The 60753-nt window shown below is 39.4% G+C and overlaps 1 protein-coding gene across 4 annotated transcripts; it reads right to left on the bottom strand.

Annotated features, from left to right (window-relative positions):
* Nucleotides 1-6554: 6554 nt before the first annotated feature.
* Nucleotides 6555-52861, bottom strand: LOC111340599 (uncharacterized). Of its 4 annotated transcripts, none has more exons than XM_088752112.1 (32): nt 52766-52861; nt 44374-44406; nt 43778-44164; nt 42968-43336; nt 41218-41592; nt 38947-39270; nt 37926-38222; nt 32399-37789; nt 29504-29527; nt 24884-25207; nt 23843-24139; nt 22780-23706; nt 22115-22138; nt 21108-21265; nt 20309-20674; nt 19666-19766; nt 19108-19200; nt 17060-17640; nt 16546-16767; nt 16015-16347; nt 14596-14850; nt 14062-14255; nt 13591-13927; nt 13049-13174; nt 12402-12524; nt 11327-11449; nt 10654-10782; nt 10394-10522; nt 8915-9018; nt 8472-8587; nt 7695-8066; nt 6555-7117 (listed from the first exon to the last, which is right to left on the bottom strand). In XM_088752112.1, the coding sequence occupies exons 1-32, from the start codon at nt 52836-52838 to the stop codon at nt 6976-6978; spliced, it is 12849 nt and encodes a 4282-aa protein (XP_088608238.1). In that variant the 5' UTR covers nt 52839-52861; the 3' UTR covers nt 6555-6975. The 4 variants fall into 4 exon arrangements, with proteins under 4 accessions (XP_088608238.1, XP_088608239.1, XP_088608240.1 ...); XM_088752113.1 differs by having other exon boundaries at nt 43787-44164; XM_088752114.1 differs by lacking the exon at nt 52766-52861 and adding an exon at nt 48215-48312.
* Between the last annotated feature and the right edge of the window lie 7892 nt (nt 52862-60753).

The raw sequence follows: 60753 nt of genomic DNA, 5'->3' as shown, positions 1-60753 counted from the left end.
ATCTAGATGGGCTTATCCCGCTTCTGAATGTTGACTTTAAAATCGCTTGTAAGGCTGTTGCTATTAGAATAGAAAAACTTCTCCCATTAATCATTAACATTATCAGACAGGTTTCGCAAGATTTAAAAGAGCCTTTGACACTATGGAATGGGACATAATCCAAAATAGAGGTACCATTTAGCAATGGGTCAAGACTGTCTATACCAACACCGAGAGCTCTGTCTTCCGTAATGGATTTAAGATAAATTACATTTAGATATCAAGAGTTTAGACAAGGCTGCCCTCTATCTCCCTTGCATTTTATACTGGAAGTGGAGCTGCGAGTAGCCATATGAGGCAAGAAGGGAGCATTGAAGGTATTTCAATATATCACACGGAAAAAAGATAAGCCAGTTGGCAGATGACAAGTTTGAATAATTATACGAACAGAATCTCGATTTCCGACTCCATTGAAATTCTTCAGCTTTTTGGAAATTTAACTGAACTTAAACCAAATTTGGGTAAAACCAAAGCAGTTTGGCTCGGATCAGTCATGGAGGCAAAAGAAGACCAAATCATTGGGACTAAACTGGAGGATGTGAACCGGTGAGAGCCCTTATAACTTTTTTTTTTTCCTATGACAAACAGGAAAACGTCAAAAAGAATGTAACCAAAAAATATATGAATATTAAACTAGACATGTGAAGGGGACGCAGACTTTCTCTCTTCAGGAAATGCCCTATTGTTAAAAGCTTGGGAATCATTGCAAATCACATATTCAACTTCTAAGTTAGACATCAGTCTAACTTAGAAGCTAACCAATCACAGCCGACTAGTTCAAGATATGGAAATTATTATGCCGCCCGCCGATTACATGGGCAAGTATATGTCGCGAAAGACAATAGCATTCTGGTTGATGTACTACCACTCATGCTAGAGCTGCCCCTCCTTGAACTGCTGCGACGCGAACTCGGTGCAACATGGAGTTGCTGCTACTTGAACTCAGAGCAACAAAAGAACTTCTGATACTTGACGTTAGTAAGACATTGAACTGCTGCTGCTTGAAGTCGTTGCAACAATGGAGCTGCTGCTATTTGAACTCAAGGCAACAGGAGGGTTGCTGTTTCTTGGACTTGGTGAGACTTGGTGGGACAAAAGAACCGCCGCTGCTTGAACTCAGCGCCACGATGAAGCTGCTGCTACTCGAGCTTAATGGAACTGGTGAGCTGCTGCAACAACGGAGCTGCTGCTATCTGAACTGAGAGTGACAATGTGGCTGCTGCCACTCGAATTCAATGTAACATCAATAAACGGCAATTTTAGAACTCGAGTTCTCCCGTTATGGACTCAACGAGTCCAATAGCTCTTATTTTTGTATGCATGGTACGTTGGCTAGTGTTCTGTAGATGCCTCTACTGTTTAATGCTGGGAAAATTACTTCCAGTCGGTTTAATCTAGTCTGGCATTTCTTTAAAAGTAGTAAAGTTAAGAAATCATTAAACTGCATGTTTTGACCAAGTGAAGATTAGTCATATGCCCCTATTCCTAATTACCCGACCGATCAAGATTAGTTACGTAATATTACTGCCGGTCAGGGTGGTATAGGAAACGTAGGAATTTTAAATGTTTACTGGTGACACATCACTCCCCATATTTAACCTTTAACAGCGACTTCCGTAAACTTGGAGTAGTTGGATAGCACCATGTGATTTGTTCTGCATAATTTCTGGTTCTTGATTGACACTTAAATTTGAACAAGATATGAGCCTTTTTTTAATGAAAAGATCAGCGATTCCTGTTGCCAGCGTGTTGACGTTTCTTCATGGTGCTTATTGAATAATGCTGATACATTTAAAATCCTCGTTTAAAATAAATCACGATCTTAAAAAAAAAAAAAAGAAGAATGAAAGCAAATGATGTTGCGCGACATCTTCTGATAAACAATGGTATGCTTCAATTAATTTGTAAACTCTGTAGACACTAATCTGAGTAAGTGATGATAAACTTTAGCTTTATAGGGGCATAATAATTCTTTGAAACAACGTAACGCTATTGACTAACTATTTAAAACATAGTGTGTTTTAAAATTATCTAGTAAATATTATTTTGAAGTTTTGATATGCCCTAAAAGTGTTAATGAATGGCGGATTTTGTTTTATAACCATACAGTTTTAGAATTTGAAGAAACTCAACTCGAGCCTGCGCAATTTTCTGGCCGTTAATTCTAGTAAACAGATATTTAAGCAAGCTGAATCTATTACGCGGTCTCGTACATGCATGAGTACTGGTAAACCCGACACAATTGCAACTAACTCCGTTATATTTTGTCAAGGCCAGCTTGTGATTGCAACAAATTAATTCATGTCCGCCAATGAAACTTCGCTACTATGTTTCTTGTTTCTGAAATTCTCTTTATTTCAGACTCATTTTGGGGACTACTCTTCGAACTTAACAGCCTTTTAAAACCGAGGCTTGGTGGGTGACAAGAAATTGAGCAGGACTGCCTGAAAAATTATGAGCAACGTGAAGACGCGACAGTGTTGTTTCCGCTTTCTGACCGCTGCATTTCTTGATTGAGTCCTCAAGTGCAACGGTCAACATGAAAATTTCCTCGGTAAATCGTTGCTGGGACGAGATAAATTCAAGATGCCTTTCAACTCACAAGGAAAATAATATAATTAACTTACCTTTGGATGTAAAAAGGATCACGGTTAACAGGAACCAAAGAAACCACATAACCCTGCTACCATATATCTTTAAGTTGTATTAGGTGGTTTATGCTATCCGTAGCTTAACTTTTATTACTCATGCGTTCAACTTATGCCTCGAAACGCATAATTCAGAAGGGACCAGAGTCTTTTTATTCGGTTTCGTATGTAGCTGAGGTTCCTTCCCTCTCGTGTCAACTCCTCACTGTTTGTACAAAAATCTTAACACAAGAGCAGAGTTACTTCCAAATTCTTTGTATGAATAAAAATCGTGATATCAATTCTTTTTCTGCTAATAAAATTAAGGGCCAGCTCAGTGCGTTGCACACAACTTATTTATTGAAATTAAAATGCTAATGAAGACTCTTAAGAACAGTTGTTGCATCACTCGTACGTGCCCAAACAGGTCACGACTTACGTGGATATCAGACCCACGTTTGAATGTAGGCGATGTTAGACCGTACAGCTTTCTAACTTAGAAATGAAACGAAAGATAGTCCACTAAAAGTATTTGCAATTTTCATTCGTGAAATTTCAGAACCATAGTATACATGGTACAGATCTTTTTTTGAAAAAACTAGTACTTCGTTGTTATTAAACGAGTTGTCTAATAGACCAGTTAATTATGTTTGGCGAGTATCTCAGTATATAAAGAACCAAGTCAATCAGTGTCGTTATTGAAAATCGGGGGAAGGCATAATTGCTTCTGTACATAAATGCTACCTAGGAAGAGTTTTGCAGGGTAACCAGCTCCAACAAGGCAGAAGATTTTAAAACTTGATCAGCGGTTTAGGGGCCTAAATATAAAGAGTGTCTGGTGAGATCAATAAAACATCAACATTGTGTCAATGACTTTTTTTTTTGTTTAGATACTTAGAGATAGCTTTATTAGGAAGTAAAATCATTCCAGCCCCCGGGCCGGCTGAAATACGACTTACTTTACAATGGGAATAAATTATCTCTTACTCTAACATAACTACAATAAAAGCCGCAAAGTGTAATCTACAATAAAATACAATAAGAGAAGTATCAAAAACCAAAATACAAATAATTAAGATAGCTACTAACAATTAAAACTGTTCCGGCGCCATGATAAATAATTTAATGTGTTTTTGACTCACTCCCAAGAGTTACATCTAACCAAGTTTTTGTAAAAATGTCATTGCATTTCAAGTGGAAAGGTACTAGCAAGAAAGGGGAAATAAACTGAAGGATATCGTAAGAAAAGTGGAAAGAATTGGTGTTTATCTTGAGGGTAAGCGGATTAGGCAGTGAGCAGGGTCTCGTATACCACTAAAGCTTCAAAGAAATAACTGGGAAGAAAAGTACTAGTTGGATTGCAAAAGTTAGATTAAAAAAGCTTGCTCTCTTATTCCCAGGAAAATTCTCGATCTGAGCGCGCACTGCTTTAAAGCAAGTAACCGCTTAACACTTGTGCAAGGAGCCTAAGAATAGCTTTATATACATAATTTTTCCATATTATTTATAGCTCAAAACGTCACCGTTGAAGGTTTACCTACCCCACTTGCAATCAAAAACTGAAAAGTTTCTTGCTTTCTGTATCCTGTTGAGTCTGGTACTTCAGATAGGTGTGGCATACGAGCTGCCTCATTTTCCTCCAAACCTAGGTGGATATTGAAAGTATACCATAAATTGATATGATAAAGTGACACACCTGCAATCTTTCTTCATCACTTCTGCACAATTATCGTGTTTTGTAGGATGTATTTCGTTTGGTAAAGACGCAGAAAAATAAAATAATTTCAAAGATTTGCCCCCAACTCCAAGACGTATTTTCACAATATAAACAATACCCCAACATTTTCTTTTAGAAAAGCACACGTTCTGTTCACATTTATAGTTGTAAGAGCCGCGAGTATTAAAAGTTTTGTGAAACTCGTCTGTGCTTTTAAACAAGTCATTAAGTCAATTACCTTCACATTCGTAGTCATCTTTCTTCGGTTCAAAACCCTTTTCACACCAACGCTTTTGCCTTCCTGAAGTATTCGGGAAAATCTGACCGCAATGATCAAGTTTTTAGCCGGATCGCATTCATCGATGTCTATAGACAGAAATCTTTACAAAGATAAAAGTGAACTGAAAAATAATAGAACTTTGAAGAATTAAAACAAAGTTTTGATACCAGTTGATGTAAACTACAAACAGCATTAATGTATGAGCTGTTCCAAAGGGAAACACATGACCGTAAAGCAGGCACGTTTGTATATTATTGGGGTTGGGTTGGCGTAGTGGTGAGAGCGCTCACCTTCCACCAATGTATCCCGGGTTCGATTCCCGGACCCGGCGTCATAAGTGGATTGAGTTTGTTGCTTCTCTACTCCAAGAGGTTTTTCTCCGGGTACTCCAGTTGTCCCCTCTCCTCAGAAACCGTCATCATTTGAATTTATTTAATTTATAGTTTATTTGAATTTATACACGACCCCACAAGCTGTTCAGCTTTAAACATTATCGTGTCTAAATAAAGGTGTTATTATTATTGTTAGACATTCCACGGCCAAGAAATTATGAGGTTATGTTGTTGGATCTGAGTACGAGTTAAGCTTGTACATGTACATATAATTTTGGAATCTTACGAAATCAATGTGAGGTGTCTTTTGCTAATGTATAATTTTTGTCGAGTTTTGCAAAGAACATTACTTCATTGGTAAATTTTGAAAGCAATTTATTTTGAAAATTTAAAGCTTTAAATTGTTGATCCAGCCAACTTTGATGAAAATCCCAAGGTGGATCATGATACTTAAATATTCCTCGAAACATTTCTTCTTACAGCAATATACAAGGATTGTATGACAGTTGCAATATCTGATGGAAAGAAAAAGAATTGTCTCCATATAAGGATAAAGCTCAAATATATTTTTTTTTTCGGTGACCTAAGGAAGTTTCGTGGTCTTGATTTGCTCTTCCCTCCTACTTAAAGGTTATTACATATGCACGATCCTCGCAGTAGATAGCGCTATTTAAGCAATAGCGAAAATCAGACCTGAAAAAAATCAGGCCTGTACGGGATTCGAACCACTGACCTCTGCGATACTAGTGCAGCGCTCTACCAATTGAGCTAACAAGCCAACTGGGAGCAGGCCGTTATGTTGATTCGTAATAAATCCGTGAAAGTGATAAATCAGATATAATGAAATATATGAAGTTCATATGTTTCATTATATCTGACATAACGTTATATCAACATAACGGCCTGCTCCCAGTTGGCTTGTTAGCTCAATTGGTAGAGCGCTGCACTAGTATCGCAGAGGTCAGTGGTTCGAATCCCGTACAGGCCTGATTTTTTTCAGGTCTAATTTTCGCTATTGCTTAAATAGCGCTATCTACTGCGAGGATCGTGCATATGTATCCAATACCGCAATATATGAACTTCATATATTTCATTATATCTTAAAGGTTATTGTTTGTTTCTTTATTCTCTTTAAATAAATCCAGGTTATAATTATCGTTTGAAACCTCTCTTCTTACAACTGGGTAATCGTAGCTTGATAAGAAATAGCACACAAACTGCTGTCATGTTTGTAACTGCAGTTTTGGTAATATAGCTTGGATACTTTTATCATACCTTGGCTCTATAGCTTGGTCACTTCAATTGATAATTTTCATTTTTAGACGCATCGTGTCTGGACTTAGGAGGTTTCGTGGTCTAGACTTGGTTATCTCTGCTCAAAGGCTATTGTTTGTTTCTTTATTCTCTTTAAATAAGTTCGGTTTGTAATTACCGTTTGAAACGTCTCTTTTTTGGTCTGGCTAATATAACTTAGACACTTTTATCGCCCTGGCTTTATAGCTGAGTAACTTCAATTGATGATTTTCACTCTTAGACGCATAACGTCTGGGCTTCGGAGGTTTCATGGTTTTGATTTGTTTATTTCGTCTTAAAGGCTAATGTTTGTTTTTACATTCCGTTTGAAACGTCTCTTTTTTTCATCTGGCCATAATAAATTAGATAACTTTTTCATGGCTTGGTTCTATAACTTAGTCACTAATAACTTAGCTAACTTAGATAACTTTTTCATGGCTTGGTTCTATAACTTAGTCACTTCTATTGATAGCTTTAATTTCTGACACATCATTTCTGGACTTCGTGTCTCTGATCAAATAAAAAGGTTCTTCGCCGCTCTGCGGTTTGCGTTACAGGCTATGTTTGACTAGAGAGTGTTGATATATTTCATAGCCTTCTGAACAAGTAACAATAAGATGGCAGAAATTTCTTGTAATCAATGGCCAACTCTTCTCCGTAGCGTTGTTTTGACGCGAATTTTCAAATTTAGGTGTCGTCATCGGCCCAGGCGTTTCTTTTTACTGAAGACTTTCTATAACTTTCCATAACTATTCCTTCTTCTTCTTCTTCTTTGGGATGATGATGCAACTCAGCCGGTTTCACTGCAGATTTAACTTTAATCTTTAAGCTAAAAGTGAAAGGGAAGTTGAGAAATTAGTTGAATTTCTTCCTTTTTGAAAGAAAAATTTTAAATATCCTCCCCATTGGTGCTAACGTCAATTTTCCACTGTTGCCTTACTGCTCTTGCTACTTCTAGTGAATGTTTCTCGGAAAAAACCCTTATAATTAAATATTCACTACTGTAAATCGTGTGTTTTACTTAGAGTGTGGCGAGTAAAAGTGGTTATGTGACCTGAAATGAGGATAAACTAAGGAAACACGCAACTCAGCTGCAATTTTTACTATTTTGGGATGCTTTTCTTGAGATAAAGATCGTCATGATTGAGGAGAAAAACCAGGGATTACAAATCAAAGTTAGCTTGAAAATTCTACGTCAAAAAGCTTTTCCTCGTACGCTTATTTGACAAGTTTTCTTCGGTAATACTTGTAACGAATAGTTTTACCTTAGAAAAGCACCCTCCTACGATGTGTCACTTTAGTGGCAGGGATCTTTTGAGACCAGGCACAAAGTTGGCGACCTGCAGCTTTCCCCCCATTTTCCCTCTCAAGAAAAATAGGTATTTGAAAGAGGACCGCTTTCTTACCACACAACGACGACGATGATAACGACGACTATTAGAAAAGCCAATCCTACACTGACGCCAATCACAACCCATTTCCAGCTATTGCTGCTTGGCTCCAGTGGTGTCACTGTTGGGTATTCTTTAGGTGGGCTGGGTTCGAATAAAGTCTCTATATCAGAGATGTTCGCGCCAATGGCTGCTTCGATCTGAGGCTTGTAAGCAAGTAGAACAGCTACCAGTGCACCGCGAGGAAGAACTGAGACATTTCCGATGAAAAGACCAGCAGGCTGCTGTACGTAAAATGCTACCTGGAGAGAGTCTGAAGAGTTGCTAGGGTAACCAGGCAGAAGGTGAATCTGGTCAGCGGTGTAGAGATCAAATAATGGGGAGCGTCTGACAGGAAAAAATTGGTTTAATGATAAAACATCAATGCAGTCGGAACTGAAAGTAAAATCATCGATCTGCAGAAATTTTTCGCGATATTTTTAGTGGACATAACGAGACACAGTAAGTTTTAAAATCAGTATCGAGATCAAAAGCCATTACTCTACCAAGAGTGACAGTTAAGGAAGTTCTGACGGCCATAACATTGCCTTTTAAGTGGAAAGGTGATAAAAAGAAAGGAAATATAGTCTAGAGGATATTATTTGATCTAACACTAGTTGCCAAAGCTTCAAGGAAACAACTGGTAGGAGAAGCACTAAATGAAAAAGGAAAGGCTTACATAAAGCAAGGTACCTTTCCTCTACAAATACAGTGCACCAAAGGCAAAGGAGTATTTATCATGGTTGTCGTCACCTTTTTCGTCGTGTTTCTTTTAGTGCGCATGTTGTCCTGTTTTGACTGCAAAACTCGGTTGTGACGGACGCCAATTTCTCTTTAAAAGACTTGTCCCTATTAAAATCCCACTCAACCTGCCAAAGAAAACGTGACTAAAGTTTAATATCGTTTTGGAAAGAGTCGTGCAGAGAAATGACATTCATCTAAAATAGATTCCGGGTCATTAACCATTGGGAATCTATCTGTTTGGAGAAGTTTGGGCCTAATGATTGTTTGTTAGATTACTCGCAAGAGTCCGCCGTCGTAGTTCACGGAGAATATTATTTAGCGCGCGCACTGTTTTAAAGCTAGAAACCGCTGTACTGACTTGTGTATGACGCCTAGTAAGTGCATGGCTTACATCATGTTTTTCATATAGTTTGTAGCAGACGACGTCACCGCTGAAAACTTGAGGTACCTACCCCACTTGGAATTGCAAACCGAACAGCTTCTTGCTTTTCATTATCTGATGGGACACGTGGTTCAGGTAGGTCTGGTATTGGGGCTGTCTCGTTTTTCTCCAAACCTGAGTAAATATTAAGTTTGTAAGAAAAATTGAATAATCACATAAAACAGACTTACGATTTTTTTTCATCATTTAGGGCAGTTAACGAATTTTGCATAAAATATTTCTTCTAGATTAAATCTCCCAACTTTCTTTTACGGATGCCACTATTTGATCAGCTACAATACTCGTATTTATTCCGTTGTAGGCGGTGAGGAGTGAGTGGCTCAATAAGGTAAGGGAACAGCCATTATTAATCAACGAGGGAAGGGGGGAGGGGGGGACTTTGGTTGAATCTTTACAAAATTTACCTGATCCTCTTATACGGCTCTGTAATAGCGGAATCGTTATAATCAGCCACCACCACATTGCATCTGCTAGTTGCTATCCCTTTTTCAATTGCCACCCGCGCATGAGCAAGATCAGAATAAGTCTGATCACATGTCTTGAGTTGTAATTGTTTCGTTTCATTTATAAGATCTATGTTCTTATCAGCATTCTTGATTTATGTGTTCAAGTGTACCCTAGTTCGTATTAGTTTACATAGGATGGTCTCAATGGGGTTAACAGTCAACTGTCAAATGGCCACGATATTAACCGTCAACCGCCAAAAACCCAGTGTTTTTACCGTCGACCGTCATATAAGCGAGCCAATGTGAAACGTCAAATGTCTCAGATATCTTTAATTAAGACTAAACAATTGTTTTAATTGGGGTTAAGTTCTTTTGTTTATAAATAAAAGTTTTGATATGTCACAAAAATACATTCGTGTAAGTCCTTTAACTTCTAGTCGCGAGCAAAACTGGTTAGCGATAGAACTGATGTGTAGAACACTTCCGATGTCTTAACACGTTAGTCATTTATTAATAAAAAGTGTTAAAAATTAACAGTTCTTTACAAACGCGTCATTATAAAAGATTACAGCCAAATAAGTTGGTTTACTTCGTTTCATAAACGACAACCCAAAAAATTAACCGCCAACCAACAAATGACTTAAAATGTAACAGTCAACCGTCAAAAGGGCTTATTTTTAACCGTTCACTGACCCCCCCCCCCCCTTCCATTGAGACCTTTCTTTCTTACCGTTTGCCTTTAGTTCGAATCACACAACTACAAGTTCTTTTTTTTTCATCCCGTTTCCTGTATCGCTTGATTCCGATAAACATTCTGATTTATTTTACTTGATTTCTCTGGAATTATTCAATGTGCGTTCGATTGTTCAAGCTCCTGGGGTCAAATTTCCCTTAACTCAATTTACACGTGGCTTCGTCCAGGAAAGTCACATTAAATATCGAGCTAAAAATTCAGCTGTAAAGTATAAAAAAACCAAAAGCAGAATATTGTTCCAAGTTATACCCCAACTTCCAGGAAATACTCGTCTAAAATTATCAAATACCTCTGCATTTCCCATCAATAAAGTACAAGTCTTGTTCACAATCACACTTATAAGAGCCACGAGTGTTGACGCATTTGTGAAACTCATCCGTGCAGTTGAACAAGTCCTCATTCACACACTCGTTGATATCTGCATAACAAACACGATTATATTTATTGGTTAAAGCAAAAGCTAGTTTCAAAAGGTTATTCGTCTGTAAAAACATTCATTCTTACACATCATAGCCACCAATTTAACTTGAGTAGAATTTAGACGATTACCTTCACATTCGTAACCATCTTTCTTCAGTTCAAAACCCTTTTCACACGAACACACATAACTTCCTGGAGTATTTGTACAAATCTGATTGCACCGATCGAGTTTTTTAGCCAGATCACACTCGTTGACATCTGCAGAGAGAAAAGTACAAAGATAATCAGTAGGCTTTAGATGGTGCTTCTATAATGTATTTTAACATTTCAAATAACTATTCGTTGTTAGGAACGGTTGATATTAGCTGCAAATTAGGCCAAGTTATTCCAAGGTCGATTAGTGCTAACCCAGGGTTACATTTTGATCCGGGTTTCTATATTTCTCTGTTCAAAAGCGAAAAATTTTCTCAATTCTTGTTAGAGCATTCAATCATCAAATTGTAAACAATTGGAATTAAACTGAATTTTGTTTTACAGCTTTCAGATCTTGAATCAAATTTCACAGTAACTGAGGGTTATCTTAACCCACATTTGAACAACCTGGCCTTAGGTAACAAGTGGCCGTAAAGCAGGAACGTGTGTACCTTATTGCAGCACACGCGTTGTGTTAAATGAATCTATAAATCACTCGTTCTACGCTCCAGAGTCTCTTAAAATTCTTCTTTTGGTTCGAGCTTCAAGAAAACACTGAGAACGATCTACTTTTAAGTCCTCAAGATTAAAGAAAAAAGTAACAGTTTACCTATGCAGTTCTTTCTATTGCTGTCCAGCTCGTAGTTAGCAAAGCAAGCACAAGTTGCTTCACCGCTGCTTCCCTTGAAGCAAACGTGTTCGCAGCCATGATCAGCAGAACAAGGGTTTGTAGCTGTTAAAGTAAAGGGATCAGTAATAATGTCAGTAAATACTGAAGTACTGTTTCATGGTGACGTTCGGATACGGAGGAAAAAAAATTGAAGTCATTTCTAACTTGAACTATGCGCCCCCCCCCCCCCCCTCATTATCGTCCAATTGTGCTTTTGAGGCCCTGTTTACAAGCAGGTAGGGTATCCTGGCAGGAGGAGTACCCCAACGCTCCCACTTTTCTTCTTTTTTTCATCGACGTGTTTACAAGGCAGCTAGGGTAACCCTAGCTGCCTTGTAAACGCTCTACTGGGGATAACTCGCCTACCCGGGACAACTTTTTACTTGTTTCCAGACCCTTTGAACATTGATAACAATGCGTGCGGTTACCAAGCATAGGTAAGTTGTCCTGGGTGGTAGGGTAACCCTACCTGTGAAATTTTGCTCGTAAACCCGGGCTATCTTTGACCCGCCTGCTAGCGTAACCCTAGCATAAGGGTTACCCTCCTTGCTTGTAAACAGGGCCTTAGAGTACAAATAACGCGCGAGACGAGTACAAATATCACGCGATATTTGTACTCAGAAATACCCGCGAAGTTGGCCTAAAAATAACAATTCGCCGTGTTGAAAAATAAATCTCTTATTAAACTTTTTAATGTGTAGTATCACTGAATATTTTTACTCGTTGTTTGTATTTTGACGAGCCTGTGGGGCCAGTCAAAATACGGGACAACTCGTAAAATTCTCAGCGATATTACACAACAAAACGTCCAATAAGATATATGTATTGCATATTGGCAGAGTAAAATGTCTACAAGGATTGCACGATAGTATGAAAGGATCTCTTTCTACAGATTTATTGCTTAGCTCGATCGCTCGCTCGCTCCGGATACCGCACTTAGCATAAGATGAGAGTTTTTATGTTGGAAAATGCCTGATGATAATTAACTTGACGGTCTCAGCAAAGAATCACTCACCTACACACTTCCTCCAATCACTGGGATTAGTTTTGAAAAACTTGTCACATGAGCAGTTGTAACTTCCCACACTGTTAATACAGGTTTGCATACAGTCGCTTGAAGGATTGCATTCATCAACATCTGCGAGCAAATAAATAAAAACATATTTTTTCTTGTCGTCGAGGAAAACTTTAGACGTCTCATTTACGGGGACTGCGACGTAGTCGACCTTTCGTCCGCTAAGTTTTAAGTTGAGTTTGAATTAAATTTGTTCTGAACATCGATCAATACCAAGGATGGCACGTTAGAACAGTTTGAAGCGTGTGTCATGTGTAAGGATAGCCATGAACTTTATGCCTAACGGCGACAAGAAAAAATCAAACTTTTTACTGTCATCTGTCAGTCTTTTGTGGGCTACAAAAAATAAATTTAGCTGTAAATTAGAGACTTTCTTTTGAGTAAAATCAGAGTTCATTGCAGTTGTTAGTTTGGTAGGGATGTTGAATTTGACAGGTATGATGTTTACGGCAAGGGGGAACAAGAAAAATGAACTTTAATTTAATCATCCTGGCCCAGTTCCAATTCAAAACTGGGTGCCACATCTGGCTAAATTCCAATTCTAATCTAGCAATGAAGTTTCATGAGTTTTGTTACAGAAGTCTTACCATCACAATTGCGCCCGTCATCATTCAGCGTGTATCCATCACGACACTCACAAAAGTAAGATGCTGGAATATTGACGCATATCTGCTCACAGTTGTTCGATGACTGAATTTGGCATTCGTCATAGTCTACGGAAAATATCGCACCTCATTTTCTCAGAATTTTATATTTGACTTTATTACTATTTGTTATGAACATCATTTGCAAGAACATTTTTACGGTACGGTCAAAAACATTCTGCAAAGCAACTCCTGACTTAATAATGTTCTAAAAATTTTAGTGACTTTTATAAGAGAGAAGCTATTCACAATACACTTTAGTCTGTTTCACTGTTTTGAGGAAGGTGAGGCGGGAGAAGGAGGTCGGTTTTGATGCAGTTGTCCTTTTTTCGGAGACTAAGAAGCGAAAAGTGTTTTATAGACTTTTCCTGAGAGATTTATCTCATGTTTAAGTGCTTAATTAAATAAAACCATGACTTTTGATAACCTAAACGTCTTCCCAACTTAAATTTTTCTGAATCAGAGACATCCCCACGTCAACCCACCTACACACTGCGCTCCATCTCCTGTGTACCCTAATGGACATGGTCCACATTTATATCCACTGGAATTTGCTGGTGCAGGAAGATCAGTGCACTCAACTCCTGTGTAACACGGCTGACCATTCATTTCGCAGGCGTCAATGTCGCTGTCACAGAACCTTCCTGTGTAACCTCCTTGACATGCACAGCCCATGTAAATAAACTTGCTGTCAGTATTTGCTGCGTCGCCGTCTTCTGCTTCCACGCACTGACCACCATGTTGGCAGGCGCACAAGTTAATGGTTGGACTCAAACTAGCGCTTGCACCTTTGTCGTCAGTAACAGCGAAGGTCATGTTGAACTATAAAGAAAGAAAACATTCGTTTGTGAATTCTTTCCCTTCTTCGCTTTGTCAAGATCTCTTCTTTCAAGAAAATCTGAATGGTAATTTTGTAAGGATAAGCTGAAAGAAAATGTTTACCATTCAAGAATTACCTTTTTTGATGATGTTACGGGCCAATGAAATGATAGCATGTTTCCAGTTTGGTTCCAAGTGGCTCCTGCAGGGTTGTTAATCACGTGAAACGTAATGGAGCCCTCGTCCACAGCTGTTACATTCAGCTCAACTGTTTCGTAGAGTGTGGCATTTATCACATTTGAACCGTTTACTATCTTGGGCGGAAAGTTGTCTGCAAATATTCGAAAAAAAAATGCTAAGCTAAGTTATCAATTGCGAAAAACGTCTGTAAAGTGGAACCTTCTGAACATCGGCAAATCGTCCTATGTCTACCACTTATGAAGTCATTACAGATATATCCACGTGCTCTGTATTGGATCAGTTTAACATGTTTTTTTCAGTAAAATACTCTCTTCTGTTGTTTGCAAACTATTTTTGTTTTTATGTCGGAGAGCCATTCTTATTAATTTTTCGCGTAAAAGGAAGCAAGAAAGTCAAAAGATAAAAGAATAAAAGAATTTGGACTCCGAGAAATATTCAATGACCAAATCGACTTTTTCTCCATAACTCACCCAGTGTGTTCGATTCATTCACTAGCTGGACGCTTATGTCTTTGGTTGCCAGGCCCACAGACAAGTCGTTGGTGGAAGCCACGTCAAACAGACACTCGTGATCATCTCCACATTCTGCCTCAGCTTTCTGTCTTAAGCTGTCGTTATGCCACGTGATGTTGTCAGCAAACATGGGCTCAAAATCAGGGTACGAATAAGTGGCCACGCTTTCGTTTTCAGCGTAGGTGAAAAGAGACTGGGATTGGTCAATCTGCCCTAAAAGATATTAACATTAATACATTAATAAGTGTGATTGCTCAGGTGATTGTAGAGATGCGCGCGCTCTGATTGGTCGAGGATTGCTTCATAGCTCGTTATAAAGGTAAAGGTCTCTATTTGTCTAAACAACATACGTGTTTAGTTACAATATTTTTAAGGTTGAAATCAGACAGGCGCCTCTGGCAGCCGTGTTTAGTCCGTAGCGATTTCACCTACCCACCCAACCCACCCCAGGGAGGACATCCATCACACAATAACCTCGTGAGTGGGAAATTAAAGTCTCCTACCCCAACCCTGCAGGGGACGGGACCTCCATTTATTCGTTCCTATCCGAGAAGACTAGAATATCTAACCATTTCTTGATGTTAAAGAAAGAAAGCATATTCTTCTCAATTAATTTTAAGACCCTGAGTGTTGGTCCGGCCGGTATTGAACTCTCGACCTCCCGCACAGCAGTCCGGCGCTCTCCCAATTGAGCTAACCAGGCGGCGGTTATCACCTTGCGCGAGGTGATTATAGCATGGGCACTAGACTGCTTCGCGGTTTTTCAATGTTTTCGAGGAAGTTATAAACGCGATAGAAGAAAATTCAATCGCGAAGAGCACAAAGGATGGTACTGAGTTGGGCGGAACACTTTTCAAAAGAAAGACCTGATATGAAACCTGCTAAGACTTCTTGCTTATATTTATACGAGTATTCACAATTGTAACAAAACATGGTCAATGCTTTCTTTATTTACAGAAGTTAATGCACCTGAACAATTATACTAAGAAAGTTTTTCACCTCAGGCTCAATTAACATGGTTGATTATTCATCAATATTCACTGAGGCGAATAATTGACAAGTAAGGCAAGAATGGGTAAGACCACTTTACATGATGCGAAATTATGTATTAATAAGACTAGTCAAGTCAAAACGGAACGATAAAGATATCTTCCATTCGTGTACCGTATGGCTCTTAAAAGCGGCGTGGTCTTTACTTGTGACGCGAGCAACAGCACAATAACATGTGAAGATCATGCGCAACACGACAACGCAAACAAACTGTAAGAGCTAAAAGACACGTATTAATCCTTGATACAGCATAGGACTTGCTATCTATTCCATTTACATTTTTGCTGCGAAGACGTTTGATGCGTTTCATAATAATATTGTACTTACATTTGACCCCAAATCCGTAGTGAATCTCTTTTAATGATGACGACGATGATAAAACCGTCCCATCAGGCAATGTAAAGTCATCGTCAGGGTCATCGTTCCACGTTCCCAGCAATCCTCTCGTGGCGTTTTTCAAGATATCACCAAGAGTAACAACGAACGACATCATTTCCTTCTTCTCACAGAACTGCACTGACGATGTCGACGGAAAAGAAACTTGGAAACAATCATCTTCTGGTTTTGAGACTGAAAGATTTCCACCAACCTCCACAGTTCGATTTGTCAAGTTGTGATAGCCATAATAGGGTGCACTGTCTATCATTATATCGAAGCCACCTAACAAAAGTAAGCAGCAAGAGTTGTATTGAATCTACTTTGCAAACTTGGGCGTATCTAATAAAAATTAGGCCTGATTCTTTTGCTATTGCATAAATAGCGCTCTCTACTGCGATAATCATGTATCATACGTAAAAATTAATAAGTTTATAGAGGTTTTCCTTTTGCTACATTACAAGCTCTTCACCGCATGCTCACCTCCGTCTTTCACTCGAACCTCGATGGTGCTCGAATTTTCTTCTTTAGCAGCTCCTGCTGAAAAGATGGTTGCTGTGGTTGAATTTCCCGGAGCGAGTTTTGTTCTGGCCTGAAGTTGAAATGTTCCATTTTGTGCATTGACCATCGTATATTCACCAAGACCGTTAAAAGTGTAGTTACCGCCGTCAAGTGTCTTGATATGAGGATCACCCCAGAACCATCCTGTATCAAAAGAGACACAGTCCTCTCGGTTGGCTTAATATTGCAAAGATTCTGCACTATATAGAGTATGTGGTTTGAACCTAAGAGTGAGAGTTGATAACGTTCTTTCTAGAAACTCTCCAATATCTATCAGACACGAAAGGTAAGTTTATGCTAACGTAGTTTTTTTTATGAACCGCGGCTTAAATCGAGAATAGCAGGAATTGCATGACAATATGCACACGAGATGTCACGAGATGATAAAATATGATTTGGAACATCAATGATATAACTAATATTATGTAACACTCACGTCTAATTGGAGGCCTATACAGTGCGCAGCTGTCAGACGGACGATAAGCATAGAAGAAATGGCAGAAAGGTAGGTCTACGCAGCAATACTGGTAAGCCTGTTCGTCAGTGTAAAAGGTTTGGACCTTATTGTACCAGTAATAAAAAACTGTCACTTTTACTCGTCCTCCCTCAGGGGGTCCCTGCTTAAGAGCGGCCCAGTCTTCCCATTCCGTGGAGTAACAGCACTGTTGTCTCATCCGAACACCTATTAGTCCAGTACTCGTGGTGTGGCGATAAAAGAACCTGGATCGTCTGGACTCAAAACACCAGTCTGGCCATGAGTTCCACCAATTCCATCTGAATCGTCCCCGATCAAACCATGCCTGCCAAGCAGTACAGGGGCAGGCCATTTCCCGGTCTGGTTTTATGAGTCGGTCATACCAGTAACGGAATCCCCAGTATTCATTAAGTATGACCCAACTAAAGCATTTCTCCAGTGCACCTTGTCCATTACTGTTTTCAATTCTCCAAAAGTATCTTCCCTGCAAACCTGTGTTTCCTTCCTTCTTATCGAGGTCATACATCCCAAATGTGCCAGAACTGCAATCAGATAAATTACCCTCAAAAAATTCCTTTCGCTACCGTCTTTTTCAGCAATTAAATTATAAAGTCGAGATATCTATTGCTTGACTGTTGATGAGTGTGGCACCAGTAATCTCTCAAGAATAGAAATCGATAGCGAATGATTCAGTTTTTATTTAAAGTTTGAGGCTTTCCTTCAGTGACATGTTGATTCGATGGAAGATTCAATTGAGGCTTTCAACTGATTTCTTCGAATAAGGGCCCGTGCGCTTATTTAAAACTGTGACTAAATAGGGGCGCTTATTTGAGAGCGGCGCTTAATCGAAGGGGGTGCTCGTTAATTTTTCCTTAAAACGAACTGTAACTTTACTTTGGGATAATCCTTGATAGAAAAAACGAACACTACAAAATTATCCACGGAGACTTAAAGTCAATATTATCATGTCTTGTTTGTTCAAACTTAACGGGAGGGGGGTGCTTATTTGAGGAGGGGGGGAGGGGGAAGTTATCCAACATTTTGGCCTAGGGGGACACTTATTCGGTTAAGGGGGCTTATTCGAGCGTGGACGCTTATTCGAGGAAATACGTAGTTGCTTCATGTTCCCAACCTTCACCGATCTATGGTATCGACAGGCAGTGTCTGATGCCACAGAGCGGCCAAAGCTTGAATAAAATAGAAATACTGACATTAGCTAAAGGTCTCAATAGAATCGCCCGTATGACCCTTCAAACCCTGAGAGTGATCAGCATCTAATTACTCCTTACAGTAATACAGCTGAGTCATTCATTAAGATCATGAGAATATAGAAAATGATTGCCAACACAGAGAACTTTGATTGGAAAACAAATTCTCCTTGCCAGTACCAAAAGAAATGTATAGCGAAGAGTGTAGAGAATATGGATACTGATGTTAGGGTGGAAAGGGTTAATTGTTATCATATAGAGTAACTGATTATTAAAAAATGAATAACAAGACAGGCGTAACCTTTTATTAAATAGTGACACAAATAGATCAAACTTTTAGGCTACATTCTTCGCTCGTTAACTATCACAGAATAGTTGGCGAGTAACGCAACCAATCAGATTGTGTCGCTTCCGACAAAACTTTGGTAGATCTGGATTTATATTGAAAGAAGGTAAAAATAAATTGAGTGTCGGGGCTCTTTAAGACATTTCAACTTAATTCTGAAAGTTTGAACCCATCTTTAACAGCTACAGCAAATAGCTTGAAAACTCCCTGAATTATACGATTTAAAAAAACCTTTGAGAACTTGTAAACGTAATCGTTTTGAGTAGATTATGTGGATGAAAACTCCCTTTCAGGCGTGAACCTGGATCTTTGATATCGGGTCATGCATTATTGCCTTAATAGAGGAATTTTACGAGTTGCGATCAGCCACGCAGTGTTCTTTGTATTTTCATAAACCATTGGATGATAGAGATTGTTTGGGATATTCAGCCCTGTGATTGAGTAGTCCATCTTACCCTTTCATATTGATATAATCTTTCCCATCATTCCCTGCATTCCATCCGGCTACAGGAAGACCATAGGAGTCTGTCCAGTAACGGTAATAATTCCTGCAAATGGTCGAAAATAGTCCTTAATGTTTGGTATTCTCTAAACTGTTTTTCCAGTTAGTTTGTCGCGACAATTTTCGTGACGCAACTTTTCCTCCTCGGTCAATGGTTTGGGGAATTCTAGTCGAGAATTTCTGAAGTTCCTGTATTTTAACCGCGCAGCGAAAAAATAAAGGCAACCAGTTTGTTAAACTGAACTTTAAATGGAAAATTTGACAACTTTAGAAAAATAAATTATAGTTTCCTCTTCGTTTCCTCCAAACCTAAGGTCTTTACAAATTAAAATCTGGAAGTTTGTCCCGAGCGAGTGGCGCACTCTCACATGAACAGAACGGTAGATGTTCCATTTTTCTATTGGTATACCAGTAAATATACAAACCAATCAGAGCGCTTGTTGTGTCTTAGCTATGTCACAAATATGTTTATCCTGACTTTGATTTTTAATCAGGAGCATAGAAAACTTACGGATCTGCATCGATCACCCATTGAATTCCTCCATAAGGGTAGTTGTACATCAAAAATGTATTAAATCCATCAGTTATCAAGACAGTTTGAAATGTGTTGCTCTAGAAAATAATAAAATTCGCAGAAATATTTCAGATTTTGACATTTTGAGCCAGACGTTACTCTTTCCTGATACATTTTTTCTCTTATAAATGCAACAAGTTGCTGCACTACATTATACTTCATAATTTACGAATGCAGTTATAACTGCTGGATTAATGATGTTAATGGACAAGTGTAAAATAATTTAGGGAGTAATGTGGTGTGTAACTTCAAATTACTAGAAATTTTCCCTTAAGTAGTTCTGTCCTCTTGATGTGTGGATGTTAAAATCATAAAAGTAAGGGAAATCTTTCCACTGCACGATTTGGGCCCTCACTAAACCTTGAAATAAAAGAGAATAAAATTGAATTCCGTGCTCTTTTTTTTTTTTGTGCTTGTCCAGGATCTGGCGAGGTGGTTTACTCAAGAGCAAGGACGCTGTAAGGTAAAGTTGATAGTAGCAACTATATGCGAAGACCGCTTTCATATTCATGCAGGTGTCATTTAGTTACATAGCTATCTATGCGTTATGATTATTACAAATAAAGTGTAAAATGCTTACTCGAGGACAATGTAAGTGAAAATTCTGCTCGTTGATATTTCGGTAGTAATAGTAGTACACGTATGGACAGAGATTTTTCCAGGTCACAACAAGGACCCAAGTGGCCTCAAAGTCGCCAAATCTTTCGGTGTAGCTCTGTACATGCTTTGAAGCCATATTCAGCATTTCAATTGTTGTTTCCTTGGTTTTCCTGTACACTTGATAATAAACTTTTGAATGACCGTATCTAAAAGCAAAATAAGTATCGGTTGTGGCCCAGAAGGGTGCTATAATGCCCATGTTTCTCAACCACCAGTAGATACCAAATTTCCGAGGCCACCACCAGCTCCACTCATAATTTAACTGGATTATACCATTTCGACAAATCTAAAAAAAGCAGAAAAAATAATCCCAGTACTCGTCATTAAAAAAATAAAAAAAAAACTAAAAAGGTTGAAAAAAAAAAAAAAAACGGCTGTTCTCCAACTGAGGTGGATACATTTGCATTTGTGGCGCAATGCAGCTATTTTGTGATGATGTACGAGAAATATGCGTATGTTGTGGAAACTTTGCTTCCTGTTCGATGAGCTTCGTATGTTCTATGGAGGAAATTTTTGAAGGCTGAGAAAACAACATATCTTTTAAAAAACTTTTTATAACAACGAATTGCCCTAGTGACTTTGCACAGGCAGCCCAAGGGTGTTCTTTGGAGCAATGTTACTCTCACCTTCTCAATTCCTTTCACACACCTAAAGCGCAAAGATTTTCTATAAGTTAAAAAAAAGTTCTGTAATGTATCCAATAGGAACATTTTACTCACGTATAACTTGTAATGCCTTTCAGTGAAAAACGGAAATCCAGTCCAGTCTGTGTTGATCCTCAAACATCGTTCGGAGTAGAAAGAAGTATCGTCAAGACGAAGTTCATTATCCTTCTGATCTGGACCATAAGGATACAAGTTGCTTTGGATTGGGATTGCTTTGAATAAAGATATAAGTAACATAAGACGTACATCAGTTACTTGTTCAATGCCTTTCCTGTACCACATGTATAGAGCATGCTTCACAACGGAGAATGAAGTTAATTATAGTTTCATGTCTAACTCCTTTGTGGTAACTAGTTTAAACCAAAATCATCTTTCCCTTCTTTTATAATGCAAACACAATGACCTCAATTTTGACTAGGGAGACCTCTTTCGTTATTGGAGGTATCATGCAAAATCAGAAAGTACATATTTTAAAAGCCAAAGTAGTGAACTCTGTGTAACAAAATATTCACTGGTAGCTCTTTACAAATAAAAATATCGGAGACAGTGAAGAATTACAAATCGATGCGTACATCCCCTCCTTTGTAATTAGTTTCAAGAGAAGGAATAAATTCTAATGAGACCTTAAAGCCATTATTAGTATGGCTGTTGGTAAGGTATTGTGTTTGTTCTAATTTATTTTAGTGTAGACCACATAAGTGAATAATACTTTTCGCGCACGCTGGTAGTGAATTGCAAATACTATTCACCTTTAAGCAGCCAATGAGACAAAATCGTTCGTCAAAAGTTTAATTTCCGACCGTTATTCGGTACATTGACAGAAAAATGAATACTTTCGTATCGGTGTGGTATTCACATTGTGTCTTTAAGTGGAAAATTTGACGTTTCCCCTTCGCGACTCAGCATATATTCATACTATTCACTTTCAATTTGGCGAATAATGTTAACTATCAGATATTATTGTTGTATTCATACTGCCATACTACATAATCTGACGACAGACACTAGATTTGGATTCGATTAACTCACTTAAAAATGCACAGGACTGAAAGCTTTCTTACCTGTTGTAGCTGGAGTTGTGGTAGCTGAGACAAAAAAGAAAAGTAATAATCAGACACAAAGTATTTTATTTCCAATGTAAAAGTCAAGGGGCTTCGCATCATGTAGTTTGATGAAAATGAGTTTTGTGAATACATACAAGGTTATGTAGTGTATGACGTCATAAGTGTAAGAAAGTAACGTAAAGCATCCTAAGTAGGTTATGTAATAAAATGTACTCATTGCGGTATGTTATGCTTTGTGTTCTAAAAGGTAACAACATGAAAAGCATTGCAACAATTTATGGAACACAATGTTGGTAGTAGGTAGTGACAATAGTAAGTCATGTAATAACCCTTTTCTCAAAATCATAATGCATGGAAAAAAGTAAAGGAGGATTAGCAGCGTGTATTTTGTCATAACTGTTAGAAATTATCACTCTAAGTTAGGAAGGAAACAGAATTACAAACATGTTTAATTTCAATTGTTGTTAAAGGAAGTAAAGTAAACAAAATGAACGCTTTCTCAGCGTTCATTTTCTAAGTGTTCATTTTCTAAAGAAATGACTTTTTTGTTACCTGAAACATATATGCAACAAATAGCACTGTGAGATAGCAATATACTGACGACTTTAAGAAGTGCAGGTAACGCTGTTCAAGGAAAAAATTACGTATGGCATAGCACTTACAGACAATTGGGCTAATGGAAGTTGGTGAGACACTGTAAACTGAACTTGATATGATACTGCTACTTGAACTCGGCCAAACACTGGAGCTGCTGCCACTTGACCTCTGTGAGACAGTGAAGCTGCTGCTACCTGAACTCAATGAGACACTGGAGCTGCTGCTACTTGAAATAAGTGTGACACTGGAGCTGCTGCTACTTGAACTCAATGAAACACTCGAGCTGCTGCTACTTGAACTCAGTACAACACTAGAGCTGCTGCTACTTGAAATCGATGGGACACTGGAGCGACTGCCACTTGAACTCGTTGAAACAATGGAGCTGCTGCTGCTAGAACTATGTGAGACAATGGAGCTGCTGCTATTTGAAATCAGTGCGACACTAGAACCACTGCTACTCTCACTCAGTAGGACAATGAAGCTGCCACTACTTGGCCTCAGTACACCGATAGAATTGCTACTACTCAAACTTTGAGAGATAGTGAAGCTACTGCTACTTGAACTTCGGGTGACAACAGGGCTGCTGCTACTTTGACTTGGGGGAATAGAAGAGCTGCTGCTGCTTGAATTTAGTGTAAAAATGGAGCTACTGCTTACTGAAGTTAATGAGATGGTGTAGCTGCTGCTACTTGAACTCAGTGCAGCACTAGAGCTACTGGTGATTGATGTTAGTGAGACACTGGAAATGCCGTTACTTGAACTCAGTACAACACTAAAGCTGCTGGTAATTAAACTTGGTGAGACACTAGAGCTCCTGGTACTTGAACCGAGTGCCACAACAGAGCTGCTGCTACTTGAACTTAGGGAGAGGGTGTATCTGCTACCACTTGAAGTTAGTGAGATAGTGGAGCCGCTATAACTTGAACTTAGTGTGAGACTAGAGCTGCTGTTAATTGAATTGGGTGAGACACTGGAGCTGCTGCTACTTGAACCTTGGGCGAAAATAGTATATTAGCACATACTATTACCAAAGGTTGATCAAAACGTAATCAAACAATCACTGCCAATAGTAACGGTAAAAATTGCTTTAAGAACTACTCAACTCTGCTTAATAACAGTAGTACTCACCCCTCTGATAAAACGTCGATGCTATTGTGATGCAGGGACAGTAGCATAACGAAGAGCTAGAAACTCTGGAACTGACTGTGGTCGAGGATAAGAAATTTAAGTGCGAATTGCTTCCATCCCTCCGCGAATCGTAAACAAATAACGAAGAATTATCAGACTTGAGATGAGACGAGGACGAGAAGATCTGGGAAACACTCCTTCCATCAGTTGATGGACCATGTAGCCATGAAGAACTTTCCAATCTCTTGGATTCACGTCCACAAGGGCAAGTACACAAGGATTCTGAACTATAAAATGCTGTCAAATGGATGACAATACGAAACAGTTAATAACGCAAATATTGATGGCATTGGGAGGTCAGGTTTTGAGTATCTTTAATTTTGGGCATAGAAATTTTTGTCTTTATTAATGAATATCTTGCGTATTAATATTTTCCAAAGTTTACCATTTCTCAGGTTTGGGAGAGTGTTCATGTATGATGTTGGCTCACACATATTACTAGGAGCTCATCACTAATAACAAGTTTTCTTACTTATAACAATCGTCCCAAGTTTGAAATTCTAGCAGTATGTAAGGATCTAGTAGATGACCCTTGCACTTTATCTGGCTCTCTTAAAAGTCCTTCAAAATCTAACGTTAGAACCTGCATGCTCTTCACCCGGCTAATTTCCAAGATTTTACCAGCACTTTCCTCCTTAAAGCAAGAATTCCCAAACTCAAGAAGTAAGCGAAATCATGCTTTTAGGGCGAGTTTTAGGATGGGGTACATTTCTAAAGTTAGAGTGTTTAGAATTCTAGGAAGATTAGAAGATATGATATGAAAAATAAATACACGAATAAATAGAAAAGAAAAGTAAAATTAACCTCTTTCTTTTCCTTATCTTTCGCCATTATTACTATCGAAATCTCTATCATCATCGTTCTTATAATTTTTAAAATCCTTAAATATTTTTTTATCATCATTATTATTACTAATATTATTATTATTATTATTATTATTATTATTAACAGCTATTATCATCGGTACTCCATCATACTCACGTATTTCGCGAACACTTGAAGCTATTGAACTGCAGGGGCAGTAGCACAAAGAGGGGCTAAAAATGCGTGGGGCAGAAGTGGAGATTTCAGAATACTCGGAGGAACTGCTTCTATCGCGAGATAAAGCGTTTGTAAATGACGAAAGATTATCCACGGAGAAAGGGGTCAAGGATGAGAAGTCTTTGGATGAAGTGCTTCCATCAAACCCAACAGCGCTTGAAGTAGGATATGGAGGCAAGGAACTTTGCCATTCCTTTAAAACAGTGTTGCAAGGACAAGTGCACAAGGATACGTCTGCTGAAGATGTGGAGGACGCTGTATGAGCTGTGAAACGGTAAATAGCATATACTGCATCAGTGACATGAGATAAGATATTATAATTACTTAAGATGTATTGAATAAATCTAGGTTGGAACTCCAAAGAGGAGCCAAAGAGGGTCTACTACTATGTATTGCAGCCAATATTGCCAATTGTTTCAACGCCCCTTAAAAGGCCAAGTCCTATAAAAAACGTTGTGGGAGTTAACGGAGAAATATCGGCAGATATTTAATCGTAGTCAATTAAACTCGAACTTATACAAATTATTCGAAAAATTCGAAATTTTGAGGAATCTCTTACAATTTTAGTTTAACTCGCAAAATTTCATAATTTGTGCGGAAAATATATTTTCTTAGCGATAAAACTTGCGACAAAACGTTGCTTGATAACATTGTAAAATTTAAAAACGATGAAAAGCTATTAAAATTGACGACGTTTCGACGTTAACATAACGTCATTATCAAGTCAAGAATGCATAAAAATAAGTTCTATAAATATTAAAAACGAACAATAAGAGAAATAATTTGCGGGTTAAACAAAAAGTTTAGCACGTACTTTCTCTTGTTGTTCGTTTTTAGTATTCATAGAACTTATTTTTATACATTCTTGACTTGATAATGACGTTATGTTAACGTCGAAACGTCGTCGATCTTAGCTTTCTATAGCTTTTTATCGTTTTTAAATGTTACAATGTTATCAAGCAACGTTTTGTCGCAAGTTTTTATCGTCAAATGTTATTCCAAGTCACTTCTTCTAAATATATTCTCTGGAGCGTTTAAATTGCATGCAAGTGCCTATTTGCCCGTGGGTCTGAGCTCTTTTCTCAGTGAAGTGTGTGAACAAGATATGAAAATTATTAAAGATTAAAATATGAAGTTTTTTATCGCTAACCACTGAGGAATAGATTTAAATTGCGAGCCTTTCTCTTTGCTATGTTCCCACCAATCACGTAGCTCCATTTTCTGTCTTTAAAAGCACACACAACCCACAATTCCTCTATTCGCTCCAACGAAGGGCTAACGCTCGAAACGTCAGCTTTTATAATCGTAACGGTGGCCAATTTATTATTTACTCGAGCCCGCAGAATACAACGACCTTCTAGAAAAAAACGTAACAAAATTCTACTAGAAAGCCCTCCCCACAAAAACGCAGGCAATCCAGAAAACAAAGAAAGACATCGCGACAAAACTTCAAATCGATGACAGGGTAGACACTACAGCCAACAAAGACGCATTCATAACACTTAAAGACAACAAACCGAACTTCTCAAACAAACCGACATGCCGCCTGATCAACCCGACGAAACCCGAACTAAGCAAAGTGAACAAACAGATCCTCGACCGCATCAACACCAACATCGCGAGAAAAAGCAACTTCAACCTATGGAAAAACACCTCAGCCGTTATCAACTGGTTTCGATCTATAGACAACAAATTAAATAGAACTCCAACTTCATCTGCTTCGAAAAAGAAGAATTCTACCCATCCATCAGCCTAGACCTCCTAAACAAAGCACTGAACTTCGCATCTGATTTTGACAACATTACCGCTGACGAAAGGAACATTATCGTTCATGCCAAAGCTCGATTTTAATCCACAAACAGCAACCCTGGCAAAAAAAGGCAACACTACATTTGACGTAATCATGGGAAGCTTTGACGGCGCCGAAACCTGTGAACTTGTCGGAAACTTTCTCCTGTCCAGCTGCAGAATCTCAACATAAACATTGGTCTATACCAAGACGAAGGACTTGCCACCACCGTCGCCACACCCAGGGACACTGAAAACATCAAGAAAGAGATATGCCTCATTTTTAACGCTAACGGACTCCGCATCACCATAGAAGCTAACAAACTTCTTAGACGTCACATTTAACCTCAGCCAAAACACCTACCAGCCATATACTAAACCTAATACCACATTAAAATACGTTCACCGCGAAAGCAACCATCCACCATCCACCACGAAAAACATCCCCGCCGGCATCAACAGACGCTTATCATCCCTCTTATCCGACAAACTCTCCTTCGACCAAGCCGCTCCCGCCTACCAGAAGGCACTAGACGCCAGTGGTTACAACTACACACTCCATTACGAACCAACGTACACACAAAGACGCAAGAGCCGACAACGCAACAACATCCTCTGGTACAACCCGCCTTTCACCAAGAATACCAGCACTGACATCGGACATAAATTCCTCGCGCTGATTGACAAACACTTCCCCAAAGACCATAAGCTCCGCAGAATTTTCAACAGAAACACAATCAAGATTAGTTACAGCTGCATGGACAATACAAAACAAATCATCGACAACCACAACAAAAGGATCCTCACCTCCCACGTACTGAAAGACTAACGCCACCGCCACAACCGACACCTCTACAGCAAACAACGACAAGAAATGTAACTGCCGACAGAAAACATCATGCCCTCTAGACGGAAACTGCCTCCAAAAATCTGCCATATACCAAGCTACTATTACGCCTAAAGGCAACAGCACGACAGACTCATACATCGGATTCACTGCAAACGACTTTAAGTCCCGCCACAACAACCACACCTCATCATTCCGACACGCTAAACACCGCAACTCCACCGAACTCATTAAACTCATCTGGACACTTAAAGACAACAACATCGATTATTCCATCACCTGGCGCATTCTATCTTCCCACCTTCCCTACAACAGCTCAAGCAAACGATGCAAGCTATGCTTTAAAGAGAAATTCCTGATCATCTGCCACCCAGACCTATCAACACTCAACAAGCGTAACGAACTCGTCTCTTCCTGCCAATACAAAAACAAAGCCCTCCTGCGCAACAGCTGACTTGACACTTTTTGCACTGCATAAACCATGTTAATTAGCAATTAGTATAGTATATAAGCGGTGGTATTGCATTATTCTTCCATTAAAATCCCTTGATGAGTGGGCAACCACGAAACAGGTCTGTAGGGATGTATATTTAGTTGTTTTTTTTTTCTACCTACCACACATTATGCCCTCTCTACTATTTGTATCGAGCACTGTTTCATGGACACCAAGTTTAATTTTTTTTCTCCAAGGCTGCGCCTTGTCCGTAATGTCGTAGGCCTTCCCATGATAGATCTTGTACCTTTCGGCGTACTTAACGAAGCAGGCGCACACAGTTTCGGGGTCCTTATTCATGGCAAACTATAGGAACTGTTTGAAGGCAATGTTCGCCGGCATTTCTTTTCTTTTTTGTCCTTGTCGCCAATTTTCGTGTTGAGCTTCATTTATTTGTGTCAATCATTCTGTCGTACGGTTCCGCACGGTTACACTCAGGCATATATGTGTATTTATTAAAAACTGGATCATTGGATAATGCAATTCAAGACTTTTTATTGGCGTAGCCATTATGGTATATGAGCCAATATATCATAATCTAGTATCTGTACATTGTAAAATCCGGTTTCTTCTTACAAAATAAAGTCGAGAAGATTTGTCTAATATCTTGGAGGCGTTTTTTTTTTTTTAGTAAAACAATTATTCCTCTCGCTCTTGTTGGATATGAGATGATTATAGCCACCTCAGCGCTACCCGCCTCGTTGGCTATCTATCATCTCATATTCAAAGGTCTATGAAAAACTTTGCCTTCTTTTATAATGCAAACACAATGACTTCAATTTTGACTGGGGAGACTTCTTTCGTTATTGGAGGTGTCATGCAAAATCAGAAAGTATATATTTTAAAAGCCAAAGTAGTGAACTCTGTGTAACAAAATATTCACTGGTAGCTCTTTACAAATAAAAATATCGGAGACAGTGAAGAATTACAAATCGATGCGTACATCCCCTCCTTTGTAATTAGTTTCAAGAGAAGGAATAAATTCTAATGAGACCTTAAAGCCATTATTAGTATGGCTGTTGGTAAGGTATTGTGTTTGTTCTAATTTATTTTAGTGTAGACCACATAAGTGAATAATGCTTTTCGCGCACGTTGGTAGTGGATTGCAAATACTATTCACCTTTAAGCAACCAATGAGACAAAATCGTGCGTCAAAAGTTTAATTTCCGACCGTTATTCGGTACATTGACAGAAAAATGAATACTTTCGTATCGGTGTGGTATTCACATTGTGTCTTTAAGTGGAAAATTTGACGTTTCCCCTTCGCGACTCAGCAAATATTCATACTATTCACTTTCAATTTGGCGAATAATGTTAACTATCAGATATTATTGTTGTATTCATGCTGCCATACTACATAATCTGACGACAGACACTAGATTTGGATTCGATTAATTCACTTAAAAATACACAGGACTGAAAGCTTTCTTACCTGTTGTAGCTGGAGTTGTGGTAGCTGAGACAAAAAAGAAAAGTAATAATCAGACACAAAGTATTTTATATCCAATGTAAAAGTCAAGGGGCTTCGCATCATGTAGTTTGATGAAAATGAGTTTTGTGAATACATACAAGGTTATGTAGTGTATGACGTCATAAGTGTAAGAAAGTAACGTAACGCATCCTAAGTAGGTTATGTAATAAAATGTACTCATTGCGGTATGTTACGCTTTGTGTTCTAAAAGGTAACAACATGAAAAGCATTGCAACAATTTATGGAACATAATGTTGGTAGTAGGTAGTGACAATAGTAAGTCAAGTAATAACCCTTTTCTCAAAATCATAATGCATGGAAAAAAGGAAAGGAGGATTAGCGGCGTGTATTTTGTCTTAACTGTTAGAAATTATCACTCTAAGTTAGGAAGGAAACAGAATTACAAACATGTTTAATTTCAATTGTTGTTAAAGGAAGTAAAGTAAAAAAAAATAATGAATAAAGGCTGATAGTTTCGAAAGCAACTGCTTGTGGCTGCGTCGGTGGGGGTAACGAACAAAGTTGAAATGGTAAATTGGCCACCGTAACGATTACAAAAGCTGACGTTTCGAGCGTTAGCCCTTTGTCGGAGCAAATAGAGGAATTGTGGGTTATGCGTGCTTTTAAAGGTGGAAAATGGAGCTACGTTATTGGTGGGAACATGGCAACGAGAAAAACGAGAATAAATTAGTGGAATGAAAAGCGTTCGTTGATCTCTGCGAGATTCAGACTGCCGGTTTGAAAGATGAGCTTTTTTTTCAAGATTTTTAGGGCTTTCCATGCTACCTAAGTGCAAGGAAAGACCGCAGATTGCCATATGTTTCTTGGAATGATTAGGTAAATTAGAAATTTCATCAATTTTTTGGCCAATACAACGGGTCCAAACCTGAACTCTAGGGCCACAGCAAAAAATCTCATCATAACCACTCCTAGAACTTCTCGTATTTGCTTTTTACCTAAAATTCACAAACCTAACAACCCGGGTCGGCCCATTTTCTCGGCTTGCAGTTGCCCTACCGAACTTATCTCCAGCTACCTAGACAAAATTATGGCTCCCATCGTCAAAACTTTACCATCATATATTAAAGACAGCCAACACGCTCTTCAAATTTTTCGAGACTTTAATTTCCCTGGCCAAAACAAACTTCTTTTCACCATGGATATTACGTCTCTTTACACTGTCGTTCCTAATGGCGAAGGCCTTTTGGCCCTTAAACATTTTATTGATCAACGTACTGATAAGGAACCTAAATCTGAACGACTACTACGCTTAGCCGAACTAGTGCTCACACTTAATTGTTTTTCATTCGGAAACAACTTCTTCAAACAAACCAATGGTGTAGCCATGGGCACCAAAATGGGACCTAGCTATGCCAATCTTTTTGTAGGTTTTGTGGAACATCAATTTTTCAGCCAATACAACGGGTCCAAACCTGAACTCTACGGTCGCTACATCGACGACTGTATCGGCGCTACCTCCTCTACCAGAGAGGAGCTCACTCAATTCATAATCGCAGTCAATTCTTTTCACTCGGCTCTGAAATATACCTGGGAAATTTCTGACAATTCTTTATCCTTTTTAGACATCAAAGTTTCAATTGAAGGTAACGGTTTATGCACTAGTGTGTATTACAAACCTACAGACTCGCATAATTACTTGTTATATTTATCTTCGCATCTATCTCACTTTAAGAATTCCATTCCTTTTTCTCAGTTTCTAAGACTTCGTCGTTTATGTAGTGATGACTCTGATTTCCACCACAAATAAGAGTCAATGTGCCAGTTTTTCGATAAACGTGGTTACCCTGTTTCTGTCGTTCAAGCTGGTACTACCACGCCCAACTTATTGATCGACATTCAGCACTACAAACGTCGCATAAAGAAGATTACGGCCGCATTCCATTCACTCTCACGTTTCACCCTCTCAACCACTCAGTTAAATCTATCATTCTTAAAAACTTTAAATTACTTCAAAACGATCCAGAGACAAGCACTATCTTTTCGCAGCCTCCGCTCATTTCATTCAAACGCGACAAAAACATAGGCAATTTTTTGGTCAGAAGTTCTTTTCAGATTAATGACCAACCAGGCACTTTTAAATGCGCTCGTGCACGATGCAAAACGTGTCCTTTCATTCACAGCACTGATAAAATATCGGGACCTAAACGATCCATTAAGATCAACGATCACTTCACGTGCACCTCCGCCAATGTAATCTATTGCATAACTGGCACTTATTGCAAAAAGATATACATCGGCGAAAAAGGCAGAAGACTAGGTGACCGATTCCGAGAACACCTTCGAGACGTGGAAAGGAATGACAAGGACACATCAAAACCAGTTGCTAGGCATTTTAATTTACCTAATCATTCTAAGCAACATATGGCAATCTGCGGTCTTTCCTTGCACTTAGGTAGCACAGAAAGCCCTAAAAATCTTGAGCAAAAGCTCATCTTTCAAACCGGCTGTCTAAATCCCACAGGGATCAACGAACGCTTTTGATTCCACTAATTTATTCTTGTTTTTCTCGTTGCCATGTTTCCACCGATAACGTAGCTCCATTTTCCACCTTTAAAAGCAAGCACAACCCACAATTCCTCTATTTGCTCCGACGAAGGGCTAACGCTCGAAACGTCAGCTTTTGAAATCGTTACGGTGGCCAATTTACCATTTGAACTTTGTTGATATATCTAAAAAGATGAATGCTTTCTAAGCATAACCCCCAAAAAATGACTTTTGTGTTACCTGAAACATATATGCAATAAATAGTACTGTGAGATACCAATATACTGACGACCTTAAGAAGTGCAGGTAACGCTGTTCAAGGGAAAAAATTACGTATAGCATAGCACTTACAGACAATTGGGCTAATGGAAGTTGGTGAGAAACTGTAAACTGAACTTGATATGATACTGCTACTTGAACTCGGCCAAACACTGGAGCTGCTGCCACTCGACCTCAGTGAGACAGTGGAGCTGCTGCTAATTGAAGTCGATGAGACACTGGAGCTGCTGCTACTTGAAATAAGTGTGACAATGGAGCTGCTGCTACTTGAACTCAATGAAATACTGGAGCTGCTTCTACTTGAACTCAGTACAACACTAGAGCTACTGCTAATTAAAGTCATTACCACACTGGAGCTGCTATTGATTGAACCCAGTGAGATAGTGGAGCTGCTGATACCTGAACTCAATGAGACACTAGAACTGCTGCTTCTTGAACTCAGTAAAACACTAAAGCTGCTGCTAATTGAAATCGCTGCAACATTGGGGCTGCTGCTATTTGAACTCAATAAGACACTAAAGCTGCTACTGATTGAACCCTGTACGACAATGGAGCTTCTGCTACTTGAACTCAATGAGACATTGAAGATGCTGCTACTTGAACTCAGTGCCACAATGGAGCTGCTGGTACTTGAACTCAGTGCGTTACTGTAACTGCTGATGTTTGACCTGAGTGAAGCACTTGAGCTGCTGCTACGCGAACTCAGTAAGACACTAGAGCTACTGCTACCTGAAAACAATGACACACTGGAGCTACTGCCACTTAAACTCAGTGCAATACTGGAGCTACTGCTACTTGAACTCAAACTGGTACTAGAACTGCTGCTTCTTGTACTCAGTGCAACACTGGAGCTGTGGCTACTTGAAATCGAGGAGACCCTGGAGCTACTGCCACTTGAACTCAGTGCAATATTGGAGGTGCTCCTATTTGAACTCAGTGCAACACTGGAAATGCTGCTACTTGAAATCGATGACATACTGGAGCTACTGCCACCTGAACTCAGTGCAACACTAGAGCTGCTGCTACTTGAAATCGATGGGACACTGGAGCTACTGCCACTTGAACTCTTTGAAACAATGGATCTGCTGCTGCTAGAACTATTTGAGACAATGGAGCTGCTGCTGCTTGAAATCAGTGCAACACTGGAGCTGCTGCTACTATAAATCGATGAGACACTGGAGCTACTGCCACTTGAACTCGGTGAAAAAATGGAACTGCTTCTGCTAGAACTGTGTGTGAGATAGGAGCTGCTGCTACTTGAACTCAGTGAGACACTAGAGCTGCTGCTACCTAAACTCAGTGAGACACTGGAGCTGCTGCTACTGGAACTCAGTGAAACACTGAAGTTACTGCTACTTGTACTCAAAGTGGTACTGGAACTGCTGCTACGTGAACTCAGTGCAACAATAGAGCTGCGGCTGCCTGAACTCAATGCATAACTGGAACTGCTTCTACTTGAACCCAGTGAAACACTGGAGCTGCTACTACTTGAAATCTTCGAGACACTGGAGCTACTGCCACTTGAACTCAGTGCAACACTGGAGGTGCTCCTACTTGAAGTCAGTGCAACACCGGAGATGCTCCTACTTGAAATCGATGACATACTGGAGCTGCTTCCACTTGAACTCAATGCAACACTAGAACTACTGCTACTTGAACTCAAAGTGGTCCTGGAAGTGCTGCTTCTTGAACGCAGTGCAACACCGGAGCTGCGGCTGCTTGAGATCGATGAGACACTGGAGCTACTGCCACTTGAACTCAGTGCAATACGGGAGGTGCTCCTACTTGAACTCAGTGCAACACTGGAGATGCTACTACTAGAGATCGATGACATACTGGAGCTACTGCCACTTGAACTTAGTGCAACACTAGAGCTGATGCTATTTGAAATCGATGGGACACTGGAGCTACTGCCACTTGAACTCGTTGAAACAATGGAGCTGCTGCTACTAGAACTATGTGAGACAATGGAGCTGCTGCTGCTGCTTGAAATCAGTGCAACACTGGAGCTGCTGCTACTCGACATCGATGGGACACTGGAGCTACTGCCACTTGAACTCGGTGAAACACTGGAGCTGCTGCTACTAGAACTCAGTGAAACACTGAAGCTACTGCTACTTGTACTCAAAGTGGTACTGGAACTGCTGCTACTTGACCTCAGTGCAACACTAGAGCTGCTGCTGCCTGAACTCAATGCATAACTGAAACTGCTTCTACTTGAACCCAATGCAACACTGGAGGTGCTCCTACTCGAACTCAGTGCAACACTGGAGATGCTACTACTAGAGATCGATGACATACTGGAGCTACTGCCACTTGAACTTAGTGCAACACTAGAGCTGATGCTATTTGAAATCGATGGGACACTGGAGCTACTGCCACTTGAACTCGTTGAAACAATGGAGCTGCTGCTACTAGAACTATGTGAGACAATGGAGCTGCTGCTGCTGCTTGAAATCAGTGCAACACTGGAGCTGCTGCTACTCGACATCGATGGGACACTGGAGCTACTGCCACTTGAACTCGGTGAAACACTGGAGCTGCTGCTACTAGAACTCAGTGAAACACTGAAGCTACTGCTACTTGTACTCAAAGTGGTACTGGAACTGCTGCTACTTGACCTCAGTGCAACACTAGAGCTGCTGCTGCCTGAACTCAATGCATAACTGGAACTGCTTCTACTTGAACCCAATGCAACACTGGAGGTGCTCCTACTCGAACTCAGTGCAACACTGGAGATGCTACTACTAGAGATCGATGACATACTGGAGCTACTGCCACTTGAACTTAGTGCAACACTAGAGCTGATGCTATTTGAAATCGATGGGACACTGGAGCTACTGCCACTCGAACTCGTTGAAACAATGGAGCTGCTGCTGCTAGAACTATGTAAGACAATGGAGCTGCTGCTGCTTGAAATCAGTGCAACACTGGAGCTGCTGCTACTCGACATCGATGAGACACTGGAGCTTGTGCCACTTGAACTCGGTGAAACACTGTAGCTGCTGCTACTAGAACTCAGTGAAACACTGAAGCTACTGGTACTTGTACTCAAAGTGGTACTGGAACTGCTGCTACTTGACCTCAGTGCAACACTAGAGCTGCTGCTGCCTGAACTCAATGCATAACTGGAACTGCTTCTACTTGAACCCAATGCAACACTGGAGGTGCTGCTACTCGAACTCAGTGCAACCATGGAGATGCTACTACTTGAAATCGATGACATACTGAAGCTACTGCCACTTGAACTCATTGCAACACCGGAGGTGCTCCTACTCGAACTCAGTACAACACTGGAGATGCTGCTACTTGAAATCGATGACATACTGGAGCTACTGCCACTTGAACCCAGTGCAACACTGGAGCTACTGCTACTTGAACTCAAAGTGGCACTGGACCTGCTGTTTCTTGATCTCAGTACAACACTGGAACTGTGGCTACTTGAAATCGATGAGACACTGGAGCTACTGCCACTTGAACTCTGTGCAATACTGGAGGTGCTCCTATTTGAACTCAGTGCAACACTGGAGATGCTACTACTTGAAATCGATGACATACTGGAGCTACTGCCACTTGAACTCGGTGAAACACTGGAGCTGCTGCTACTAGAACTCAGTGAAACACTGAAGCTTCTGCTAGTTGTACTCAAAGTGGTACTGGAACTGCTGCTACTTGACCTCCGTGCAACACTAGAGCTGCTGCTGTCTGAACTCAATGCATAACTGGAACTGCTTCTACTTGAACCCAATGCAACACTGGAGGTGCTCCTAATCGAACTCAGTGCAACCCTGGAGATGCTACTACTTGAAATCGATGACATACTGAAGCTACTGCCACTTGAACTCATTGCAACAGCGGAGGTGCTCCTACTCGAACTCAGTACAACACTGGAGATGCTACTACTTGAAATCGATGACATACTGGAGCTACTGCTACTTGAACCCAGTGCAACACTGGAGCTACTGCTACTTGAACTCAAAGTGGCACTGGACCTGCTGCTTCTTGATCTCAGTGCAACACTGGAACTGTGGCTACTTGAAATCGATGAGACACTGGAGCTACTGCCACTTGAACTCTGTGCAATACTGGAGGTGCTCCTATTTGAACTCAGTGCAACACTGGATATGTTACTACTTGAAATCGATGACATACTGGAGCTACTGCCACTTGAACTCAGTGCAACACTAGAGCTGCTGCTACTTGAAATCGATAGGACAGTGGAGCTACTGCCACTTGAACTCGTTGAAACAATGGAGCTGCTGCTGCTAGAGCTATGTGAGACAATGGAGCTGCTGCTGCTGCTTGAAGTTAGTGCAACGCTAGAGCTGCCGCTACTTGAAATCGTTGAGACACTGGAGCTACTGCCACTTGAACTCGGTGACACAATGGAGCTGCTTCTGCTAGAACTGTGTGAGACACTGGAGCTGCTGCTACTTGAACTCAGTGAGACACTAGAGCTGCTGCTACCTAAACTCAATAAGACACGGGAGCTGCTGCTAATGGAACTCAGTGAAACACTGAAGTTACTGCTACTTGTACTTAAAGTGGTACTGGGACTGCTGCTACTTGAACTTAGTGCAACACTAGAGCTGCGGCTGCCTGAACGCAATGCATAACTTGAACTGCTTCTACTTGAATCCAGTGCAACACTGGAGCTACTGCCACTTGAACTCAGTGCAACACTGGAGGTGCTCCTACTTGAAGTCAGTGCAACACTGGAGATACCACTATTTGAAATCGATGACATACTGGAGCTACTGCCACTTGAACTCAGTGCAACACTGGAGCTACTGCTACTTGAAACCGATGGTACACTGGAGCCACTGCCACTTGAACTCGTTGAAACAATGGAGCTGCTGCTGCTAGAACTATGTGAGACAATGGAGCTGCTGCTACTTGAAATCAGTGTGACACTAGAACCACTGCTACTTTCACTCAGTAGGACAATGAAGCTGCTACTACTTGGCCTCAGTACACCGATAGAACTGCTACTACTCAAACTTTGAGAGATAGTGAAGCTACTGCTACTTGAACTTCGGGTGACAACAGGGCTGCTGCTACTTGGACATGGGGGAGTAGAAGAGCTGCTGCTGCTTGAATTTAGTGGAAAAATGGAGCTACTGCTTACTGAAGTTAATGAGATGGTGTAGCTACTGCTACTTGAACTCAGTGCAACAATAGAGCTACTGGTGATTGATGTTAGTGAGACACTGGAAATGCTGTTACTTGAACTCAGTACAACACTAAAGCTGCTGGTAATTGAACTTGGTGAGACACTAGAGCTCCTGCTACTTGAACCGAGTGCCACAACAGAGCTGCTGCTACTTGAACTTAGGGAGAGGGTGTATCTGCTACTACTTGAGGTTAGTGAGAAAGTGGAGCCAGTATAACTTGAACGTAGTGTGAGACTAGAGCTGCTGGTAATTGAATTTGGAGAGACACTGGAGCTGCTGCTACTTGAACCTTGGGCGAAAATAGTATATTAGCACATACTATTACCAAAGGTTGATCAAAACGTAATCAAACAATCTCCGCCAATAGTAAGGGCAAAAATTGCTTTAAGAACTACTCAACTCTGCTTAATAACAGTAGTACTTACCCGTCTGATAAAACGTCGATGCTATTGTGATGCAAGGACAGTAGCATAACGAAGAGCTAGAAACTCTGGAACTGACTGCGGTCGAGGATAAGAAATATAGGTGCGAATTACTTCCATCCCTCCGCGAATCGTAAACAAATAACGAAGAAATATCAGACCTGAGATGAGACGAGGACGAGAAGATCTGGGAAACACTCCTTCCATCAGTTGATGGACCATGTAGCCATGAAGAACTTTCTAATCTCTTGGATTCACGTCCACAAGGGCAAGTACACAAGGATTCTGAACTATAAAATGCTGTCAAATGGATGACAATACGAAACAGTTAATAACGCAAATATTGATGGCATTGGGAGGTCAGGTTTTGAGTATCTTTAATTTTGGGCATAGAAATTTTTGTCTTTATTAATGAATATCTTGCGTATTAATATTTTCCAAAGTTTACCATTGGAGAGTGTTCATGCATGATGTTGGCTCACACATATTACTAGGAGCTCATCACTAATAACACGTTTTCTTATTTATCACAATCGGCCCAAGTTTGACATTCTTGCAGTATGTAAGGATCTAGTAAATGACCCTTGCACTTTATCTGGCTCTCTTAAAAGTCCTTCAAAATCTAACGCTAGAACCTGCATGCTCTTCACCCAGCTACTTTCCAAGATTTTACCAGCCCTTTCCTCCATAAAGGAAGAATTCCCAAACTCAGGAAGTAAACGAAATCACGCTTTTTGGGCGAGTTTTAGGATGGGGTACATTTCTAAAGTTAGAGTGTTTAGAATTCTAGGAAGATTAGCAGATATGATATGAAGAATGGATACACGAATAAATAGAAAAGAAAAGTAAAATTAACCTCTTTCTTTTCCTTATCTTTCGCCATTATTACTATCGTAATCTCTATCATCATCCTTCTTATAATTTTTAAAATCCTTAAATCATTTTTTATCATCATTATTATTATTACTAATATTATTATTATTATTATTAACAGCTATTATCATCGGTACTCCATCATACTCACGTATTTCGTGAACACTTGAAGCTATTGAACTGCAGGGGCAGTAGCACAAAGAGGGGCTAAAAATGCGTGGGGCAGAAGTGGAGATTTCAGAATACTCGGAGGAACTGCTTCTACCGCGAGATAAAGCGTTTGTAAATGACGAAAGATTATCCACGGAGAAAGGGGTCAAGGATGAGAAGTCTTTGGATGAAGTGCTTCCATCAAACCCAACAGTGCTTGAAGTAGGATATGGAGGCAAGGAACTTTGCCATTCCTTTAAAACAGTGTTGCAAGGACAAGTGCACAAGGATACGTCTGCTGAAGATGTGGAGGACGCTGTATGAGCTGTGAAATGGTAAATAGCATATACTACATAAGTGACATGAGATAAGATATTATCATTACTTAAGATGTATTGAATAAATCTAAGTTGGAACTCCAAAGAGGAGCCAAAGAGGGTCTACTACTATGTATTGGAGCCAATATTGCCAATTTTCTCAACGCCCCTTTAAAGGCCAAGACCTATAAAAACGTTGTGGGAGTTAACGGAAAAATACCGGCAGATTTTCAATCGTAGTCAATTAAACTCGAACTTATACAAATTATTCAAAAAATTCGAAATTTTGAGGAATTTCTTATAATTTCAGTTTAACTCGCAAAGTTGGATAATTTGTGCGGAAAATATATTTTCTTGACGATAAAACTTGCGACAAAACGTTGCTTGATAACATTGTAAAATTTAAAAACGATAAAAAGCTATAGAAAGCTAAAATCGACGACGTTTCGACGTTAACATAACGTCATTATCAAGTCAAGAGTGCATAAAAATAAGTTCTATAAATATTAAAAACGAACAATAAGAGAATTAATTTGCGGGTTAAACAAAACGTTTAGCACGTACTTTCTCTTATTGTTCGTTTTTAGTATTCATAGAACTTATTCTTATACATTCTTGACTTGATAATGACGTTATGTTAACGTCGAAACGTCGTCGATTTTAGCTTTGTATGGCTTTTTATCGTTTTTAAATTGTACAATGTTATCGAGCAACGTTTTGTAGCAACTTTTTATTGTCAAATCTTATTCCAAGTCACTTCTTTTAAATATATTCTCTGGAGCGATTAAATTACATGCAAGCGTCTATTTGCCCGTCGGTCTGAGCTCTTTTCTCAGTGAAGTGTGTAAACGAGATATGAAAATTATTAAAGATTAAAATGTGAAGTTTTTTATCGCTAACCACTGAGGAATATATATAAATAGCGAGCCTTTCTCGTTGCCATGTTCCCACCAATCACGTAGCTCTATTTTCTGCCTTTAAAAGCACACACAACCCACAATTCCTCTATTCGCTCCAACGAAGGGCTAACGCTCGAAACGTCAGCTTTTATAATCGTAAAGGTGGCCAATTTACCATTTCAACTTTGTTGATACGGTGAAATTATTTCGTTACACCGACGCAGCCCCAGACAGTTTCTTTAGAAACTATCAGCCTTTATTCTTTCTTTACATGATCTACTTATGCGTATCGTAAGTCCACGAAGCCTTTGTGCTGCAACGGCAGTAGCATAATGAAGAGCCGTAACTAAAAGTTAAAAGAGTTTGAGGGTGAAAAATGCGGGGACGAAGTACTTTCTTCCTCTGAGGAAAAATATAAGGTTGCAAAACTTTGCAAATCCTTCAAAGGCGGTTCGAGCGGGCAAGAACATAATAATGCGTCTTTTACTGGACCGGAAAATGCCGCTGAAAAATATTTATATTGATAGATATTTTACTGAGCCGTTATGAGATATATCGACTGAAATTTGTAAAAAATGGCATGATATACTTTCTTTTTTAAAAGAGGAAACTTCGAGAGTCTCTCGGAGTTCTCTCACATCACTTGCCACGAGCGAACGCGAGTTAGCTAAGGTAAGCGAGAATGACTAAGAGTTACCGCGAGTGACCAAAAATGGCTACGCTTGGGCCTCGGGCTGAACTTCCTTTTCTTCGCTAAACAAGGGCAATTAACGAATGTTGCTCGTATATGTCACTCGTATGTAGCCGTAGGTACTCGTATGAATCTCTATGTAAATCGTATTTCATTCGTCTTCTCCGTGTGGTGTTTCAGTCATGATCCAAAATAAATTGCGAAAGATCGAATATTTATCAATCATTGCAGAGGTAAACAACACCAAGGATGACTGCAGCTTTTGGGGAGGCATGAAAAGTTATACCAAACGATTATGCCTGCTGGTTAATATTCTTAGAAATGATCAAGACAGGATATTCAGAAATAATTTTCAGGGTACTTACCAATGGTTGTATCAGATTCATATTCCGCTTCAAATCCACGATCAACTGTTTGTCCAGGATGGAACGCTACAAACATTTTGTTTCCACTCGAGAACTGAGACTCATTCCAAAGCGACCCCTGACAATATCGCCCCAGCAAAGGAAAGCTTGTTGACCCACCATCATAAAGCTCCACATAAGAACAAGAATCCGAACAAGGTTTGGTTGAACACGCACTGAAGACAAAGTCAGTAAACACAAACTTAACTATTTTTCCAACTGGCACGGTAATGATCCATGTACAGTTTCTGGACGCAGTGTAGTTACTCTTTGGATAGTTTGTGCTGCTTATTTTCCCGCTTTCCCCTGAGAGAAGAATTGCTTCCTTTGGACAAACTGAAAAAAGGAAAAATATCCAAGTGAATGTGGGAGAGTAATAATGGATTGGTGTGGAAAGGAATTTCAAAAGGAAATAGAGTACAGTCAACATGTAGGTGAAAAAAACAAAACCATATCATAACTTTAGTGATCTGACTAGAACGTAGTTAGGGATCATTTATTATTTATGGCCTGTGATAGGAGGAGGAGGAGGAGGAAGACGTGGTTCTCAGGTGGAAAAGAGGGGGAATCAGTCGTCGTCCTCGGAGAATGGCGTACAAGCGTTCCAAGATCACGTCTCGACAAAAGGCTAAAGATTATTTCATGAAAGCGTCACACTTTGTGTGAGGTGGTGCTAAGTTACGCGAGGAAGTTTTGAGAATTTGAACGCGTTATAGAAAATAGTATGGGGAACGAAATATAGCATAACCAGAAATCTTATACAAGATGGCGGCCAAAATGACCGCCAGTATGCTCTTAGCGCGGAAATGCGGAGTAAATATGGCTTGGAAGTATAGAGAAAGTAATAGGGAAATAAAAATATTTTGCATTTTACGCCATTACTGCTAGTTCGAATCGTATTTCAATTGAAAGAAAAGTGAGAAAAAGCTGGTTTTAGACAGTGCGTTTTCATTCCAATAACCTCATATAACAGCCACACTTTCCTCTTTCACTTATCTTTGAAATAGGGCTTACTTTCATGGTTTCTTTAGTCTGCTATGAGGAAACGGTTACATCAATTCGGTTCCCCACCATCATATCCGAAGGATAAGAAGTTTAACCCGCAGAGCAAACTTTCTTTCGCTCCAAAAACATCCCTCAACACGGTGCCTTTTGAATTTGTAAAGTGGCATTTTCCAGAAATGCGCGATGCAAGGAAAGGAAGCCAATACCTGGGCAAAAATACTCCTTCGAGCGGTTTGTTTTCTTTTTACTTAGCCCGCCATTTTTTAAACACATTTTAATTACCATATATGAATTACCTAAAGATAAAAAAAGCCGCCAACAAAATAATTGGCCAAAAATCGAAAAGAAGCGGAAATTTAAGGGGAAACTATAGTAATATTAAATGCCATGTTTGATGTTCCCCCAGAACTTCTTTTCAACCTAGGAAATTTTTTTTTAGTGGAGACATCATTGAAAGGGAGGGCTTTTCCTTCTTTTTGATCTATTCTTCACGAAATCTGCAGAACTAAGAGCATTTGAGGTGTGGTAATAGCCCTTCGAATAATTTTTCCTTCGTCCGTCGGCCATATTAAATACTGAAATTTACGCGCGCGCCGTTCAGACCGCTGACCGTCTACTATTTCTGGTCCATTTGCAGCGTTAAATATTCCGAAGTAAGAACATTAGATTTCAACTGAGATTTTACGAAGTTATTTTCACTACTTACTTGGAGGACTGTAGTTCAACAGCTTGTAAGTTGCCTCAAAGCCTTTATAATCCATAAACATATTATCGGACACAAACACCACCTTCAAGCTTTCGTGTAGTGAATAGAACGTTAAATTCACACTCCTGGGTGTACTACACAATTTTCCAGCCGCGGAATCATCACTGAAGCTATTTTGAACTTCGAGAGAATCACACGAGCAAGCGTCACATGGTTGCAGATTGTACTCTGGCATTGTAAGCTCAACGTGGTGTCCTTGCTTTCCTATAATCTTCCAGCTACATGTCTGGTTGAATGGATAGTTTTTTGGATAAAAGGGAGAGGAGAAAGAACCTGTTGTATCGTTGAGGATCATATCTGTGGGGCACACTGAAAAGAGTAACAAAGACTGTGTCAGTCTCAGCCGAATACATCTTGCCTATTATTATAACTGAAGTTACTTAACTCCCATCGAAACATTGCGGGCAAATCTTCTTTCTCTTAGGAACCATTTTAATTTTGATTTTTTCCACCAAGGTTAAAGTCCACCGTTATCGACTGGATAATTAATTTTTACTACCACCTACAGCTAATTTTCGCATTTTGCAGCCTTTTATTTGAGTCAAAGTAACGTGCATGAAATAAAAGAGAGACATTGTACAAAAGCTTGCCTTGATAAGCTTCTTAATTCAAAAATCACTCACATAAATCTTCCATTTCTTTGGCCTAGGGCGTACCCAAGACCCGGGAGCATAGCTTTTTCTCGTCTGGTAAATAACATACGGTATATTTACCTTCTTAAATGAATTACCATAAGAAAAAATCACTTACATAACTCACCATCTATCGCCTTATAAGATATATTGAACCCTTTGTTTACAGTTCCGTTGCGGGATTCAAACCTCACTTGAATGAAGTTTCCCTCGGAGTAAACAGGATGGGGAAGATTTTGACCACAAAGTTTCAAGTTATTAGGATCTCCTTCATGCGATGCAACATTTATGATAAAAACTCGGGCACTCGTCGTCGCCGCTTCAGTACAGTTTTGGTTTTCATTCATTACCAAGGTGAAGCTCAAGAAGGTCAGTTTTATGATTTTCCCACTAGGAACCGTGATATTCCAAATACAAATGTTGTTCGCATTAAAGTTGTCGGGGAAATTGGGGCTGGAAAGGTGGCCACTCGAACCATCAATGGATTCTCCAGGAAATGTGCAAGCTGAAAGAGAGAGAGCATCTATTTTTCAGTGTTTTGCTTTCCACCTGCAGACGAACTTGATAGAATTCCAAAAATATATAAATTAAAAAATGGAATTCATTCTAGCACATTAAATTGTTACCATTTCCTTAGTTAAAACGAGACTTAAACATAAAACAAAACGGTAGATTTTTTTAATGCAGATATCTGTGACGAATACTAATACTTACGATCATTTGTCACCCGATCGGTCTGGGAGGAAGCTGCAACAAATACAAAGAACGAACATGTGAAAACCTTACTTAACTGAAGGCGTATAGAAACGGTTCATCCCAAATCCTAACAAGTTCAAGGTCATCTGAGCAAAAGAGGAAAGCAGACAAGGCTCGTATTTAGCTTTATTGGAAGCTGTATACTACGATGGTATTCATCGGTGAGACCACAATGAATTCTCAGCCGAGTTTTTTTAACTATGAGTTTCTATTAAAAAGATTTTATTTTCTGGGCACTTGAACGCTATTTTCGTAGGCTAGTCAATGATAGTTTCGTATGAGACGCACGTTCATTGCAAGATTTTGGCTGGGCTGAATTAATTTTCTTACGGATGCAAGGCAAGGCCAGAAGTTTTAAATCTCATTCTAATTACGAAGTTTGTACTCGTCATTGTAATCCTAGTTTAGTTTAGACGCCTCTCATGTGGGCCAAAGAGCTGGGGTTACTGTGAGGTGAAAGTGGATCCTTTTTACTCTCGAGGTATTATCAAGATCTTAATTTGTGAATATGTGAATATGTGAATATAGTTTATATCTGACCACTTGCAGCCCAGAGGCTGAATACGGGTGCAGTGTAAGGTTGAGAACAGACGTCAGCATATCAGGCGCCTCTGGCAGCTGCTTCAGTCTATCGATCTCACCTTCCCACCCATCCCACCCCCTGGAAGGACACCCATCACACAGTAATCTCGTGTGTGGGAAATTAACGTCTCCTACCCCAACCCTGCAGGAGACGGGACCTCCATTTATTCGTCCCTATCCGAGAAGACTAGAATATCTAACCATTTTTTGATGTTAGAGAAAGGTAGAAAATTCTTCTCAATTACTTTAAGACCTTGAGTGTTGGTCCGGCCGGGGCTCGAACCCTCGACCTCCCGCACAACAGTCCAGCGCTCTATCCATTGAGCTAACCGGGAGGCGGTTAATTTGTGAAAAGCCCTCTGCTCCCTAAAAGTCCCTTCTCTAGCTCTTGCTGATTTAAATGTAGATCGAAACAGTTAACTCTACTACTGTCATTTATCTCCTCTGTAGCAGGTCACGATTCGTGACAACAGAACAATTTCTTGTGTGTAAACAACAAATAAAAAAAAAATTAAAAATTTCCAGCCAACGAACTGATACGCACAGTATTCAGTGGAGCTGAGCAACAGTCAGAACATGATTAATGAGTTGCTGTTGGCTCTGTTCTCAACCCCTCGTCTCTTCTCCCCTTCCCAGCGAAATCCGCACACCCAGAGGTAATTTCACCTTTTAAAATGGTGGTTGTGCCATTCTCGAAATGTCGTCAACTTTGGCGATAACTCTCGATGTTTCGTTCTCAGATATAGAGTTAAAGTCGCCTAAAGTCGCCTTAAGTACGTAATGTTATAAGGGTTCCACCCTTCCCAATTTACCCCATTCACGCGCACCCCACTCTAATCATGACTTTTGAGTTTATTGCAAGGGATTCTGTAAATATTTTTAAGGCCTTTATGGAGAGACTGTTGCTAACTTTGATTTTAGCACATCAGTCAAATAAAATCGCTTTAAGTCGCCTTAAATCGCCTTAAATCGCCTAAAGTTGCAATGCTTTTTCTGCCAGTTTTGCTTGAGTCGCCTTAAATCGCCTAAAGTCGCAATCACGTTTTTTCTGCCAAATTTGCTTAAGTGGCCTTAAATCGGCGCCCAAAGTCGCTCAAAGTTACAGCGACTTAAGGCCCCAGAGTAGGCCTTTTTGAGTCTTAGAGTCTGCTACTAAATACTAAAAAACGTCTGGGATTTGTTCTTATAGTGGAGGGTCTCCTTGGAAAGTTAGCTAGAGTACTTCGCAGTTACATGTATCGTTGAGAGAGCTAAAAGTCTGTGCATGCCGAATCGTTTGAAAATACTGCTATAGAAAAGCTGATGTGGCAAACAACAAACGCAAAACAGAGAATTTAGACTCTACCGCAACACTTCTTCGTCATTGAAAAATAGATCAAAACAACCTAACAATAGCGACTGAAATGTTTAGTCACCGTCTCGAACTTTAACCAAATCAGTTTTAACAAGAGCCTTTACCCTTGATGGTGTCCTGCATCAAAAAGTAAAACTAGGATACATAAAAAGTCACTTGTACGTGAAATTTGCTTCATAAATTACGATTCTTAGAAAATGTGTAGTGAGATAAAAACATTGACTGTGGCAATGTTCATATATTTTACCATCGACTGTCTTAACAGCCGATGATATTAAAATATCAATTCGTCAGAAAAAATTATTGATCGAATTGACGCTTACCCTCCCAAAGTATCCTCATGCTTAGATTTACGCTGAAAGTGAAAGAATGGAAAGTAGTTTGTTTGTGATCAGAGCGTTCCGGAAAAAATCGAATATTACAAGACAGGCATCATTGCGTTTCATCTTGTTTTAGAATTCGATTAGCAAAGACTTCTATAGATAAAAAAGCGGAAGTCATTTAACTTAAGAACTCCTCTAAATGTCTTCGAACTAGTTTTATTTTTACATGTCGATGTGTGCAAAATAGGCATTTTTCTATTCAAGTATTGAATCTAATTTGTATTGACTAAACGAATTCAATCGCTTTTATTTTATCACAGGACGTGTGCTTATTGTTCTCCACTTTTAAGTGCCGCTACTGCTTTATGCTGGGAAATTTCGGTCAGTTTAATTTAGCCAAGCATTTCTATAAAAGTGGTAAAGTTTAATTATCATTGAATTGCAAGTTTTGACAGGTCATAGAAGATTAATCATGTCCAATCCTTATTTCACCCGACCGTATGGGCATCACAAACAAATGTTACTGCCGGCTAGGGTGGTCTAGGAGACACAGGTAATTTGAATAATTATACGTGACACATCATTACCCATGTATAAACTTAAAAGCTGCGTTAAATAAACACGAAGTATTTGGATAGCCGCATCTGTTTTGCTCTACATAATTTCCGGTTATTGATTCAAATAGAAATTTTAAGGAACGCAACATTTGGGCCTTTTTCAATGAAAAGATCAGCGATTCCTGCTGCTATTGAAAAACGCTGATAAAAATCCAATTCCTGTTTAAAGTAAATCCCGATAACAGACTTATAGCAAATGATAGTTCCCAGACATCTGATGAACAACTGAATAAATGCTTCATTTAATATTAATTATGAACTCTGCGGTCTATAGACACTGGCATTAGTAGGTGAAACCTTTACCTCGCTAACGAACATAATGACTTTATCATGCGACGTAACCCTATTGACCGTTTATTTTGAACAGTCAACATAGCATACAGGAAAAAAAGGTGTAGAACGTTCTATTCGCTTGACTCGACGATTCAAAGTTCAAACACATAGTTAGGATATCTTTTAAAAGATATTGAATGAGGCATGGCTCGAAACTATACAAAATAAACATGGTAGATGCTATAAATCCCTTCCTGCAACTTAAAAATATTCCTCGATAAAAGGTTCTAAATCTAGAGTGACAGAAACTTATTGGCTTCCATTAATGAGACTTGGCTGCTATGATTCTTGTTTCTGAAATGCGACTTATTTCGAACTCGTTTTGGGGATTACTCTTCAGATTTGAAAGCCTTTTAAAGCCGAACCTTGGTGGGCGACAAGATATTAAGCAGGACTGCCTAAAAAATTATGAACAACGCGTAGACGCATCAACATATTCTTTCCGCCTTCTGTTTGCAGCATTTGTAGATTGACGGCGTCCTCAAGCGCAACGGTCATCTTAAAACTTTCTTCGATAAATCTTTGCTGGGAGAAGATAATGCCAAGATGCTTTTGTAAATCACGAAGAGAAGAAGTACCTTTTTACTTACCTTTGGAGATAATAAGGATCACAATTAACAGGAACCAAAAAACCCACATAATCCTCCTACCCGACATCGTTGAGTTGCATTTTGTAATTAATGATATTGAGTTATCACTCATGCGTATAACTTATGCCTTTAGGCGGCACCATGGCTACGGTAAATTGAATTTCAGTAGCGACGCACTTCTGCTTTCCAAGAAAACGACGGTCGGACTCTTTTGTCTATTTTGTCTGTACCACCTGCCTTCACGCGCACCATGGTTACCACAGTTACGGTAAATTGGTCTTCCATTAATGATGCGCTTCTGCTTTCCAAGAAAACGACCTGTGACATTCACTCTTATGCGCTTGATGATAAATCGATCTGATCTTAAACAAGTCAGTGTGATACTTATCCATTGTTACTTTGGTGACTTTTGCGAAATGGCATTTAAGGCCAGTCCAACCATAAGAGATCTTCTGTAATTTCTGTAAGTTGATAATGTGAATTGGCCACCGCAAAGGTTTAAAAGCAGACGTTTCTAGCGTTAGCCCTTCTATAGAGTGGATTGAACAAGGGGCTAACGCTCGAAAAGTCAGCTTTTAAACTTTTACGGTGGCCAATTTACATTATCGACTTAGTTGATAAAACCAAATTACTTCGTCACCCTCACCGTCGCAGCACCACACTTCTTTAGAGACTCACGCCCTTTCTTCATAAAAGATCTTCGTTTGATTTGTATTTTGCTACCAACAGCTCAAGTCTAAAACATTAAATCAGCGGTCGATGGCATCTCTATGTAGAGAGGGGATTTAGAAAAAAAGCTAACAAGTTCTCTGCTGTTTTTATTGCTGCGTTTGTTTTTAATTTTAATGAAATGGGAAATTACTTTCGAGAGCTTGTTAGTTGACTTGTAGTTGAGAATTGTTTTCAGTCTACATGGTTCGATTAATCTGAATGGCGTAAAAGCTGGTCATTTATTTTCAGAGTTCTATCTAGAAGGGGGCACAGCCTTTTTTGCAAACTTCCATATGTAGCTGAGGTTCCTTTCCTCTCGTGTCAATTGCAAAGCATGCGAATTGAAGAAATAAACGCGCCATTTTGGAATAAGCTATCCCAAAGTTTTTCACTCTAAAATAACTCCCTACTGTTAGGATAAATATTAACCTAGGCGCAGAATTCTAATTCATTCTTCGAATAAATTAAAATCTTGATATCATTCTATTTTTTTGCTGATACAATTAAGGGCAAGCTCAGTACGTTGCGCACAGTTTATTTATCGAAAGAAAGCATGTAAATTTCATTCCTACAGAAATAATTTCTACCATTTACTTCGATGGACTAATTCTTCATTATATATTGTTATTGTTTAAATCAAGTTCTTACTCGGTCTCGTTGAATACTTTTTAATGTTCACAGCTAAATCACTCCCTATGACTGCAATGTCTTCTCAGTAACTGTCGCACCTTTCTATTCTGTTGAATATATACGCGCGATCAGATTTCTGAGGAAATACAATTACGTCATCGCTAACATCATCTCTGATATAAAACGTAACATTAATCAATTGTCACGCGCTTATGACTGTCATATTCTTATATATTTCTAACAGGCTCTGTTATCAACCTCTCGTCTCTTTTCCCCGTCTCAATGAAATCCGCACACTCAGGCGCAATTTCACCTTTTAAAATAGTGGCTATACCACTCTCGAAATCTCGACAACTTTGGCGACAAGTCTCAATGTCTCGCTTTCAGTGCGTTTCCTTTTGAAGTCCTTTTTCTTTTTGAGTCTCAATCTCCCACATTTACCAAAGTCTGGGTCTCCTTCGAAAGGTAGGTGGAGTACTTCAGAGTTATACATATTATGTATCGTTGAAAGCGGCAAAAGTCTGTGCATGATCGTTTGAAAGCTGATATGGCAAATACCAAACGAAAAACAGAGAATTCAGACTCTACCGCAACACTTCTTCGTTATTGAAAAATAAATCACGACAATCTAAGAATGGCGACTGAAATGTTTAGTCACCGTCTCGAACTTTACCAAAATCAGTTTTAACAAGAGCCTTTACCCTTGATGGCCTCCTGCGTCATAAAGTAAAACTAGGATGCATAAAAAGTCACTTGTAGACGAAATTTGCTTCATAAATCGCCATTCTTAGGAAAGGTGTAGTGAGATAGAAACATTGACTGTTATTAAGTGACAATGTTCATATTTTACCATTGACTGTATTAACAGTCGAAAATATTGAAATATCAACTTTCTCATATTCGTCAGAATAACTTATTGATCGAATTGACGTTTACTCTCCCAAAGTATCTTCATACTTAGATTTACGCTGAAAGCAAAGGAATGCAAAGTAGGTTGTTTGTTCCGGGAAAAATCGAATACTACAAGACAGGCATCGTGGCGTTTCATCTTGTTTTACAAGTCGATTAGATAAGACTTTAAAGATGAAAAATACAAGTTATTTAACTTAAGAACTTCTCTAATTGCCTTCGAACTAGTTTTATTTGCATTACTTTTCGATGTGTGCAAAATAGCTATTTTTCCTATTTAAGTATTGAATTATTTTAATCACAGTTTTCGCGTGACACCGATAAACACTAATTAGTAATGACTAAACGAGATCAATTTAACTATAAAGAATTGCGATAAAATCGAAAAGTTTCAAAAAATTAAAAACCATCTTGGTTTAAGAAAATGCGACAACGAGTGAAATGAGAACGAATATAAATTGCAAAAGAATTCCTAAGAGACATGGCTAAAAAAAATTGAAATATGTACATAACAAAGAATTCACACAAAGAGTCACATATTTGCACGCAGAGTCACATAAACAGTTTGGCGCGAAGAGAGTCTTTCTGAGTATTTAACTCGGGGTTCAGTTCCTTAATCATAAATAACATCTCAGAAATTAGACAATCAAACTTTGATCTACAACTCTTCAGAACAGAAAATTGCTTATCAACCATGTCGAGGAAAATGTTAGCTTCGTTTGGGTCAGGCATGATGGCCAAGATGTCATCCAATTTTGTTATCCGTGTCTCTTAGGAATTCTGTTACATTTATATTCGTTCTCATTCTTATTGATCATGACTTGGCCATGACTTGATAATGACGTTAAGCGCACGTCGAAACGTCGTCGCATTTTTCTTAAACTAGGATGGTTTTTCATTTTTTAAGAGTTTCGATTTTATCGCAATTCTTTATAGTTAAATTGTTTAACAAATTTCTTCTCCTGAACGAATTCAACCGCTTTTGTTTTTTTTACAGCACGTGTACTTTATGTTCTCCCCTTTTAAGTGCCGCTACTGCTTCATGCTAGGAAATTTCGGTCGGTTTAATTTAGCCAAGTTTAAATATCATTTGATTGCACGTTTGACAGGTCACAGAAGATTAACCATGTCCAATCCTTATATCACCTGACCGTATGAGCATCACAAATAATAGTGACTGCCAGTTAGGGCGGTCTAGAAGACACATTTACAGGTGACACATCATTACCTATATGTAAACTTGAAAACTGCATTAAATAAATTGGATATATCAACAAAGTTGAAATGGTAAATTGGCCACCGTAATGATTACAAAAGCTGACGTTTCGAGCGTTAGCCCTTCATCATTCGCTCCGACGAAGGGTTAACGCTCGAAACGTCAGCTTTTGTAATCATTACGGTGGCCAATTTACCATTTCAACTTTGTTGATATATCCAAATTATTTCGTTACTCCCACCGACGCAGCCCCAAACAGTTTCTTTCGAAACTATCAGCCTTTATGCATTAAATAAACATGAAGTATTTGGATAGCCGCGTGTTCTGCTCTGCATAATTTCCGGTTCTTGATTCACATAGAAATTTTAAGCAACGCAACATATGGGCCTTGTTCAATGAAAATATCAGCGATTCCTGTTGCTATCCTCTTGACGTTTCTTCAAAGTGCTTATTGAAAAACGTTGATACAAATGCAATTCCTGTTTAAAGTAAATCATGATAACAGACTTATAGCAAATGATGTTTCACAGACATCTGATAAACAACTGAACAGATGCTTCATTTAATTTTAATCATGAACTCTGCGGTCTATAGGCAGTGGTATTAGTAGGTGAAACCTTTACCCCGCTAATAAACATAATGATTTTATGATACGACGTATCCCTATTCAGTATCATTTATTTTAAACATTAAACATAGCATAAAGATCAAAGGTGTAGAACATTCTAGTCGCTTGACTCGACGATTCGCACACAAAAGCCTGATTATTCAGAATTCAAACACATAGTTAGGATGTCTTTTAAAGATATTGAATGAGGCATGGCTCGAAACTATATAGTTAAACATGGCAGTTGCTATAACTCCCTTTCTGCAACTCAAAAATATTTCTCGCTGAAAGGTTCTAAACCTAAAAAAATATGAACAATGGGTTGACGCGACCACATGTTCTTTCCGCTTTCTGTTTGCGGCATTTCTAGATTGTCGGCGTCCTCAAGCGCAACGGTCATCTTAAAACTTTTTTCGGTAAATCTTTGCTTCAAGATGCTTTGGCAAATCACAAAGAGAAGAAATACATTTTTACTTACCTTTGGAGATATCGGTAATAAGGATCACAATTAACAGGAACAAAAAAACCCACATAATCCTGCTACCCGACATCGTTGAGTTGCATTTTCTAGTTGATGATATAGAGTTATCACTCATGCGTATAACTAATGTGATCAGGGGCACCATAGTTACGGTAAATTGATTTCCGAGTAGTGACGCACATCTGCTTTCCAAGAAACGACGGTCGGACTCTTTTATATATTTTATCTGTACCACATGGTTACAACAGTTACGGTAAATTGGTCTTCGATTAACGGTGCGCTTCTGCTTTCCAAGAAAACAACCTGTGTCTTTCACTCTCATGCGCTTGATGATAAACAAACATCAATCGACAATTTTGGCCTCATATGCCGTATTTTTCATGAAAAAAACTTGTTATTTATCACAAATTATGGCGGAAAGGTATGGAAAAGCTCCAATGATACAACAGATATGCAGTACGAATTTTCGAGCGGAATTAAACTCGGTTATCCGTTTTCGTAGTGTTGATCGGTTCGAGTCAGATGGCGTGAGGTATCTCGTGGGGAGTATCAAGCGGTATCCAAATTCGACCTCCACATTTCAGCTAACTCGTGTGGCAATAAGCGGGGATGTGTCTCTGAGCCCCGGGCCCTCGGCAAAGCCCAAGTGTGGTGTGTGTTCAAGAACCCTGGCAAGAAATCGTCGGGCTGTACTCTGTGATTGTTGTAAGGGGCTAAGTCACATAAAGTGTGCGAATGTGACACCCAGCGAATACAAAAGAATTCAGGATTTACCAAACAAGACTTGGGTCTGCTCAGCGTGTATGACTATCTCCACGCATAACGATTTACCATTTCATGGAATTGGAAACACCACCCTTGAAGATTTATTCAGGAATGAACCAGCTGTCATGGATTATACAGACCAGATTGACTCTCAGGACCGTGATTTTGCAAGTTTTATGGATGTTCGAGTGAAGTACAGCTCTAATTTCTTGATAGCACATTTGAATATCTAAAGCTATCAGAAAAAATTTGAAGAGATGAGTGAAATTATACAAAAGCTAAGAATTCAAGTGATGTTCATTGATGAAACCAAAATTGACTCTTCCTATCCCGATGCACAATTTGCTATACCAGGGTACCAGCTTTACCGAAGTGACAGGAAGAAAGGAGGAGGTGGTCTCTTGGTTTATACGTCATGCAATGTGATCTGCAAACGGTTAAAAGTTCCTGGCAGCTACAAAACTATTGAATCATTGCTTTTTGACGTTGAGCTCAAAGGGAGACGTGTTATTATGGCTGGCTTGTATCGCGCTCCCAAACCTCTTGTCAGCAAGTATATATATAAACTGCAACTGGAGGAGGAGATTAATCACTTTTGTAACTGGGTCTCACTGCAGGGACATGCATTTGTGTTAGTGGGGGATTTAAGCCTTGATAGACTCCGCCCTGATAAGCCTGAAGGCTAGTTGTTGATTGATACAGAGGAGACCCATGGACTTGAGTGTGTAATTACGAGGCCAACTAGGATTCAAACTAGGGCTGGTAAGACTACCAAGACCTTCACTGACGTTACCTGGACCAATAAAGCTCATTTATTTGTCCAGAGTGGAATTTACGAACCTGGTGTTAGTGACCACCCACTAGTGTATGGCTTCATGCAAGACACAGCAGCTAAAGTCAAGCCTAGAATTATCAAATTCCGTTCAGTTAAGAACTTTTATGAGGAGAAATTTCAAAAACACCCTAATTCAGCACCTTGGCATGTTGGGGAAGTTTTCGATAGCGTAGAGGATCGGGTTGGTTTTGTAAGTACACTACTGACGGAGATTGTCAATGACCATATGCCATTCAAACAAATGCGTGTTAGAGATCAGGATGTACCATATATGAACTCAGAGTGGAAGGAGGCAGTACAGGCAAGACGCAGGGCTGCTAGGCGATACCGGAGGACAAATGCTCCAGAGGATTTGACCAATCTTAAAAAGTTTCGAAATGAGGCGACTAGACTGCGTAGGAAAGCAATAAAGAGCTATTGGAAAATAAAAGCAGAGGATTTTAAGAACAAACCACAAGACTTTTTTTAAAACTTTTATGCCCTTCTTGTCATCAAAGTCAAACTGCAGGCAAGTCTCAGACATTAAGCTTAATATTAATGGGCAAGCTAGTAGTAATAAGGTTGACATCTCCGAGGCTTTTGGGGAGTATTTTGCAACAACTGCTGATGGTATTGGCCAATTGGATATAAATAAGTGCTCTCTGGGTGATTTTGACAATCAGAGCAGTGTGATGGCCATAAGGGCGGCTAACCACGATAATGGTCAGTTCTTCTCTTTCCAAAGCGTTAAACCTTGTGAAGTAGAGGACAGGCTTAAAAAGCTGAAGCTAGGCAAGGCTATGGGAAGGGATCTAATCCCCCCGAGGGCACTTATATCTGGGGCTAGTGAATTGGCTGTACCACTTGCCAATCTGTTTAACATCTGCATTAAGCTGGGGTATTGGCCAACTGACTGGAAGAAGGGAGAATGGACCCCAGTTCACAAGAAAGATGATCAACTGCAAAAAGAAAACTATCATCCTGTGACTGTGCAAATTTTTATTAAGAAAATCTTTGAGCAACTCCTTTCTTCCCAAATCACTGAAAACTATAATAATCGCCTGTGTGACCATTTGACTGCATATAGAGAGAGGAACAGTTGCGAGACTGCCTTGTTGTACCTGACTGAGAACTAGAGGCACTCATTGGACAATGGGGAGTGTGTTGGTGTGTTGTCAACAGATATGAGTAAGGCGTTTGATTGTCTGTTCCCACCACTCATGTTGGCTAAACTAAGAGCATACAGCTTTGATGATGTCAGCCTCAAACTCATGGCATCATATTTTGAAAATCGCCAAGCAAGAGTGAAGCTAGGGAACACAACAAGCGGATGGAGGAAGGTGGTAAGAGGGTAAGTAAGTAAGTAAGGACTTTATCTATAGAGGGGGACACGTAACAGCTGTATAGCTGACAAACCTGTGGCCCTCTAACTAGATTATACAACATTACAAAAAACTGGTAAATAAATAAATAAATATATAAATAATTACAAAATTCTATAATAGAAATAGCAGGATAGATTAAAAATATTGAGAAAGATAAAATCAATTTATAAAAAAATTAAAATTAGGCAATATACTATTGCTTAATATTGTTTCAAAGTTGTCTAGGTTTCATTATGAGCTTATAAGATGCTTTTTCACAGCTGTTTTGAATAGTTTTACACTAGGCTTATTTTTGATATCATGGGGAAGGCTGTTCCATAACCTAACTGCGTAAACACTAAATGCCTTGCCACCATCGTTATTTCTTAAGTATTTGGGACACACTAAATTTAAATTGCCATATCTAGTAGATCTATTGTGTACAGAACTGTTCGTCTTGTGCAAGTCTCTGATGTAAATCGGAACATCGCCTTTAAGGCTCTTAAAAATCATTGTACATTTATTTAATTTGATTTCATCAAAAAAGGGCAACCAGCATAGTTTACTAAAGTTTACAACACTTCTAGAATAAGAGTCCACTCCAAGAATTACTCGGGCAGCCCTTTTCTGTAACCTTAGGGGACAGTGGAGTTCTTTAGCGTCACAGATATTCCAAACCATGCTCCCGTACATAAGGACGGGAGCATGGTTTGGAAACATACTATAGGAGCAAACATACTATGCAAACATACTATACAAACATACTATAGGAGTCTTTCCTTTATTGGAAGATGTCTTCCTTTATTGGAAGGGTGCCCTCAAGGCTCTTCTCTTGGGCCTTTGATGTGGAATCTTTATCAGAATGATCTGACTTATGTAATGAAGCCGAATATCTCCATGTATGCGGAAGATCACCAGTTTTTGGAAGCAAGTAAAGATGTCCAGTTAATCCAAACAAGATTACAGGAGAGTGCAGTTGCAGCAACAAGTTGGTATAAAGAGAACTGTTTACAGGGAAACTTTACTAAATATGGTAGCATGCTCATTAGCAAGCAAAAAAGATGCCAATATCAATATTGACATGGAAGGTAAGAGAGTTTCCTACTAACAAAACATTAAATTATTAGGTGTAGGCATTGATTCTCAATTGAATTTTAATCTCCGTATAAGTGAGATTTAAAAAAAAGCTAGTCAGAGAGTGAGAGTAATGACAAGGTTGCGCAACTTGATACCAACCACTGCTAAGCTGCAGCTGTATAAGGCTGCAGTCTTGCCCTATTTGACTTACTGGAGTACTGTATGGCACTTTTGTAGGTGAAGTTATGCAAGAAATGTGGAGCGTGTCCAGGGGAGGGGTCTTAGGGCAGTTTTCCACGACTGGAACGCTAACTATGGGCCGTTGTTAGAAAGGGCTAAATTGCCCACCCCAGTGAACCGTAGATTGCAAGATATAGCGACCATCATGTATAAAGTAAAATTTAAGCTAGCACCAAGCTATATACAAGATTTATTTTCAGCAAATCACACAGTGTATAACTTAAGAGTTAAAGAATTTACCATTCCAAGATTTAACTCTATTAATTATGGCAGGCATTCCATTAGGTATTTAGGACCTGTGCTATGGGCTAAGCTACCTTCCCGTATTAGGACGTTGAATTCACTAGCGGGTTGTAAGAGGGCTCTTAGAGGAATGGATTTGGAAATGTTAATGGACGATGAGGGCTGTGTGGGCTGCTTGGTAGGCTCAGACTATTCCTCCTCCTCCCCCCCCCCCCCCCCCCACGTCTTAAGGTCCCCTAGGCTAATTCTGCTGACCACAAATTTTATGCTATTTATTCGTATATTTTATGCTATTTAGTCGTATATTAATACTTAGTTATTTATTATTTTATTTAAACTATCTTGTTGTGTCCTTACTTAGTGGTTTTATTACTGCTATTTTATAATTGACACATGAATAAAGTTCATCATCATCATAAATCGATCTGATCTTACACAAGTCAATGTGATACTTATCCATTGTTGCTTTGGTGACTTTTGCAAAATGGAATTTAAGGCCAGTCCAACCATAAAAGATCTTCTGTAATTTCTGTAAGTTGATAATGTAATTGGCCACCGTAAAGGTTTAAAAGCAGACGTTTCGAGCGATACTCCTTCGTTAGAGCGAGTTGAACGAGGGGCTAACGCACGAAACGTCACCTTTTAAACCTTTACGGTGGCCAATTCACATTATCAACTTAGTTGATAAAACCAAATTACTTTGTTACTCCTACCGACGCAGCACCACAGTTTCTTTAGAAACTCACGCCCTTTCTTCATAAAAGATCTTCTTTTGATTTGCATGTTGCCACCAACAGCTCAAGTCTAAAACCTTAAATTAGCAGTCAAAGGCACCTCTATGTAGAGAGGGGATTTAGAAAAGAAGCTTAAAAGTTCTCTGCCGTTTTTATTGCTGCGCTTGTTTTTTACTTTTAATGAAATGGCAAATTACTTTCGAGAGCTTGTTAGTTGACTTGTAGTTGAGAATTGTTTTCAGTGTACATGGTTCGATTAATCTGAATGGCGTAAAAATCAGTCGATTAGTTTAAGGGTTCTATTTAGAGGGGGGCTCGGCCTTTTTCACAAACTTTCATTTGTCGGTGAGGTTCATATCCTCTTACGTCAATTGCAAAGCATGTGAACTGAAGAAATAAATACGTCATTTTGGAATAAGCTATCCCAAATTTTTCACCCTACTGTTTCCCTCTTTTTCTACTAACATGGCGCGACCAGCCACGCTCTCCGAAAGAGCTCGCTGTTTTTTCTTACTTTTGTCGTTATGCTGAGGTCTTTCCACCCTCCCGACACTGAAATTACAAAGCCAAGTATCTACTGACATAATTGCCTCTTATGTTAGTAGTATTACATTCAAGGCAGATTACGAAGTGTTTGTTCCAAACTCGAAGAGTTACGACAAGACCAAGATGGCGAAGGTCCAGAGAATAATGCAAGTAAGAGTACTGCTCAAATACCTGAAGCTAATGCTGATGGCTGAACTTAACGTCTTTATTTCCCTACTTGCTTGTGGTGATATTTCCTCAAATCCAGGACCAACAATAATTAACCAGAGAGGACACGACGCTTTTGAGCTCCCCACCAGAGGTCTTCCCCTCCGTCAATGGAACGTGAACTATCTAACAACGACCAAGCTTGATGAGATAAAAATGCATGTCTTAAAAACGGACGGTAAGAAAAACCTTGACATTCTAATGATTACCGAGACTTTTTCTCAAACAAAAATCCCGAGGGATTAGATAATATTCCCGGATTAGATCTTCTGAGAAAAGACCGCCAAACAGGAAACGGCCGAGGCATCGTTGTCTACATCAACAACGAGCTTAAATTTTTACATCGTACTGACCTCGAAGAACTAGAGCTCGAAGTCCTTTGGTTCAAAGTCTGTCCCTTCAAATCTAAACGGTCGCTGCTTATGGCAGGAGTTTATCGTTCTCCAAGCCAAAAGGCCGAATACGAGCATAGACTGGCCGAAAATATCCAACGCGCTTATTCATTAAATGTGGAGACAATTCTACTGGGTGACATGAACTTGGATTATCTCCAGAAAGAATTTAATAGCCATCGATTGGTCAAAGAGCTTAGAGATTCTAATTTTAAACAACTTGTATCGTCCGCTACGCGTCCCATAAGTAAATCATGTCTTCATCATATCTAGAGTAAAAAATCGAACAGGATTGCAGACAACAAGTGTCCATATAGTTGCATTTCTGATCGCTTTCCGGTATTAGCTGTACGTTTATTCAAACGTTGGTCTACAGACAAAACAAAGAACCACAAATATATCACCTATCGGAACCTAAAATGCTTAAAGCAAGAAAAGTTTGTAAAGGCACTACGTGAGACCCCATGGACGCCATTTTTTTGTTTGATGACGTAGACGACATCGTAAATGGCTGGTATTGTTTTCTTAACGGAGCCATTGATGCAAATGCACCAATCAAGCGGAAACGCATCAGAAACAATACAAAACCCAGGTGGTTATCACCTTCGATCCTAAAGCTCATGAGAAAACGTGACCATCTGCTTAAAAAAGCAAAACGGTCCAACGCCCCCGATGACTGGTCAGCCCTGAAGAGCGCAGAAAATAAAGTCACCAAGGCGATTAAAACTGCCAAGAAAAATGTCTTTCACGAATCCTTCAGGGAAAACGAAAACAATCCAAAAAAGATCTGGTCCGCGCTCAAAGACCTTTCTGGTCAACAAAGTGCTAAAGGTGTGACCTATTTAGAAGAAAATGGGACCACGCAAATCGAGGATGGTGTCTTAATTGCTGAAGTGTTTGATAAACATTCCACGGGCTTAGCTAACAGTCTGATAGACAAAACGACTATTCAATTTAATCCAAAGACCCTGAATTCTCTTTTGTCAACAAACGCAACACCTTTGATGTCAAACATGCTTTTCCATCCGTATCACGCCAAACCAGACCAAAAACTTAATTGAGGCCATCCCGACAGGTAAAGCGACTGGTATGGACGGCGTGAGCGCCTGTATATTAAAGATAGCAGCCCCAGAAATAGCGCCATCACTCGCTAAACTCATAAATACTTGTATTACTCGTTGTACATTCCCAAAAGCATGGGAAGAAGCTAAAGTAACGCCCATACATAAGCAGAACAAAAAAAAAACTGAGAAAAACAACTCTACAGGCCGATCTCAGTCCTTCCTGTACTCTCAAAGATATTTGAGAGGCATTTACAAAACTCACTATCTGCTTTCCTTAGAGATAATAACTTACTTTATTACACGACTCGGGCAGTCAGAGGGCCAATAACTAAAATCAACCAATCAAAATGCTCTATTGCCGCTCAATATTCTCTAAGTATTGGACCGGCACTGTCCCGAATGGTCCCGAAAGATACCGCCCTTGTGTCCCTTTGAACTTCAGACGTATAATAAATCTCTTATTAACCAAGCTTGCTCGGGACCGTACTGGAAGAATATCGGCCCTCGATCTTTTTTGTACGGACCTCGCTGCGCTCGGT

The sequence above is a fragment of the Stylophora pistillata genome, chromosome 3, assembly GCF_964205215.1.
Source record: "Stylophora pistillata chromosome 3, jaStyPist1.2, whole genome shotgun sequence".
In the NCBI taxonomy this organism is placed as follows: domain Eukaryota; kingdom Metazoa; phylum Cnidaria; class Anthozoa; order Scleractinia; family Pocilloporidae; genus Stylophora; species Stylophora pistillata.
The sequence above is the reverse complement of the archived record's forward strand: the minus strand, read 5'-3'. Positions and strand labels throughout refer to the sequence as shown.

Bases quoted from the DNA above. Each gene is read 5' to 3' on its own strand.
- LOC111340599 (XM_088752112.1), bottom strand. From the start codon at position 52,838: ATGTCGGGTAGCAGGATTATGTGGGTTTTTTTGTTCCTGTTAATTGTG. The intron at 41,593-42,967 runs GTAAGTAGTGAA...TCCTTTTTTCAG, and splicing joins GTTGAACTACAGTCCTCCAA to TTTGTCCAAAGGAAGCAATT. The intron at 20,675-21,107 runs GTGAGTAAAATG...TGCTTTTTTTAG, and splicing joins AAAGGCATTACAAGTTATAC to ATTTGTCGAAATGGTATAAT.